This window comes from Zophobas morio, unplaced genomic scaffold (assembly GCF_036711695.1).
Source record: "Zophobas morio isolate AGI-343-1 ecotype UQ-CSIRO unplaced genomic scaffold, CSIRO_AGI_Zmor_V1 ptg000029l, whole genome shotgun sequence".
In the NCBI taxonomy this organism is placed as follows: Eukaryota; Metazoa; Arthropoda; class Insecta; order Coleoptera; family Tenebrionidae; genus Zophobas; species Zophobas morio.
In genome coordinates, this window is record NW_026972134.1 from 1,332,726 (window position 1) to 1,404,814 (window position 72,089).

At 33.8% G+C, this 72,089-nt stretch overlaps 1 protein-coding gene and 1 long non-coding RNA gene across 2 annotated transcripts; both read left to right on the plus strand.

Annotated features, from left to right (window-relative positions):
• Positions 1–12,868: 12,868 nt before the first annotated feature.
• LOC135137616 (uncharacterized) lies at positions 12,869–14,111 on the plus strand. Its single transcript, XR_010281889.1, has 3 exons — positions 12,869–12,927; positions 13,014–13,365; positions 13,432–14,111. It is a non-coding gene; the product is annotated as an uncharacterized LOC135137616 (long non-coding RNA).
• A 14,523-nt stretch (positions 14,112–28,634) lies between these two features.
• Positions 28,635–44,847, plus strand: LOC135137602 (arylsulfatase B-like). Its single transcript, XM_064067293.1, has 8 exons — positions 28,635–28,874; positions 40,097–40,256; positions 40,309–40,385; positions 42,343–42,489; positions 42,543–42,804; positions 43,511–43,963; positions 44,307–44,534; positions 44,587–44,847. Exons 1-8 carry the CDS (start codon positions 28,674–28,676, stop codon positions 44,814–44,816), a joined length of 1,758 nt encoding a protein of 585 aa, XP_063923363.1. The 5' UTR covers positions 28,635–28,673; the 3' UTR covers positions 44,817–44,847.
• The last annotated feature ends 27,242 nt before the right edge of the window (positions 44,848–72,089 follow it).

The following is a 72,089-nucleotide window of genomic DNA, read 5'->3' on the forward strand; positions in this document are numbered from 1 at the left end:
AGAACCGATTCCCTCCCAGGAAGAGTTAGGAGCCCCCGCCGCCTACGCCCAAGTGAAAAGGTGCCCTTCCGCATTTTAACATAGTGATTGGCGTTTCGTATGTAATTAAGTTAGCAATAGAATTTGTCTTAAAACCCGTAAACGCAGTTTTATTGGGCTCGGGTTAAAACCCACTTCATGCAATAATAATTTGTTACATTTCTTTAAACCCTGTAAGAGGGTTACAATTAAATGAACATCGTCGTGCAACGTTGAGGAAGAAACTATGAGTTTTTGAAATATCCACTCGGTTTAAAATCTTGCTCTGTGGACTCGATGCTATTTGAAGAAGATTCAGTAACACGAGCGTAAGTAAAGGAAGTATTGTACATTGATTAAATACATATAGATAGACCCATGCTATTGTTTGGAGCGAACAGGCCAACGGCCGGCGAACAAGAGATGGCGCACCAACAGTCGGCCGTCAAACGCCGGCGAAAAGCTTGGACACCAATCGCGCGCGTAGATAACCCAAATCGCAGCAACAATACATTTAATAAAGCTACCACTCGACAGAGGGCGACGAAAACAATGTGTAAAAATCTCATAGTAACCATTTATATAATTTGCAACGTTGCCAGATGAGCCTAGCACAACTTTGCCGTTATTTCTAGTCGATTAGATTTTATTTCGTTTAAAAGTTTCTGGTGAATAAATGGAATTATTATAATGAATAAACAATACAAACAAATTATTACTTGTTATTTTAAATACTTGTTAGTGTTGATGAAAACATAAATGGTAATTAAAGTTATTCTAAATACGGTCCGGTCCGGTAGCTCAAATTTTACAGTACGAGTGATATGTTTCAGGACGAGTAGGTAGCCGAGTCTTTAATTTCGAAACGAGTACTGCGAAAAGAGTTACCGGACGTATGTTGTTATGTATTTTATTTCATACTGTCAACGTACTTTTTTATTCGATAATATTATTATTATTTTGAGAAAAAATCCAAATCGAGTCACTTTTTCTGACATCGTTAGCAACCGCTCTTTGGTAAATGTTTTAATTTGTTTATTCGTGCAAATCAGCATCATATGTTTAAACACATAGTACTTATAACACTTTACAGGACTTATTGTTTTGTATAATCCGACTCGATGGAGGAATGTTTTGTGCAATCCGTCTCGAAGGACCAATGTTTGTGCAACTCGGCTCGTCCTACCAGTATTTTTTGTAATCTGGTTGATACGACAATGTGATACCGAATTGTACTTTGATATTGCTCCAAGGACCTTTGTTTTCTTGCGTGCGAGATAATAGACAGCGTTCGGTTTCGATGTTTAATACAGGACGGTTACAGAAATACTAAATTTACATTTGTATTTACAATAACAGGTAAAGCAAAAGAGACCCAAAAGGGTCAGTGGCCGCTTCCGGAAATGGAACACTTGTCCTTTTTGGCTCAATTTTATCGGACTTGTCCGTTTTTTTGATTTTACCGGAATCGTTCGATCCAGTAAAACGTCAAACTTGACATAGTATAAGGTAAAATAAATAAATTTTATTCAATTTTGACATGTAAACAAACGTTTATTTTGCCGTCAGTAGGCCACTAAAGCTTTGGTTTATTCGGTAGCACCATAAAATTTTTAAACCGCTAGCGAAATAAAATTTTTATTTTGCTGTTTTAAAACCATGGTTACCATTTCTGTAATTTCTCCAATGCCTTGCTGCTCTTTCCATCTAAGGAACTTTTGATACACTTTCTGATTTGCTCTTTTTTGGGAGCAAGTTTTGCCGTTGGAATCTTGCATGATTTTGCAATTTTTCGATAATTTTAGTTTGCTTAAAATAAACAAACACCGTCGCCAGAGTCACATACTACACACACACACCTGATATTGTAACCTAAATTCTACGCATATAAAACTTTTATTTGGTCGCTGTCAATTCTGACGTTTCTCGAATGTGAACTTTGAATCACCAATTTTTTCACAATTTGGGACTTGGGGTTGTCAAAATTGAATAAAAGTTTGTATTACACTCGCGGTTAAAATGAATGTGTAACTCGTGGTCTTAAGGCGCTCGCGGCATACGCCGCTCTCGCCTTAAACTGGCCGCTCATTAAACATTCACTTTAACCGCTTGTATAATAAATAACTATTATGATGTAAATACAATTGAGTATATCGATAATTCGCTACTGAAAATTTATTGAAATATAATTTGTGTTAAAAAAAGATTTTTGTGGTTTTATGGTTTATTAACATAATTTACTTATTTGAAATTAAATATTTTTAATACATAGCACAAGTTCTTGATATTCTTTATTTTTATTCCAAGTAATAATTGTGTTTCCTTTAGTTTTAATCAAGAAAATTTTTCGGTTATTATCTAACATACTTTTGTACATTAAGAAACTCCATTCCACGTCACAGGACGTTACAGGACAATATTTAAATAAATAAAGAAGTCGTTTTATGTGTTTTAAAATTCACTCTGATTTCCGGACTTTAGACTTTTTGGTGTTTCACTTCGGCACAAGAACTAGTCGTATCTCAAAGAAAACAAACAGTGGAATATACCGTATTGTACCTATATTTCATAGTAAAAATGTCTAAATTTTTTTATGAAGAGACAGACTGTTCTAGGAAACTTTACTAAATCTTTTCATTTACGAGCTATTGAAAGTCCGCCGGTCTCACTGATACTTCTTACTTGGCTCCTACGAATGAAGCGAAAAATGCACAGATTGAAAATATAGTAAATGGGGTAGTATGTATGCGTGATATGTCGTTAGACATTAGGTATTTTGCAAATAAAATTTATTTCATTGAAAACAGAAACAATAAAAAACATATCTGTACAAGTTTGGAATCGATATGGCCAGTTGTTTAGAATATGCAAATATGCTTTTGTTCGTATTTACAATTATTACGAAACAGGTTATCAAATAATCTATTTTCACATGGCGAGACTTTCAAGCGGCCGAAGAATTAAAAACCATAAATTTTCATTGAAGAAACAAACTCTTCCAAGAAAATTACCAAATCTTTTAGTTTACGCACTATTGGACGAGCACTCCTTAAAACGGTCAGTATACCTAATCGCATTATTCCATTGATACCTACCTACCGAAAACGTTGCCAGATGAGCCTAACACAAATTTGCGGATATTTCTCGTCAACCAGATATTATTTCATTTAGAAGTTTCTGGTAAATAAATGGGATTATTGTAATGAACATATAAAACAAATAAATTGTGATTATTATTTGTTGTTTTAACCCATTAGACGCTTATAGGCTTATAAGCATACTTTTCTTGAAAAATCGGTAATAAATTCAGTGAAACATCTGTGTGCCTTAATTCCTATTGGTAAACTGGGATTTTGAATAGAGGTCGCAGGAAAATTTTGTATGGTTTTATGGTTTATTTACATAATTTTCTTATTTACAATGAATGTTTTTGATATATAATACAAGTTCTTGATATTATTTATTTTAATTACATTTAATAAACCATAAAACCACAAAAATCTTTTTTTAACACAAATTATATTTCAATAAATTTTCAGTAGCGAATTATTATCGATACACTTAATTGTATTTACATCATAAAATTTATTTATTTTACTTCATACTATGTCAAGTTTGACGTTTTACTGGATCGAACTATTCCGGTAAAATAAAAAAAACGGACAAGTCCGATAAAATTGAGCCAAAAACACGGAGGTAGAAGAGACACTCTTCTACCTCCGTGGCCAAAAAGGACAAGTCTTCCATTTCCGGAAGCGGCCACTGACCCTTTTGGGTCTCTTTTGCTTTACCTGTTATTGTAAATACAAATGTAAATTTAGTACTTCTGTAACCGTCCTGTATTAAACATCGAAACCGAACGCTGTCTATTATCTCGCACGCAAGAAAACAAAGGTCCTTGGAGCAATATCAAAGTACAATTCGGTATCACATTGTCGTATCAACCAGATTACAAAAAATACTGGTAGGACGAGCCGAGTTGCACAAACATTGGTCCTTCGAGACGGATTGCACAAAACATTCGTCCATCGAGTCGGATTATACAAAACAATAAGTCCTGTAAAGTGTTATAAGTACTATGTGTTTAAACATATGATGCTGATTTGCACGAATAAACAAATTAAAACATTTACCAAAGAGCGGTTGCTAACGATGTCAGAAAAAGTGACTCGATTTGGATTTTTTCTCAAAATAATAATAATATTATCGAAAAAAAAGTATGTTGACAGTATGAAATAAAATACATAACAACATACGTCCGGTAACTCTTTTCGCAGTACTCGTTTCGAAATTAAAGACTCGGCTACCTACTCGTCCTGAAACATATTACTCGTACTGTAAAATTTGAGCTACCGGACCGGACCGTATTTAGAATAACTTTAATTACCATTTATGTTTTCATCAACACTAACAAATATTTAAAATAACAAGTAATAATTTGTTTGTATTGTTTATTCATTATAATAATTCCATTTATTCACCAGAAACTTTTAAACGAAATAAAATCTAATCGACTAGAAATAACGGCAAAGTTGTGCTAGGCTCATCTGGCAACGTTGCAAATTATATAAATGGTTACTATGAGATTTTTACACATTGTTTTCGTCGCCCTCTGTCGAGTGGTAGCTTTATTAAATGTATTGTTGCTGCGATTTGGGTTATCTACGCGCGCGATTGGTGTCCAAGCTTTTCGCCGGCGTTTGACGGCCGACTATTGGTGCGCCATCTCTTGTTCGCCGGCCGTTGGCCTGTTCGCTTCAAACAATAGCATGGGTCTATCTATATGTATTTAATCAATGTATTGTAATAGTCCATCCGACGAACGGCTATTTTCATATTTTCTCGACGTTTCATTATTCCTGCAATATGAAACGATAGGTCCACGTATCCGACAGTCTGTCTGTTTTTTTACACTGGCTATTATTATCTACATATATCACTCGATCACTCCACCGAGCATATAAATACATATCTATTTAATCAATGCAAGGAATAAATGAATACTGTATGTTGGGCTGCCTATTCGCTCATTTCATATTTACTTCCCGAGCGTAAGTGAACAAAGTATTGTAATCGAATCCGTCGGCCGAGTCTATAGGTACTTTTACGCTTTCTCGACCTTTCCTGACCCCTAGAGCCCTAAAGTACGAAGAAATAGGTCTCCCTACGTTTCCGTCTGACTGTCTGTCTGTCCGGATTTTTTTAAACAGATAATCTCTGAGAGTACTGGGTCGATTGTTGTCTAGTTTTTAATTTATAATTAGGAATATCATGTAGATGGTCAAACGCTAACGAAAATTTGTCTAAACATCCCCACTTGATGACGTCCTTCAAAATTGTGCACAGTAAATGGGTTTTAAATTTTATTAAATAACATAGTCCTATACATGGTACAAGAGGACATGGTCCTACACATGTAGTTTATCACTCCGTGTTGAGTTTTTAACCGAAACGTCCAGACTTTTGGAAAAAAAATCAAAGTCATGAAACAACATTTTGCACTTTAATTTTGAATCTGCAAAGCGGAATGCTTTGAAATCTTGCAGATGTTTTAAAGTTATGATAAGCATGATAAATTTTTAATCAAGATATATTTGCTTGTCTCCTCCAAAAAATTGATGACGTCACCTCAACATGCTTTAAATATATTTTATTATGTCCGTATTTGTGCAACTTGCGCCACCACGCGCAGGACCTGCGAGGGTGTTATTTATGTTGCGGTTTTTACTTTACAGAGCTTAACACAAAACAAACAGCAAAATCTAATTTTATGGTTTTTTAAAGAAGCGAGGGAAGCTCTATCGAAATAAACTTCGACCAATTTTTTTGTCATTGTGTTAAGTGGTGATGCGTTTCTAAGCGTCCCTCGCTGCTTCCTGGGTTCGATGATGGATGCTGGTGTCGCTACTTCAACGTTTGGAGACCCGTTCGGAGAGTTGAGTTATTAATAAAAACTTCGATTTAAAGCAACTACAAATACATTGTTACGTTTCGAGAACAAGCAGAGAACAGAGAGAAGCGTCATAGTTTAAATCAAATGATGGTTGCGGACTCCTTCAATTTATGTTGGTAGCACTGTTTGTTTCTAACTAGGGATAAAAGTAACTAGAAGAAATGTCATAATATTTGTAACGACGCGTTTTATTTCCGATAAATTGACACTAAACTTACCAGAATATTACAAGTTGCTTACTGTTTCCTTCACTTTCATTCAGGTCACACGAATTACAATTATAGTGAAACAAAGTTTTTATGGCGTCGACTATTTAAATTTGGCGCTTGCCTTTGGCGGTTGAGGACTCCAATGTCAATACGGGTGGTTTTGCAAAATCAGCTTCTATGTCGCATCTAAATTAACTATGGTAGAAGTTTAAGATCTCCTTTTTGATTAATACAAAAAGGGGGGATGAAACTGAGGAGGCTGCTCGGTGTGCATAGGGTCGCTTTAAAAGGACCAATATTGTTGGTATGAACAATGAACATCTATGCTTGTGATTTACTATTCTATTCATATTTTTTAGAACTGTTTATAGAGACTGACTCAAAAAATTAATGAATGAGTCAATTTATTTTATTGATTAAACTCCAAAAGAGAATGGTTTGAAATCTTGTTGACGTTTTAAACTTATCGTAGGCATGGTAAATTTATAATCAAAATAGATCTGTCTATCCCCTCCAAGAAATTGGTGACGTCATCCCAAAATTTTGCCGAATAAATCCTATTGAAAGTGTGCAAAATATGCTGAGTCAATATTTGTTATTTAGCCATTGCATTAATATTTTTAGAATTGCTTGTACAGGGTGATGGATGGGTCTGTTTATGTTATTGATTAAATCAGGAACAGCTCACTCCGTTTTTCCGAAGATTTAAAGATACTGTTACGAAAGAAACTCATACGCCTCCCTGGTACGATCTATGGGTTCTAGTATGTACGGCGATGATGACTTATCGCCGATGACGGGGTCGGGCGGCCTTCGTTATAGAAAAGCCTTGAAGCGGAAGTGGATGGATGGATTCCAGAAAGACCTCGATCAAAAAACCTCTAGAAGGAGAGTATACGTTTAAATGGAGGTCACCTTCGGGAACAAGGATTATTCAGTCGAGTCGAATCCAGCGAGTGTCGAGAAAATCCACTTCGAGTGTGAGGCAAATTCTGTTGAAATAACCTTCGACCATTTTTTTTTGGCAATGGTATGATTCACAAAAAAATCACAGCAGGATTATTTTTAAAATCTGTGTTACAACATTTAGTAGAGAGATAAAAAAAGATACGCGCTCTGTTGTGATATAAATGAGATTAAATTTTCATATACAAAAGTGTTTATAAAAAATGTTTTATTTATTACAATTTTCGATCATCGATATTTCAGTTTTTTCAAATTGAACACCCTATATTTTATACTGCATCTTATTTTGCTCTTTATTTTCTTTCTTTTTTGTTGGGTATTTTCTATATTTAAGGTTAATATTTCCTGCGATTTTTTACTTGTAGTAATAATAATGACTTTACTGCCCGACAGGTTCTTCACCCACTTATAGGACAATTATAAAAAAGATACATGCACACACAGAAATTAGTACCTACTGGGTACAATATCGATAAATAACTGCATAATAAAATGTACATAAAAACTAAAAAAGGAAAGAATAAATAATACTACGAGTAATAATAATTAATAAAATTACTGGCTGCTCGTGAAAATATCCAAGTAAAAATGATTAGCCATCCGACACAAGGTTGTTAAGGGTGCTTTTCTGAGTAAATTCGTCTTCGCAGTTGGAATTCTAAATGTAACATCATAACGAGCACTTGGACGAGGAACATGAAACTTTAACGAATTAACGAAATAACTGCAGTCCAGCCTACCATGTAAATCTTCCAAATAAATCTGGCACCAAGTCGTCTTCTTCGAAAGGCTAACGAGTCAAGATTGTGTGTATCTAAAAGTAGATTATAGTCAGTACTTGCAGACTTGCACCCCCCTGGCTTAGTATAAAATACACACTTTAATTTAAATCCAAATTGCAATTTCTAGGAAGTGGATAATAGTTTTTGAAATGGCTTCGGCATTCAGTGCTTGCAGCGGCACATATCCCAAAAATTCTTCGCAAATTATTGGATTTTTATTGTCTTGATCACAACGCAAATACCGAAATACAATCAATAATTGTTCTGTGCCACTAATATTAGCAGTCTCATCAGCCAACACCTAAAAAACGGATGCCTGATTCACCTCCTCAATTCGAAAATGGAGCAAATATACTATATCCTATAATGTATGGGTGCACCCCCCTGGAAATAATCCTGCCGGCGCCCAGGGTCAGTACCACGTGGGGGATAACTCCCAACAGCCTTGAATGACAAAAACTTTAAAAAGCGACGTTGGATTTTTTCTAACACTAACTGGTGACAAATAGTTCTAATATGGAGACCAAATGTTGGAAGGAAATTCAAGTTTAGACAAAACAAAAGAAAAATACCAGTGGATTGCGAAATAGTTTAGCAGTTCGCATAATGAAGCCTAAAGTTTAGAAGTAGCACAGGCAATACTCTCATTATAATTTTCGAAAGTTATATTAGTGCCTAATAGTTCTCCAAGGTCTTTCAAAGGGTTCCTTTGGATAACGGTACGTCATTGATCTTATAAGAAGAAGGAACACTATGTTTTCTACGAGTGTACTGTTACGAAATAAACCCATACGCCGTCCCAGTACGACGCCTATGGGTTTTCTAGTATGTGCGGCGATAATGGGTCTTCGGTGACAGCGGCCGTTCGCTAAAGAAAAGCCTGGAAGTGGAAGTCGCGGTGGGTGCTCCAGACAAGTTTAAAAGCGGTGACGGAGGCGTTTCAAGAAGAACCGCGTGGCTGTTTAAATGGAAATCACCGTCGTGAGTGAGCAGAGGAGTCCGAACAATGGGAGAAGTAGAGTTTAATTAAATCCATTCCAATCGGAATTATTTTGTACATAATCAGTATGTAATTAGTCGTGTAAATTCGAGTTATTAAGAAATAAATTGTTGAGTTTAACCCATGCCGATTTTAAACACCAGTTCAACGTAACAGTACGAAACTATACATTTGTCAATATTTAATTTTAGCTTAGTACGAAGAGTACAAAGTACAATCTTATTCAGGTTGTGCTGCAGATAATTAACATCATTCACACTCGAAATTTTAGAGTAAATCTTCAAATCATCAGCATAGGCAAGTGCATGATAAGATAATGATCCAAGAAGATCATCAATGAACAATTGAACAGTGGTCCAAGATTGGACTCTTGAGGCACGCCTGATGTTGAGACATATTCTTGTGACTTATAACCATTGTAGGAGACATAATTGATTCGATCTGATAAAATATGACGTTATAATGGCCAGGAATGATTGAGCAAAACCGAAGAAACTAAGTTTGTCTAAAAGAATTGATGATCCACAGTATCGAAGGCGCTTGAGAAGTCGGTGTAAACCACATCACCTTGGCCGTTATTATCCAATTCTTCACAAATAAACTGGGTAATTGTAACAAGATTGGTAACTGTTGATCGTCCAGATATAAATCCATGTTGATAAGGAGAAATGTCGGTTTGAATATTATTAAAAATTGCTTTATATATAACTTGTCCAAAGATCTTAGCAAAGTTGGACAATATTGCGATTGAACGGTAATTTTTCAGTTGCGACTGTTCATTCTTTTTGTGAATCGGAATTATCCTAGCTCGTTTCCACTTAACTGGAAAAGTAGAAGTGGATATTCCTTTATTAATGATCAGAGCTAAAGGCTTAACTAACGCAAATCTAATGTCATGAATGACAAAAATTGGAATCTGATCTTCACTTACATTATTTTTGATAAGGAGGGTTGACATTATTTTAAGAAGCTCTTCTTCGGAGACGGGCATAAGTTTAAAACTTGGTAGGTTACTATGAATATCATTTACTGATAGGTCTGACGAAGGACGATATCAGAAAGGACTCTTGCAAACGCATTAACCGTATATTCAGACGATTCGTATGCTACTTCTTCATCGTGCAATTTACCAGAATGCTACGTTGTTTCATATGAATAAATTTGAAAACTTCCTTAGGATTGTGTTGAACAGACATTTCAACTATATGCAAATATGAATTATAAGCTTCAGCTACTTCAGATTTGGAAATTGCAGAGTCGCTTAAAGTTATCAAGAAATACAGTACTATTAGTTGAGAGCCATTTTTGTCTATAATAGTTTTTATTTTTTATGTGTGAGATTATATTAGGGGTAAATTAAGGAGGATAACAAGGTTTATACGGCTTGTTGTAAGGTACAGAACGTTCCAAAATATTAATGAGTCTGATATAAAATGCATCAAGTGCTTGATTAACATCATTAAACTTATAAAACACACCAATCAGTATTGATGAGATCATCATATAATAAAATAAGATTAGCTCTACGAAAGTTGAAGGTTTTATTAAAAGTAGATGGAAAGGTAGAACACCCAGGATGAGACAACATTTTAATCGACATCGATAAGGCTGGATGATATGGATCTTCTGGAACAAATGGCTTCTGGTCATAACTGACTTCCACTTAATGTTGAAAATTAAAAAAAAGTTAGTTATTTACAATGCCGCTGTGTTGTATTAATTGGAGGGAGTTACAAAGACTGCGGAGTCAGCAAACTTTGGAACATGCATAATCATTATTATGAAAATTCGGCAGATTGAAATCGCCAATTAGTAAAACGGTTTTATCACAAAGAAAAGCCTCAAGACCTTCAAAAAATAGTTCGTAATCATCAGCAGGAACATTAGGAGGTATATATCATAACGCTACAAGAAAAAAAGTATTTAGTTCACATTTGCAAATGAGAGAATCAGTTAGAGGTATAAGATTTGAGATATTCGTAGTATTTACAGTTTCAACAAAAATATTTTTAGAAACACTAAGGAGGACACCACCACCATCAACTCTGCTTACGATATTTGAATTTGCTGTCACACCTGAAAACGTTATGGTTACAAAGAAATAGCTCAGCACTATTTATGGTGTCGTTTAGCCAGGATTTAGCAATGACAACAATATCAAAAGATAATTCACAGGCACTGACATAAAAAGAGTTTTAGAGCGTAATCCGCGACAGTTTTGATAATAAATTGAAAGATGATTATGAAAGACACTGTTGGGCACATTTACTTTTCCGACGTAGGTATATGTAATAATGATTGTGGGAATGCCGTTTTTATATCGTATTCTAAGATTGGCTTCACCTTTGGCTTGACGATGAACTAATTCAGTTTTGATGTGTTTGTATATTGGAATCTGCATTGGAGTGCGATCAGATGACATAGCTTGTTTTGAGCTTGAAAGAATTACGTAATGCAGTGTACACATTATCAACTGAAGCTATTAGAAGAATGAGAACAAAAATGGAGTAAGAAACGATAATAAAATACAGCATCTTCCATTTGAAAAAACTGAAATATCGATATTTAAAAATTTTAAAGTTTTAGATTTTTTGTAGCCACTCTGTATATTAAAATTTTATTTAATTGGTACCACAACACCGCGCATACCTTTGTTTGTCCTGTCACAAAATATTGACAGACTTTAAAAATAAGCCTATTGCGATTTCATTTGTGAACCTGTGGGGTTGATGTTGCTCAGGTGCTCAATAACTTTCAATCCCCAACAATTAACAATTTATTCACAAACTTTGTTCACATAAGAGGAAATACAAAACGGTGTTGACATCAGAGCAAAATTAAAAACACAGACCACACACTTTTACACTTTAGACAAGAATTCAAGAAAGTCTTATGGAGAGAGCGCAAACAAAATTTCAGTGGTTTGCGTCTCTACTAAATGTTACTCCTACGCCCGATATAGGGCGCTGTTGCTAATTAAAATTGCACAGTGAGCAATACGCATGGCGATTTTGGTTGATGAATCATTTTAAACAAGCCAATTTGGAGAAAGTTCTACTGAACGGTATTTTGTCTTTTCGTCTTGTGATTTCGTTTTGTGATTTCCCAAAGAGGAACAGCTGCTGAAAAAATGGATTGAAAATGTCAACGCGCCTCTTTTTAGTTCCATGGAATCAAGCGAAATCTATAAAAAATATGTGTGTGATAGACATTTTTCTACCGATTTCAATGTTCCTGGAACAAGACGGGGACTTCGTAGAGATGCTTTTCCGAATATTTGTTTATCAGCAGGTATGTACAAACAATTACAATTGTATTACAAAGTGTCATCAGTAATAAGTAATGAGCGATAAAAAATATACACTGCCGAGCATAAAATTCGGGTCACCCGTAATTTTTTTCCGATATAACATACTCTACGAACTGATTGCTTTAAAAAAATGTTGTTGTTTCGATAAGCGTTTGACAAAAAAGGAGTCCTCCAGCCAAATTCTTAAAAACCATTATCAGCATTGTTTTTTTTGGTGTTATCTGTCAATTGCAAATTCATCTGCAAAAAGTGAAAAATGTAAACATAAGCGAGTGGACAGTTCAGATTTAAATCCCATTCAACATGTTTGTGATGAGATAGGGAAACGTTTACGCAGACATGTGCCGGCCCCCAGAAATTCTAGAGAGCTTCGCAACATAGTGGTGCAGAAATGGAACAATCTTCCGCTGAATATAATCCAAAATCTTATCCAAAGCATGCCTCGTCGTTTGCAATTTCTTTTGTTTCATCGAAAAGCATATCAGCGTAAAATTGTTCATTTTCATTACTTTGCATATCAAAGTAAATTTGTTCATTCCCATTAATTTCAATAGACTTTGAACAACAACTTTTTGTATTGCAGTTGTCCTACAAGGGAAAGAGAAAGATGACGTCCATTTGACGTCAATGGTTGAAGAAGCAGCCAGCCTCAGTAACTAGTGATTTTATTCAATCACCAGTAATCCCAAGTGAGTAACCATGAATTACAATTTTATTGAATCTAGAAATACCTACTCATTATCTCATTATTTATAACATCATTTCATTGTTACAGATGTAGAAGATGAAACTTGTTTCATTCAGCAACAGCTAAGAAACCAGAAACTTAAACCCAAAAGTCGCAGATTTACGTTAAAAGAGAAATTATTGTCTCTAACACTTTTTAAGGCCAGTGCGAAAGCATACCGCTTATTATCCAAGATTTTTTGTTTGCCGTCACCTGGGACATTAATTAATTTATTAAATAAAATTCCACTCCGCCCTGGCTTGAATAAACGCCTAATGGACAGTTTCAAGCAGTCAGTGGCAAAATTAAAAGAAAACGATGAACAAGATGAAGGTGTCATTGATGGCGCAAGTGTTCAGTTTTAAAGTGGGATCCTTGATGAAACGCATTTCACAATGGGGTAAGTAATATTGTATTTACCAGAAAATCTTAATACTAATAATTTTTCTTTTCTTTTTTTTTCTAGGTCTTCAGTGTGACAACAGCTTACCTGCTGAAGCAGTGTAAACTGCAGATTTCATCTTGTTTATGGATATGTTATTTGACAGCCTCAATGGTAATGCAAAACAAGCGCCAGTAAGTAAACCATTTAAAGGAGGGGTTTCGACTGATTCTGGACATAAAAAGTGGTGGGAAGAATCTGTGAAAGTAATTAAATCAATGCGTTTTTGGAATAGTAAAAAGGGCATATATGTAAAAGTCCCATCGACCAAAAATTTAGTTAAAACAATTGAAGGTTTCTTGTATTTACGAACAAGATTGTTGACGCGAGTAAAGTACTTTTTGCCAGGTGCTTTGAATCAAGAACACAGATTTGTGATCTTGAAATGTTATATTATGTTGATATAGTTCAAAAGAAAAATATATTTGTAATCAAAGTATCGACGCGGCGGCACTGGATCGAGCGTCTGAAACATCATTCCGCCCGTTGATAATAAGACAAATTTGATATTATCGTTATCTCTTTTTTATTATCAACTTTTATACAATTTATATCACAATAAATTAGACTGTATTGATTTAATATATAGTTCTGTTTTATACTGATTCTAGCCGTACAAACATCTCAGTTTGCTTTTCAGTTTCGGCTATGTCTAATTTATTCAACAAAATTGCACATTTATATGATATTAATTTAGATTCTAGTTGTAGTATTTGTAATTGCATTGTAAATTTGGTTTAATGTTTAATTAGTTATAAATACTTTTGTTTTTTAAATATTTATACTTTTTAGTTGCTGTCATGAATCAGTTTAGTTAGTCTGATATTATTCCTGTAATTGGGTGTTACCTGTAGGAATAAATATTATTGTCTGTGTGTGTGATTTAATTAGATTAAGTTTTAATTAAATCGTTTCAATAAATATTATTTTTTTAACAGAAAAGTTTCATTTCAATCTTCAGTAAAAAATGTTCATTATGGTTCAAGCTATTGTCACCCTAACAATATTTCGGTGACAATAGCTTGAATCGTAATGAACATTTTCTACTTCACTTTCACATGCTTTTATTAATAGCGATTCCTTTAAAATTCGCGCTATTTTTGATTTAGTTGTCCCCACCTCCACTGGCGGCGCGCTATTTCTATTACCATTGGTAGTACAGTAGATTCCCATCTAAAGTGTGTGGTCTGTGATTAAAAAGTACTAATTCTCACTAGCCCTCTGATGGGGGGAAACGTCGCGGTACAGGCTCACATAGATGGCGCCACAAACCCTTCCATTGCAAAAAAATGTCAAGAAAATTGGAATAACGTGGCAACGTCGCATCATAATTTCAAAAATAAACTTTAGTTTCAAAACCTAGAAGGAGGTCAATCAAAATATGTAAAGATATATAGTTTATATAGGGTGTTTCATTTTTACTAGTGAGGTGTCGCAAGTGTGTGGATGTTCTCTCTGTTTCTTGTGAGTTTATACTGAATATTTACAAGTCATTTTTGTACTAATGGTGTATACAAATTAACCGTTATCCGAGAGGTAGTGGTGTAAGCATAGCATCATATTTAATAGTGGTTACTTTGTAAATCTTTTAATTTAGTTAAGCGCGGGAACTCAGCGTTACTGCTGATCGTATACTGGTAAAAACATTCTTTACTGCTGTCGTGTATTTTCTTCTTATGTTGATAATTAAGTGTGACCTTAAAGATTAGTGCAATGTCGAATTGCACTAAATGTAAATCTTCAAAAAAAGACGGTTTAATAGGCTGTGAAGGTATTTGCAATAAGTGGTTTCACTACTCGTGTGTTAACTTCACGGAAAATGAATTTAAACTGCTAGAAAAAAATAAGAACTTATTCTATCTTTGTGATACTTGCAAATGTAGTTGTCAGGTTTTAGAGAAATCCGTCTTCAGTAATGTAAAAAAGAACATTACTGGACTTGCTGATGATATCGCTACTTTGTGTGCAAATTTTGAAAAATTTTCGGTAATTCAATCGCAGAATTTGAATAGTGAAATTGAAAAGATTAAAGTGGATTTACGTACTCACTTTGAGAATGAATTCCAAGAACTTAAAAAATCACTTATAGAAGGTAACTCGATATCAACCTCAGGTAATAAAAATTATGCAGCAGCAATGAAAAATTCATTCACTGTCATTCTTCAACCGAAAGATGTAAAACAAAATATATCAGTGACCAAGTCTGATGTTCTGCATGCTGTTGATCCTGTAAAATCTGGTGTAGCGGTATCTAATACTAAGATGGGGCGCAATGGAAGCTTAATCATTAAGTGTCCTAATAAGGATGATGTTGATAAAATATCGGTTATAGCTGCTGATAAATTAAGTGAAAAGTATGTGGTAAAAGAATTACCGCAACTAAAACCTAGGGTTAAAGTGGTGGGTATTTCAGGTGATGATATCTTACCAAATTATATCGTGAATCAGAATAAAGATTTATTTTCTGATACTACTGCTTGTGAAGTAATTACTTGGTCTGCTCTAAAGAATAAAAAGGGTAACAACACTTTTAATAAACCAGCGAACACTGTAAGGTTCAAGTGGATATTACGGCTTATAATAACATACTTAAGAACGGTTATTTAATCATAGGACTTGCTGCATGGTGTATGATGCTGTGGAAATAAGGCGCTGCTTCAATTGCTGTGGCTACCACCATTTTTCAAAGCAATGTTCTCAAAGAATGCCAACCTGTCCAAGATGTGCTGAACGTCATGTTGTTAAAGACTGCAATAGCGAAAATCTCAAATGCGTTAATTGCGTAGTATTGAATGGTAGACAAAAAGATAAAGTTGATGTAGAACACGCAGCTTGGGATCTTGCTAACTGTAGTGCGTATCAAAGAGCTACATCAGATTTTAAGCGAAATATACTTAGTATCCAATAACAATCACTGCAATCAAGTTCCAGTTGCAATCAGTCTGTATCTTTTAAACAAATCAACATTTATTATCAGAATGTACGAGGTTTAAACACCAAAATTTTAGATATTTACAATAATACACTGTCATCGTTAGAATATGATATATTTTGTTTTAGTGAAACATGGCTAAACTCTGGGGTTAACAACGCCGAAATATTTGATCTCAATCAATTCAATGTATGGCGTACTGATCGCAGATTTATTCAAACATCAACTTCTAGAGGGGGAGGGGTTCTCCTAGCTATACGAAAGAACTATGAGGCAGTACTTGTTGATTTACATCCTTTGTATGACCATCTTAAAAGAATTCCATGGATAGATATAGTAGTAGTTCAATGTAAATTTGCCATAAATTTTTCTGTTTACATAGTTTTGGTATACATTCCACCGAGGTGTTCTGTGGATGAATACTCCGTATTTGTTGAATGTATAATGACAATGAGTTGGTTGTATGAGTCAAAAATTATTATTCTTGGTGATTTAAATGTTACAGAGTTCTGGAATTGTACTACAGGTGATGTTCTTCTTAGTAATAAAGTAGCAATTTTAGGAAATATGTCAAATTTTTATTAGCTCATCCAGTATAATAATAATATAAATTGTGATAATCGAATTTTAGATTTAATTTATGCGAACTTTAATCTCTCTGTAACATCGGCAACTGATTCGGTTACTCCTGAAGATCCTTATCATCCATCACTGGAGATTACATTCGGTATTAGTAATGATAGGACAAAAAAACAGAAACATGGGGATCATATTTTGGAATTTAATTTTAAAAAAGCTAATTTAATTGATCTTTACACAGAACTAGCAGAACTTAATTTTGATTTTCTTAGGAATTTAAATAATATACATGATGCAGTTACTATGTTTTATGATGCCATACATCCAATTTTACGCAAATGTGTGCCTACAAAGAAAAAACCTGCCGGTAATTATCCAGTTTGGTACAATATAAATATAATTAATCTGATCAAACAAAAATATAAATTTTGGCTGCAATTTAAAAAAACGAACTGTGTAATTGCTCATGAAAATTTCAAAGCACTGAGAAGGGACATAAAAAAACTTGTTAAAGATGCTTATTTGATATACATGCGTAATGTCTCAGCTAATGTTAAAAACGATCCGAAAAGGTTTTGGGGATTCATCAAGGCCAAAAACAACATTTCATCTGTTCCTACTACGATGTCTTATAAAGAAAATGCTTTAAACAGCCCCCAGAACATTGTGGAAACCTTTGCAGATTTCTTTAAAACAGCTTTTAACATCTCTAATTCTGTTCAAAATTATGATTACAATAGTTCAAATGATCCAAGTATCGACTACCTCAGTATAGATTACTTCGATGAAGAAATTGTACTCAAAGCTATGCGTAAATTGAAACCAACTATGACTGCAGGACCGGACTTAATACCATCATTCTTAGTGAAAGATTGTGCGACAATTTTTGCAAAACCGGTGACAATATTATTTAACGTAATCTTGCGTACATCCACATTTCCTGATGTATGGAAGCAGTCGAGGATTACTCCTATTTATAAAAATGGCGATAGATCTAATGTTACCAATTATCGACCCATAGCAATAATTAACAATCTGGCAAAAGTTTTTGAACATGTCCTTCATATTTTAATCTATCCACATGTTTCGAATATGATCACAGATAGTCAGCATGGTTTTGTGAAAGGTAGGTCTACGGTGACTAATTTGGTGCTGAAGACACAATATTTATCTGAGGTGTTAGACGAACAGGGTCAGGTGGACTGTATTTATACTGATTTTTCCAGGGCGTTTGACCGTATAGATCATCGCCTTATGTTGACTAAACTAAAATATTTTGGTTTCTCAGATCATTTGATAACTTTAATAAATTCTTACCTCTTGGGTAGAACTCAGTATGTCTTTTTGAATGGCTATCGGTCTAAATGGTATGAACAACTTTCAGGTGTGCCTCAAGGCTCGGTTCTTGGGCCTCTATTGTTTAATATGTTTATTAATGACATAACTTTACATTTAACAGCGAAGTGCCTAATTTATGCTGATGATCTAAAAATTTTCCATCAAATTCGAAATTGGAGTGACTGCCTTAATCTTCAACGTAATCTGAATACATTAAGTGACTGGTCTGTAAGTAATAATCTTCCACTAAACTATAGTAAGTGTTATGTCATGACTTATTCAAGAAAGCAAAATACTATCGATTTTGATTATTCCATAGCTAGTAACGTTTTGGAAAGACTACACCATATAAAAGATTTAGAAGTTACATTTGACCTAAAGTTGAATTTCATACAGCATATTGAATGTATCGTTGCGTCGGCATACAAATCTCTTGGCTTTATCATTCGCAACTCCAAAGGAATAGAGGTGATAGATTCGTCGAAGATGTTATATTTTAGTTTTGTTCGGTCTAGACTTTTTTTTTTATATATATATATTCATATCAACAGGGTAGAAAAAGTACAGCGACGCTTTCTTAAATTTATTGCATTTTTGGAGGATGGTGTTTATCCTGTTCAAGGTTTTCCAAATAATCTTTTGCTATTTAGATTTCAAATGCCAAGTCTGGTAAAAAGACGTAGCGTCGATAGTATCGTTCTTCTATCAAACATTATTAATAATGGCATTAATTGTCCTGCTCTCGTGTGCCAAATTTACTTACGTGTGCCTAGATCCAAGAGTGGCAGAATTTTTGAACTCCCTCATTCGAGTACTAATATGTTAAAATCTTCGCCATTGTATCTGGCAATTATGAACTATTTGAATGTAGAAGAAACTATTGACATATTTTGTTGCAAACCAGGTGATATTAAAAAAAAACTCCAAACTCTATCTTAATTATCTATTTTGTTCGACCTATGTGTTTGGGTTTTGTTTGTTTTATTTATTTTATTAAATTTGTTTTCTTTTTTGGTAGTTGTGGATCTCGGTAAATGGGTTACATACCTGTCGAGTTCCCGTATTTCAATAATAATAATAATAATAATAATAATAATAATAATAATAATAATAATGTGATGCGCGGATAAATGGTCGGTAGTTACGCTGGACTTTTGGGGATGGGGTGAGATTAGAGAATAATAGCAGACTAATTTGTATGCTGTAATTCTAGAATCTCGAAAGTTGTTCTGTTAATCTAATCAATTCATATCATTACTTGGTCTTAGTACCCGTAATGATAGAAGTCTTGCCTGAATGCCGGTCATTTCCGGGTCAGTGGTGGGTCTTAATATTAAAAGTAGAAATAATAATAATATGAAAGATCAATACGTAGCGAGATTAAAATTAATATTGAAGACACAGTTAAATGGAAAAAATTTAATGAAAGCAGTAAATACATTCTGCGTTCCACTGCTAACATATTCTTTTGGAGTCATTAAATGGTCCAAAACTGATCTTGAAAATTTAAACATCGCAACAAGGAAAATCTTCACACAGTATAGAAGGCATCACCCAAAATCGTCGATTGAAAGATTCTCATTACCAAGACAGAATGGAGGAAGGGGTTTCCAGAACTTAGAAAACTTATATCAGAGACAAATTTCAGATTTGAAGAAGTATTTCTTGAAACGAGCGGAAAGAAATGAAATGTTTCACACCATCACAAGAGCAGATTTGAACCACACACCCTTAAATCTGTCGAACACCGAAGAAATCCACACCCCCCACACAATAGATAAAATAATAAGTGGGCTAAAACAAAAACAACTACATGGAAAATTCTACAAAGACTTAGAAGAAAATCATGTCAATAAGAAGATGTCATTGATTTGGTTAAAAAAATCAAGTTTGTATGCCGAAACAGAAGGATTTGTGTTTGCTATTCAAGACCAAGTAATCAATACCAAGAATTATAGAAAATACATCATCAAAGATCCGAACATAAAAAACGACTGCTGTCGTCTATGCAAAGCAAAACCTGAAACGATCCAGCACATAATCTCTTCTTGCAGCATCCTAGCACAAACTGATTACAAAGCTAGACATGACAACGCAGCCAAAATCATTCACAAAGAATTAGCAACACTTATGAACTTAATCGAAGATACGACACCCTATTACACTTACATTCCGTCTCCATTCCTTGAAAATAACAAATACAAATTATACTGGGATCGCACAATACTTACAGACTTAAACATTACAGCTAACAGACCAGACATCATACTTATCAAAAAACACACGAAGGAAGCCATTCTTATTGACATTGCTATTCCTAACACAAACAACATTATTCAAACATACGACACCAAGATTTCAAAATATCTACAATTATCGATAGAAATGAAATCCATGTTGAATCTTAAAAAAATTTCAATTCTACCCCTAGTTATCTCTAATGTAGGTGTAGTTCCAAATAGCTTAGTTGAGAATTTAAAGTCTTTGCATTTGAATGATTCAATAATTGTCAAAATTCAAAAAGCTGTTTTGTTAGGAACATGTCATATTGTTCGTAAGTTTCTTGAACAGTCTGATCATGTCAGTCAGATTAGATTAGCACCAGTAGGTCAGAGTAGTGTAGGTCACTTTTCATGTGATGCGCGGATAAATGGTCGGTAGTTACGCTGGACTTTTGGGGATGGGGTGAGATTAGAGAATAATAGCAGACTAATTTGTATGCTGTAATTCTAGAATCTCGAAAGTTGTTCTGTTAATCTAATCAATGCATATCATTACTTGGTCTTAGTACCCGTAATGATAGAAGTCTTGCCTGAATGCCGGTCATTTCCGGGTCAGTGGTGGGTCTTAATAATAATACCACATATAACACAGAATAAGGAAATAATTGAAGCCCAAGAACGAAACGATACATACAAATATCTGGGTTTCTGTCAATCCTCCCACATCAATCATACCAAAACGAAAACACAGTTGAAAGATCAATACGTAGCGAGATTAAAATTAATATTGAAGACACAGTTAAATGGAAAAAATTTAATGAAAGCAGTAAATACATTCTGCGTTCCACTGCTAACATATTCTTTTGGAGTCATTAAATGGTCCAAAACTGATCTTGAAAATTTAAACATCGCAACAAGGAAAATCTTCACACAGTATAGAAGGCATCACCCAAAATCGTCGATTGAGAGATTCTCATTACCAAGACAGAATGGAGGAAGGGGTTTCCAGAACTTAGAAAACTTATATCAGAGACAAATCTCAGATTTGAAGAAGTATTTCTTGAAACGAGCGGAAAGAAATGAAATGTTTCGCACCATCACAAGAGCAGATTTGAACCACACACCCTTAAATTTGTCGAACACCGAAGAAAAAGGAGTAGTTAAGAGTGACAAGAGAGGTTCGGTTCTTTCGCTGTGCTGATTTTTCTCAACAATATCGCCAAAACTATTATTGTGATACGTAAGCATACTTTAGATACAGTAATCCCTGCTGAATCCACATTTGGAACGACAGTAATTTGGTAGCTGGTCGCTTTTTACCAAATTTACGGTTTTTTTCAACCAGTTTTTATTTCTACTGTTTGTAGTGAGGTGGGCTATCAGCTTCATTTTTAATGAAGTTTGTTGGGCTGCCTACTCTACTCTCAGAATAAGGATGTCCACAATGAACGTATTCCCAGACAAAGACCAAGCAATTATTTTAGGCGGAGTTGATGATCTCAAATTGTCTGAATATGTAAGTGCAGTAGGTATCCTAGTGCAACCAAAAAACGTCGTTTTCGCGTCTCGGATTGCTAATAACCGCATATGTGTTTATTTAAGCAGCAAATCCCTTGTAGACAAAGTTGTAACTGACCATCCTGTGTTAACAATACAAAATCATTTGATTAATGTAAGGCGTCTCATCAATCCTGCTAGAAGAATAATATTATCAAATGTTTGCCCTTCAATCCCGCACGATATTTTCGTCAATAGTATAAAGACCCTAGGGTTCACGGTTATCTCTCCTATGACTTTCTTAAGAGCAGGTCTTCCTGGAGACGAATATGCCCATGTACTAAGTTTTAGGAGACAAATATTTGTCCAGCCGGACGACAACATTGAATTACCATCATCTCTGCTTATAAAATTTGAGGGCACAAATTATAGAATATTTTTAAGTTATGACAACGTTTGTTATAAGTGTAGACAATTGGGACATATAGCAAATGACTGCCCACAAAATAATGAAGCAAATGCTGAAAGGGCTAATGCGCAAACTGAGCCTATTTTCCCCGAGCAGAATACACCTACTAACGATATCCCTCGGACATCATCTGCAGCCTATGCAGCAGTTGTGACGAGTAATAAAAGAACTAAAGATTCGTCTCCAGTTGAAGATGCAGGTCCCTTGGACTTTTCACTTAAATCACCCGACTCTTTAGGAAATTTAGATACGGAAGAAACGTCTCATAAGAAACTTAAACCTAGTGAATCTTTAGAAAGCTTAACGTCACTTGCAGAAAAACTTATCCCAGCAAAGCAGATTATTGAGAACACAGATCATGAATTTCCCTTGGATTTTGATCAACTAATCGAAGTGATGGACAACATCAATCAGCAACCGGATCCTATAGAATATCTCCTCGATTTTACATCTAATATAGGAGGTGTAATATTTATGTTGCATGAGATATACCCGGCATTAGAATACAGAAATGTCAAAAGTAGATGTTTAAATATTCAACGGAAGTTACGGAAGGCCTTGTCACGTCAAATGGACATGCTCAACACTGCGGAAAGCAATACTGGGAAGACACAAACGACAGCATCTCTTTCGCAAAATTCAATGTCCAACAAATGAATAATAATACTCCTAATACGGAGTATTTTACTAGCTCGGTAGTTTACACTAATATAGCTTCGCTGAATGCCAAATTTAATGAACTTTGTGCGTTTGTATCTTATGAAAAACCAGCGTTTATTTTTTTATCTGAAACCTGGCTCTCATCTGCTTTGCCTGACAGTATAATTGCCATTAATGGGTATACAGTTTTTAGGAGTGACCGTGTTGGTAAAAGAGGAGGTGGCGTTTGCATTTACATATCAGACGCTGTATTGGTCAAATTTTTTGTTGATCCTTTAAATGTTAATACCAAAGGAATTGATTCTCTTTTTTTAAAAATTTCTAATAGGTCCATCAATTTTGTCATCGGTTGCATTTATCGTCCTCCAGACTCATTATTACCTGACGATTCTAATTTATTTGCGGTGTTATCGGATCTAGCTTCAAATAATAATCACCTATTTTTATTTGGTGATTTTAACATGCCTCAAGTAACATGGCCTATAAATATTTCTCAATGCTTAAGTAATGCGTCACAAATGTTGCGTGAATTACTCATCGATAGTCACTTAACGCAGTTAGTAGATCAACCTACTCGATATAGATCGCAGCAACAACCCTCTACATTAGATCTTCTTATAACGTCGGATGAAAACTTACTAGCCAATTTAGAATATTTAGACCCTATTGGAAAATCAGATCATTCGGTCTTGAAGGCGGAATTACAGATGTGTTTTATATGGAATAGCAAGGTTATGGTATACCAAAAAAGAATTGTCGACTTTGGTGCACTGGACAATGAACTAAATAAACTAAACTGGTCATCATTATTCACCGGCTCTTCTGTATGTGACAATTGGGACATTTTTAAGCAAAAGTTGAACGACTTAATTGAATCTAAGTCTAAAACGATAACACTGAAAAAGTCATATAAAAAGCCATGGATAGATAATAGAATCCTTAAGCTTATCAACAGGAAAAGATGTTTATGGCGTAGATTCAGAAGAACAAGTAGTCAGGCGGATTATAATGTACATCGAGTATTCTCAAATTGGCTGTCAAATGTTATCAAAGATGCCAGAAGTAAATATGAGAAAACCATTGGTGAAAACAAAGATCCTAAAAGTTTTTACAAGTATATCAGGTGTGCTCTATCAGGCCCTGTCAGAACTCCACAATTGCGCGATTCTAAAGGGGTTCTTATAGATCGTCACGAAAACATTTCCGATATGTTCGTCAAGTCATTTTCTGAGGCATTTGTGTCTGAGCCTCCCACAGTCTCATCTACCGTTTACTCACCGTCTAACTCCGATCAAATTACAAATGTGGTTGTTACTGAAACTGCGGTTTATGAAAGGCTAAAAAGATTAAATATAGCTACCTCCCTTGGCCCAGATAATATATCCGCAAATGTTTTAAATAACTGCGCGACCTCACTTTGTAAACCCCTGAGTTTCTTAATGAACCAATCTTTGGAGTCAGGAGTTCTTCCACTAGATTGGAGGACTGCAACAGTTAAACCGATTTACAAATCAGGCGACAAATTTGATCCGGCCAACTACCGCCCGATTAGTTTAACTTCATTGGTGGTGAAGACAATGGAAGCTATAATCTACGAGAAAACGCTAGACTTTTTGCAGAAACATAAGATAATCCCTTCACAGCAGCATGGGTTCGTAGCAGGGAAGTCTGTTTCCTCCAACTTGCTGTGCTGTCTATCGGATTGGTCACTGGAGGTGGATCGTGGCAACTCGGTAGATGTTGCATATCTTGACTTCTCCAAAGCTTTTGACCGGGTGCCCAAACGGCGGCTTTTATTCAAGCTTCAACATTACGGTATTAGAGGTCTTCTTCTCCGGTGGATTGAATCTTTCCTCACTGATCGTATTTTCAAAGTCAAGGTCGGAAACTGTTTTAGTCTTTCCGCTCCAGTTTTAAGTGGCGTCCCTCAGGGCTCCATTTTAGGCCCTCTTCTTTTTATTACATATGTCGCCGATCTCAGTGGTCTATTAAAGTCTCCTCATGCGTTTTATGCAGATGACTTAAAAATATATGGTATTTCATCTGGCCATCAGAAAATAAAAAGAGATTTGACTATAACTGAACGATGGTGTGAAGATTGGTTACTTCCTCTCAATACCAGTAAGTGCAAATTATTGTATATTGGAAAAAATAATCCTAGGCATAGATACTTTATTAATAACGTAGAACTCTCGACATGTGATGAGTACCTGGACCTAGGGGTGTTGATTACATCAAGTCTATCGTGGTCAGAGCATTTAACTCGTATTATTGCTAAGGCAAATAAGATCATTTATTTAGTATCTAAAACTTTTGTCAAACCTAATGTTGAAACGACAGCAAAAATTTATAAAACTTATATTCGCCCAATATTAGAATTTGCAAATAACGTTTGGACTCCTGTTCTGGAAAGAGATAAGAAACTATTGGAATCTACTCAACGCAGAGTAACCCGAATGCCGTATGGTATAAATCGTCCGCAATACTTGGATAGACTAGCCACCATGAACCTAACTTCACTCTCTGTAAGAAGAACAAGAGGAGATGTTATTACAACTTTTCAGGCTTTAACAACTGCAAATTCACCTATTAGGCACCTATTTTCACTCAATCCTGATACACGAACTCAAGCTTCAAAAAGAGAATTTCAAAACCCGGAGTAGACAACACTTTTTGTCAAATAGAGTTTTTGATCCTTGGAACTCACTACCGGACTATGTAGTTCTAAGTAATTCTGTACTGTCATTTAAAATTAACTACGACCATTACTGTACTGAGTAACTTTATAATGTTAGTTTTATTATAGTTTTGTAAATAATAGGCTGCGCGGGCATAACAGGTTTAACCTCTGCCCGAACGCATTTATTTAATAATAATAATAATAATAATAAAATCCACACCCCCCACACAATAGATAAAATAATAAGTGGGCTAAAACAAAAACAACTACATGGAAAATTCTACAAAGACTTAGAAGAAAATCATGTCAATAAGAAGATGTCATTGATTTGGTTAAAAAAATCAAGTTTGTATGCCGAAACAGAAGGATTTGTGTTTGCTATTCAAGACCAAGTAATCAATACCAAGAATTATAGAAAATACATCATCAAAGATCCGAACATAAAAAACGACTGCTGTCGCCTATGCAAAGCAAAACCTGAAACGATCCAGCACATAATCTCTTCTTGCAGCATCCTAGCACAAACTGATTACAAAGCTAGACACGACAACGCAGCCAAAATCATTCACAAAGAATTAGCAACACTTATGAACTTAATCGAAGATACGACACCCTATTACACTTACATTCCGTCTCCATTCCTTGAAAATAACAAATACAAATTATACTGGGATCGCACAATACTTACAGACTTAAACATTACAGCTAACAGACCAGAAATCATACTTATCAAAAAACACACGAACGAAGCCATTCTCATTGACATTGCTATTCCTAACACAAACAACATTATTCAAACATACGACACCAAGATTTCCAAATATGTACAATTATCGATAGAAATGAAATCCATGTTAAATCTTAAAAAAATTTCAATTCTACCCCTAGTTATCTCTAATGTAGGTGTAGTTCCAAATAGCTTAGTTGAGAATTTAAAGTCTTTGCACTTGAATGATTCAATAATTGTCAAAATTCAAAAAGTTGTTTTGTTAGGAACATGTCATATTGTTCGTAGGTTTCTTGAACAGTCTGATCATGTCAGTCAGATTAGATTAGCACCAGTAGGTCAGAGTAGTGTAGGTCACTTTTCATGTGATGCGCGGATAAATGATCGGTAGTTACGCTTGACTTTTGGGGATGGGGTGAGATTAGAGAATAATAGCAGACTAATTTGTATGCTGTAATTCTAGAATCTCGAAAGTTGTTCTGTTAATCTAATCAAAGCATATCATTACTTGGTCTTAGTACCCGTAATGATAGAAGTCTTGCCTGAATGCCGGTCATTTCCGGGTCAGTGGTGGGTCTTAATAATAATAATAATAAAAAACTAAGTTGTGTTCTACGCCTTAGAAATAGGACACTGTATAGTTAAAAATAATTTTAGAGTATAGTCTTTAAAGAATCGTACAACTTGGTCTTTAGCTTTTCTTTGTATCTCTAATAATAATAATTAATGAGATATCGAAAATCGCGCACTTAGTAATTCACTGAACCTATAAGAGTCTGGAGCGGCCGGACAAGATTAGATTTAGACACTGCTGATCCCAAACATATAGGAGGCTACTGTGAGAAATTTTCCGTGTTCCGGGGGCGTAAGATTTTCTTCAGCTTCAGGCATTGTTAGTATGAATTTATTATTGTGAAAATTTAAACTTCAACTATTACAATTTGATATTTTTGACGTACCAACCACGACAAGATTCCCCAAAATTTAAAAAATTCCTATTTTTGTCTTAAACTGGAAAAGAGGTGCGAATTGGAAAAAATAGTATAAAATACACGTTTCGTAAGACATTTTAGACCACTCATCTTTTAAAAAAGTCACCTAACGACTCGTTTATTGTTGGGGTTCGTGCTCTAAAATAAAATCTTATGAACTTTGTTTTTTAATATAATATTCTCGAGTTCAAAATTGTCACGGACTCTTTCTGGTAAACTAATACTTTGTTGATTGTGGTAAACAGATTAGTTTTCATTTTAGTGTTTAAATGGGTGGTGCTATTTCAACAATACGGCGTCTTTAAAGTAAATGACCTTTTATAAAATCTACTGAGATTATGATTGATTTATTATGCATTTATTGCAGAATTAAAATTAAATAATTAACAATACAAAAGTTCACTGAGGGTTTGTGTTAATTTTTGCAAGGCCAATTTTATTAATTACAACGTAAAACTGTTTACAGGGACATTTTTTAATTTAGTAACAATGACAAACCTGATCGACTATTTCCCAACGAAATTAAACAAAATGATATAATTTCTTGATAACAATCTGGTAATATTTCACTTTAATGTTTGTGTACCGCAGCAAGATACCAAATGAGAGAAAAAAGTAAAAAGAAATATAACCCACAATTTAATCTTCGTTCAGATTATTGTTGTCTTCTTCGAATAAATCAAGTTAAATTACATTATAAAAACTGTTTGCATGTGGATAAGTTATAACCTTCATTTCTTCACATAATTAGGGATTTCCTAATTGAACCATTTAGTAATGTTAGTGTAACACTTCGTTAGTAAAGAAGTGAGGATTTAACACCTCTTCATCTTTTTCACGCATACTTGCCTCTGCGGATATTTCCGACGATAATAAGTTTTTCACGACGAATTTCTTTAAATTTCTTAACTTCCTAGTTGCGGAAAAACTTTACAGGAATCGATAAGATCGCGCTGAAATGTAAACATTCATAAACTCTCATAATACCTAAGAATTCACCTACAATAGGCTTAAAAATTCAGATGGAATCATTAGATGGTGTTTCGAAACAATAAAAAACTTGTTTATCTTGAATGGAATGTCCGCAAATCAACGAACTTCATAGGCAGTTGAACATGGTAACGAAGTTGGCCGTGGCTGATTCTTACTTTAATTGATCATCAGATAAAAATGTATAAATTAAGCCGATGGTTTATTTCTGGATTTAGTCCTGTCCTGGTCATCTCGCCTTACACCTGCCGTTGGTCTGCAATGTTGTCGAGATCGCAGTGGTTGTTGATTATCAGTTGTGTTTTGTTTTGTGATTTACACAAAAAAATACAGTGCGCGACAGGGCAGCCAAATGTGGTTTTTATAGTTGCTGATGACTTGGTAAGCAATTCGAACCTATTGAGTATTGTAGTACCTATAACTAAAATATATTATTTGCAACTCATCGATGATGACCAGGTTATTTTCCGAAGTTTTTGCTTGTTTGCGAATGGAAAGTTACAACTTGAAAATTTAAAAACAATTCATTCTCGTATAACCATTTTATAGCCGACATTTATTGGTTGTAAAGTTTTGTTTCATATATTCTTTTAAAGAATATGTCTGGACAAGTCATTATTATTTTGCTTAGGCTATTGATGCAAATTTGAAATCAGTGCATTTTGTCCAAAGAGGTCCGCCTTCTCTTTTTTTTGTTTATAAATATAAACTGTCAGTATGCACATCAGAATAATGTCACAACGACTTACCTATGGTTCAAACGAAGAAAGGTTTTCAGTTAATATATTTAATAGAGCATTAAAAAATAATGTGGAATAGTTATTATTTTAAGAAGTTTTAAAATGCATATTTACATCAAGTGCTACGATTATGTTGAAGTGTTTTATATTTTTTAAAAATTATAATTAATCAATTGCAGATACACACGGTGTTTTTTTTATTTGATACTACCTCTGTAACTTTTTTATTCTTAAAGATAAACCTGTAGTTCTTTGAGCAAATGTGTATCATTTTAAAAGATCTATGTGATGGCAACCTTACATGATGACGTCAACTTTATTTTTTTTTATGGAACACTAGGTATATTTTTTCATAAATGGAAAGATTGATTTTTCTAAAAAATTAAAAAGTTCTTCAATAAAATAGACGAAAAATTCATATTTATTGATGACAATTTAGTAGATTGAAAAATTGACACTCATGTTATTTATTCACGTAAGTGATCTTTTAAAATGATACAAATTTGCTCAAAGAACTATATGTTTTTCTTAAAAAAATAAAAAATTTACAGGGGTTGTATCAAATAAAAGAAACCCGTGGAATAGATATGTCACATAATTCAAAATCTTTACATCCAAGTTTTTTCATAAAATAATTAATCTCTCATTACAATTTACTATCTAACATTCAATAGGTTTACAGATTCAATATGTTGTATAATAAGTTTTCTAAAGAAAATTAAATAAGTTCTGTCTTTATTTATTTAAAAACATTTTACTAGACAGAAACCAAGTAGTGACATCGTTGTAAGTTGAATTTATAAAAGGCGTCAGGACGTTTGCCACTACTGTAATGTGTAGTGCCATCAGCAATGAACATAAAATTGGAAATTTTGTACAGTATGAAGTGCCACTTGTGTAAACCCTAGCACAGACGCTGTCAAAATTTTACAGGTTGATTCATAGCTATATACTGATTATTATAATTTACATACAGTTACTTTATTCATTAAAAATAAAACGGCCTCAACAGTGGAGTAAGAAGTCAAGAGTCAAGTACACAGAAGATTATTAATTTCAAGGAAATTAGTCAAACGTGATTTAATATACTGACATCAAAAGTATTTCCGTAGGTATGGTAGATATAGCGTTGCAATCACTCTTGATGTTTTTGGAAACTTTTTTTGAAGATATGAGTAACATTTTTTACTTTAAAAGCCCCAAAACAAAGTTCTGACTGACACAGGGGAAACTAGATCTTATGTGGATAAAGGATTCAATAAATTTTGCATTAAATTGTAGATATTATAAATAATCAGTGTTTTTCATTAGGAGTCCTGAGTTTTTTGAGGATTATGTCTTTAATCCTTCCACTTCGTTCAAACTGTTCCATATATCTTATATCTGCTACTAACTTCGGTAAAAGCATTTTTTTTTCAATGTAGATATATTTTTTTTATGTCTCCCACAGTTCATAAGGATGTAGTCAAGAGTCAAGGTATCGGCAGTTATTTTAGTTTCAAATTCACATCTTTTTAGATTCACGTAGTAATTTCATTTGTGCGGAAATTGAAATCATTAGAAAATTTTAGCGGAGATGTGGATCCATAAATGATTTTCGTACACAAGTGTCTCAGATAAATTTCCACGACCTTATATCTTGAGAACGGATAGAAATATTGAAATTCTGTAAACGCCATTGTTTTTAGCTTAAAGGGGAAGCTTAATTTGGTACATTAAAATATGACATATATTTTATCGGCGTCGCGACCCAAACCTCTGTGTATTATTGTAATAATTTTAACTGTAAATAATTTAAATTATCTGAGTGACCTAATTATACTTAGTCCTATTCTTAATTTTTAACACAAGAATTTTCTCTGTTGCCAGTCGAAAATGGTAGAATTTTTAATTCTGACAAATATTTATGGTGGAAATTAGCTCGGAATAGAAGCTCTACTGGATGAGTAGCTGACATTCCACATGTAGCTCCCTTAGATTTATTATTAAGTATATATAAAAGATTTGGGGTATTTGCGACGCTTGCGCGATTTCTAAGACTAAAAACTAGGACTGTTTGAGCCTCTTTAACGCGTAATATTGAGTAGTTCAGCGTGAAGGACATTTCCAATATATGCTTGAATTATTGTTTTTGAAACAGATATATATTACTAATTCTTTGTAAAATAAAGTGATAATTTTTATTTTACTCAACTTCTATTTTTTTTCGCATTTATAATTTTTTTTTTTATCAACTAAGATTGAAACAATCATCCAACTGTTTTATGTCATTGCAATCGTAATTTAAGGACCTATTAAAATCCTGGAAAATAAACATATGTTGCAATTTAAAACAAATGTATATTTGTTCGCGACATCGACGCTAAATATGCCTTATAACTTATAACTAATGTAGTAGATTAAGCTTGTCCCTCCAAGTTATAAATAATGGGCTAAAATTTTGATTAAGATTAAAATGAGTGACTTAACACGATATCATCTATCAGATAAAGAGAAAAAAATTTTAACGCACATCTCTAAATATTAATTAAAAGAACAGTATACGGACTAGTCTGATCAAGAAGTGTATTCAGGACGACAATGTAACACAATTACCTAATGTCAGAATTGACGTTGATATTTGTGCATTGTCTGTTGCACCAGAAACGAGACGTGTTGCAATTTTTGTTTCAGTATTGCCAACATCTCATTTCTGTTGTCACTTGACAAGAATCCAAGCGATGCATTATTGCCGCATAAAGAATTTGTAGAGGTGGTTAAATTTATTTGCGAGATATAATATATATTTATTTATTAATTGAACCAAACCAGTAGATGGAAACAGCTACTTCCCCTTTTTAACGGAAAATCTCCCTTTGGTTTATTACGCTAAAGCATCGCTAATTCGAAAAGATAGACAACACAAGGAAAAATGTAGAGTGCTTCCCCTAAGCACACACTGGTGTACTGATGAGACCAAAAGATGTCGAAATTGCATTCTACAACTTTTTATTTTTCTAAAATTTTGTAAGATTCTGGTCGGGATTGATTTCGGGATTACAGAATATTGATTGACTGTGTTTTCTTAAATCTAAAGTCTTATCGTGTACCTCTTAAAGATCCCGAAAATTATGTTCGATTATATTTTTTAACGAATTTTCTCTTGCAAGTTTTAGTTCCTTTGTTCTTCCGAATCAAATGTTGTTGTTCAGGAAACAAAAGGAATTAAACGAAAAAAATTGGTCGAGTAATCAAACTTCCCTCGCCCATAAAGTACAGTACATCAAATCCAGCCGTTTCGAAAAATTTTTGATTTTGCGAATTTTATTTTTTATGACAACCTTTACAAGTTAAAATAAAGATGTGTATGTAATGTTCAAGCAAAGGTAAAGAAGCGTGCTACGCGTTTGTTTCTAGTGAGTTTTTCCATTATAAAATTTTGTGATGATATCATCAACATTTTTGCAAGCACAATTATATCAATTTGGTTAGATGTAGTGTAATACTAATAATAAAAGTACTGTATTCCCAAATTTTCGAGAAAACGAAGTGAGTCGTCTTGAATCTTGATATAATCAGTAAAATAACGAAACAGTTTAATCATGTCTGTCATGTCTAGTAAAGTAGCGGATGTGTAACTGTCCTGAAAAACATATTGTATGTACACGTGAGAGTGAAACAGATCACAATGCGATTTTGCTTCGACATCCGCTTATTAAATAAAACATTGCATTTTATTTTGATTTTCGATGTTATAATTCACATTTGGTTAATTATAACTTGTCTCGGTCTGGAGGAGGCAAAAATTTCCCTAGGCGAGGCTCAGAATCCCCTGGCCGCTCCCTAGCTATGGCAGTGTCTAGAGGACATGAAATGTCGAGAAAATATAAAAGTACGAAGTTGAAGATTTTTCAGGAAACAAACTTCCAGTGGCACTTACTGCTTCATCAGTAATATAGCTTGCAGTACATTCATTTCAATAAATCGGAAACCATAAATCTAAATGACACAATTAAACCACAAAGTAAGTGACGTGCTGACGTCTCTTTTCAAGGCAACACATATAAAGCTCATAGAATTTTTTTCCTCAAATATTGGAATTTCTGGAGTTTTCATAATTTATAATAATTATGTACAAGTGAGGAACAAATAAAATATTCAACAATATATGCAAGGTAACGGTTTTACTAGCTCCAGAACGCGATTGTCATATCCTTCTGTCCTCCAGTAAAACCCTTTTACCATGTTAATCATGTCAAATACTGTAAAACTACCCTATACATCGTTAAACACTAACCAAAATATATTTTATTTCATACTGTATCAAATTTGACGTTTTACTGGATTCGAACGAGTCCGGTAAAATGAAAATAACCGACAAGTCCGGTAAAATTGTGTCAAAAAGGGCAAGTCCTGTAAAGTGTTACTATGTGTTTAAACATTAATATTATATTATTATTAAAACATTTTGCCAAACATGTTATCGAATAAAAAAATATTTTCAAACTATGAAATAAAATGCATAACGACATACGTGGGATAATTCTTTTCACAATATTCCTTCGTCACCTCATCCTGAAACATCTCACATGTACTGAAAAATGTGACTTATAACGTTAATTACTATATTCATCTCCACTAACAATTGATGATGTTTTCTCAAAACTTTGCAAAGTAAATTCGACTTATAAAATAATATGCTTGTGTACTTGAGGTTTATTAATCCACTCATATTTGTTACGTTAGGCGTCTAAATTTTTGAAAAAAAATCAAACTCGTACAATAAACTGGTCTGCTCAGGTTACATCCATTGTGATACGAGCCAATACTTTAGGATATATTTTGTTTAAAGCTTTCAGTCGTCGGAAACATAATATGGTCCCCAGTGTTGGGGACAGATACTTTTAAAAGTATCAAGATACAGATATAGATATATGAAAGATAAAATTAACTAGATACAGATTGTTTTCGATTTTTTCGAAATGTATCTAGATACAGATACAAGAAAACAGATACTTTTTGAAGCTTTGGCGAATAAAATAACTGAAAACATGTTTATGTATTTTTTATGTATTGTTTAATGATTTCTTTTAAATTAACAACATTTCGAACGTATTGTTACCTAAATTATTTCTTCTTGCTGTCAGAATTTGGTTTCCGCTACTACACACCCGTTCCACAGGTGCAGAAGAAGGGATTGTGGTATTAAATTTAAAAAATAAACATTTTGCTGTAGCATAGTTATTCAAGACTGAAAAATCTTTTCTTTTTTCCTGCAAATAGGCCGTCGCTTTGCTGTTTGATGTCGCAAATTGTGCAATATTTATTACGTACGCTTGAAAAGTTGTTTTTATTCCCATACTACAGTGTCCAAATTGTGTTTGAGTATATCTAATAATTATCTCCAGCATTAAAATTAATATTTCAAAAGAATACGGGAAATGATTATTCTGTGCTGACGGTCTGTTGTCGGCAACCTGTCATAAATTATTATTCTTCAATATCGGCTTACGATGTTTTTATGACCATGTCCGGTAATCGTCTATCCCGGTGCGGCAGGTATATACATTTTATGAAGAATTGTTGGTTCCGTTTAAGGCAAAATAAGTACAATTTCTTATTTAGAAAGGTATTTAAACCCCTTATAGGATCAAAGACTGCCTGGCAGGCCGGAATCACCAGAGTGCAACTTTAAATTTTCAGATTTTTGTTGAAACTCATTTTATTTTAATTTCGTTTCACGATTTCTGAGATTATATCACGATAAATTATTCTACCGAGAGTTGTAAAAATAGTAATTTTATTGCTCAAGATAATTACACTTAAACATAATCGGCACATTCTAGGGCAAAACGGACCTGCCAAGCCCGCCTCGCGTTCGGTCCAACAATGAAAAAGTGAAGAAATGACACATGTGGCAACAGGAAAAGATGCTACATTTGTCTGAAAAATAATAATATGAAACAGTAACAAATATGCGGTTTCTGCCAGAGAAATGTATGTATTGAACATTCGATTAGTCGATTACAAAACTAATTTGTGCTAATTGAAAAAATTAATCATTATGTAACACGCAATTATTAGTTTCTAAAAATAATAACATACCTTAAACAAATATTTTTACTATTAAACTTACTCGTATTTAATAAGACAAATACAACCAGCTGGCCTACCGGACCCGGGTTGCTCAGGTACACAGATAAAATGCATTGCCCCGATAAGCGTAAAACGCAGTGAATAGTGAATTGTGGTTTATGGTTTTTAAAATATCATCTTACCATGGATTAGATTTATTACCCTCATTATTTAAAGATGTATCAGTACTGAAGGCTACGATGTAGGAAATGATGGTATTTAAAATATGAAAATTTCCGTGACAGAACACTATTAGTGGACCTCTTACCTCTATTTTTGTTTATGTGACCAAAATCACCAACATTAAGTATCAAAAATTACTACTAGTGTAACTCAACTAATAACTACTGAAAAAAAAGTGAAATAAAAAAATGTATCTGTATCTGCGCAATTAATTTTGTATCTAGATACAGATATTTTGTGCTTAAATTCGATTGTATCTAGATACAGATACTAGATATCCAAAAATGTATCTAGATACTTTATTTAGATACAAGTATCTAGATACTGCCCAACACTGATGGTTCTCTTGGCTTATTCGTGATAAGGACAACATAGAGAAGGTTCAGAGGCGTCTGACGAAAAGGGTGGTAGGTTTTAAAAAAATCACTTATAGTACAAGGATGAACAGGCTAAATTTAAAAACACTTGTATTCAGAAGAAGACGTAGTGACTTAATATGGGTATTCAAATTTATTAGTAAAAATACAAACATTAGTAAAGAAGTACTTAATTTTAATAAAAATACACAATTACGGGGACACAGTCTAAAATTGACTAAAGACAAATTTAAAATTTCTTGCAGGGAGCATTTTCTTTCAAACAGAATTTTTAATGACTGGAGCAGACTAACAGAGGAAATAGTAACAGCACCTACAGTTGAAGCTTTTAAAACAAAGTTGGACAAATTCATTGGGGAAAATCTATCTTAAGAAAGACTCAAATCTATGGTCAAATTTAAAATTATGGGAGCATAATAGATATATATCTCTCCTCTAAAAAAACCAATGATAATAATAATAATAAAATTGTAGAGTGTGTGGTTTATCACTGTCTCAAACACCTTGATGAATGAATAATTTGATTATATCATATCCTGAACAGGGATTTCCGGAGGAGATTATGTTGAAAACATTTATTTTGCCCAGTCTTAAGTACAGAAGAAAACTTGATTCAATTTTACTGCTAGTCAAAATGTTACTATTTCAAATAGACTGTTCTGAATTGCTGAGCCTCTTGAGGTTTCGAACGTCGATTGGGAGGTTAAGAAGTAATAATTTGTTTGAGGTAACAGTCCCTAGAACGAAAGTATTGTTGGCATCACCTCTACACCAATCCATCAAAAATTACACTCATGTTGCTGATCAATTTGACATATTTTCATCTACATTGCAGTATATTAAACACCAGACCGGGTTGATTGAAAGTAGGATATTCTACAGGAAATATAAAGAAATATTATAGTTAGATAATTTATTTGTTGGTTATTGAGTTAAGTAACGTTTTTTTTTTTGGTAGCACTCCGTATTTCTATAATTGGGTTCGCCTGTTGGAATACTATTACGAATAATAATATTAATAAAATAATAATAATAATAATAATATCACAAACGGCTTATCTCTTTAACATTATTTACAATACTCTAATAAATGGAATGGTCTACGTAGGTACAACAAAATTGCTTTTAACGTACAATTAAATTAACAGACAAATATTTTTACAGAACAGTATTTATTTTGCTTAATTATTTTTCCTACAATTAAAAACGTTTTTGCAGATGGTTACACTATTAGAATAAAATACGATTCATGTAGTCATACTTAAGTAAATAATATTTACAGAAAAAACTTTTTTTTTCAACGTTTCGTCCAAATTCTTCCTAGTTTTATCACAGTAAAGACACTTACATACCTCATTATATTGAATGTATATATGTACCTATTTTTTAAGTAAAAACAACGTTTATTACTATTTGGTTTCTACGATTATGGATCTAAGAATTTGTAGTGAAAACATTAGTTTACATTTCTTTAGGGTTTCCTTTTAATATTAAGTATATAAATGTAAGGATAGTCACGACAGTTAACAAAAGTTTCTAGTAGCACTATAAAAACAATATTTTTAAACTGTTTAATTTCTTACCGAAATATTTACCAAAAACATATGCAAATCAACTTGGAAGAAATTACGTACAGTTTCTGAATGTTCGGTTGAGATGAGAACGTACATACATTATTAAAATGATTGTAAATTGAAATATAAATTTCATGAAGTTGTCGAAACTTTTACCGTAATGTACATTAGGAATTTTAAGATATCTGACACACAAACCTGGTATTTCAACATATTTCACTTAAAAGGTTTTCGGATGATATCTCTATATTTAGCCGGCTTAAAACAATACCGTTGTAAGTGGTTACTAAAAATTTATATTTCGGTAAAAGCGGTGTCTGAATGAATATTTCACTGAGAGAAGTTAAACAACAATTGAAAATGTATCCCCATTTGCTGGTTGTATTAATCACGAGGGATGGAGAACAAATTAGTAAAGATTTCCGTGGAATATCTTTTGAATTATAACGACAACGTCTACTGTTTACTTTGTTGTTGGTGCCCTAATTATTCGTAATAATAATTATGCTAAAGAATTGGTCGAACGTTATTTCAACAGTACTTCCCTCGCCCCTGAAATACAGTCCAACAAATACCGCTTCTTAAAAAATAAAAACAAAAATGATTTTTCGAAGTTTTATTTGTGGTATCCTTTATACATTAAAATAAATATAGATAAGTAATGTCAGTATTGTCTAAGAGAGGGGGTCGTGGAAGGTGGAGAAAACGTAAGGGTAGGGACTCGGCCGATGGACTCGATTACAATACTTCCTTAGCTTGCGTTCGGGAAGTAAAAAGAACTGATTAGAATATTCAGCAAAAGAAATAAAGTAGTTGATGATGTAATGTTATTATTACAACAAGAATATAAATATGATCTACACCAAGTGTGCAGTACACTGTAGAATAGTTTGCAACATTTATCTTTAATTTTTAGGATGAAGATTTTATTACGTTTGACACGCCGCTTTATTAAATGTCTCCATAAGACTAGACACGTTAGCTTTTAATTTATTAGTATCATCCACAAACTTTACAACATAAAATATTCTTGACGTTTTTTAACTTATTTCACGGTTTCTTGTTAAAAAATTAATCGAGAACGTCTTTACTCATAATAAAAATTATCCACTTTGATGGTTTGAAATAAAGGTTTAATGGGTCGGCGAATGACGCAAAGAAAGTATCCGGCTGTAAAAAATTATGTAAGACTAGTTTAGCTTTGTATATATGTATAAATAATTAAGAGTCTAAAGTACAAAAATTTGTGCTGTCAGAAGTAAACAGCTAGTTTATTTGTTTGTTTACTTACTATTTTTATGCAAATTTATTCATGTCGTTTTTATATAGGTACACTAAATCTTAACTGAGAATATGTTGTGTATTGCATGCAACATCTTGGAATATAGTCGGTCATTTAAATTCACAAATTCAATGAACTTTTAGAGAAACATGTACATGATGTGGCAATAACAATTATTGTACGTAATTTATTAAACTTGTGTTTTAACGTTTCCTCACTAAATGCCTACTTGAAAACAATAACTTCGCGATAGCATCTTTACGGAAGTGCAAGTATACAACAAGCATTTACAAGTCTTCTTGAAATTAACCTTAACCTCGTCTACGGTTCTGAACAAGGAAATAAAGAAATTCAGACAAACAATAATGGGAGACTTATCTTTTGTGTTACAAATAACTGTATTTGTTTATTTATTTTTTTGAGAAGGGAAGCCAAATCCCCAGCCAAACTAATAAATCAAACCGTTTTATTATGCTTTGCTGTTGCCGCGACACGCTAATTTTTGATTTATGCATTGTAATAATTAATTAGCCAAAGTTTTGTTGACATTGGTTGTAGAGTCATTCGCGATTTTTCCACGAAATCAAAAGCTTTGGTAGGTGCGTTAGCAGATGAATTTTAATATCTCATAAATCACTTTAGAACTTTGCTCATAAATATTGAGAATGTTGCAGACATTTAATTATCCCTGGAGAAAATAATGACAAATGGATTTAATGTTTCTGTTAAAAGCTGACAATTAGGTTTTTTACGCGAGAAAGTGATGAAATTGTACTTTAAAAACAAAACTATAGTCTATTAAAAGCTAAAATAGCTTTCAAATTTTATATTACATTGACTTGCTGTTTCTTTTTAGCTATATTAAATTTCACAGTCTAAATAGAAATATTTGAAATGAAGCGTTTTATTATTTTATCAGTTACTCTTTCGTATTGACTTCAAACGTTTGTACATAAAGTATTCAAAATTGCTTTCGAGTTACCTAACAAAGAAACTTTTTCTGCAGATGTTCGATGCGGAATGGAATTTAATCAACAAAATATTATATTTTTTGTTCCAATCAATTAAAATCAAAAGATCTTAGAACGACCACTCCTCATTATTTTTTTATTACAAGAACTGATATAGCCAAATTAATTCTCATGAAATTTCAGACATCATCAAATAACTGTAGTGATATACAGCTTGCCGGCCGGCTCTGATTAAGGTCAGTGTTGGACCAATTATATTTCTACATACAAAACTTGAATTGCAAATGAGGTTAAAACGAGACGGTTTAATGAGTGTATCTTTGAGTTCAAAAATGATTTTCTTAATTGGACAACATTTTCAGGGATGGAATGACGTCGGCTTCCACGGGAGTAATCAAATTCCAACGCCGAACATTGACGCGCTTGCATACAACGGCATCATTCTCAACAGTCATTATGGACAGTCCTACGGTACTCCCTCCAGAGCGGCACTCTTTACAGGCAAATATCCTATGAAATTGGGTTAGTATGACGGCTGGAAATCGAATTTTTAAGTACGTTAAAATTGTTGAAGGGATGCAAGGACCATCTATAACGCCAGGAGAATCTAGAGCCTTACCACAAGGGAAACTTATATCTGAGTATTTTAAAGTATGTTGAGAGCAATTTTGCGGATATTTTTTGCTTCACTTGTTTAACCTGTTATAAGAAAAAAACTTACTGTTAACTATAAAAATTGACGATATCGTGAAGGTAGGACCACAGTAGGGAGCATGCTTCATTTGACCAATGTTAAAGAAACGCAAGAGCCATTTCTGCCCTATTTTTTCGTACTCTAGGGGCCATGACACATCGAAAAAATATAAAAGTACCCAGTCGTCCAATGGACTCGATTACAAAACTTCCTTTGTCTCTCGTTAAATTATCTTTTTTCTTAAAAGATCTGTCATTACGTAACACACTACTCTCTACCCAAATTCTGCAATTTTGCTTATTGGACCATTAATTTTTGGGGTTACAATTTGTTTTATGTGCGTTTTTTACGTTATCAGACAGATTCTATTTCTGGATACTGATTAATCCTGTTGTGTCTATGGTTGAAGCAGCTTGTGGTTACAAATTTCTAAATCAAGGTCTTAATGTGAATAGGACGGTTTGGACATGCAGTACCAAAGCTTTGTACGACCATCCCCGTAAAAATACGTGAATAATTTTTTATGTAGGTACCCTGTTCATCACTTTACAATTTTCATGTATGGGTTTACTGCGGCACCTTACGACCCATATAGGGATTTTGCACTATTTTTATGAGTTTAATTTTTGTTATTCGTTTTTTTTAATGTACTCGTAGTACACGAGTGCCCACAGATTACGTAAAAATTCTTGCATTTTTAATAATGAATAATAAAAAATAACTCTATAAAGGACGTGTTTATTGCTTTTGTCAGCTAGTAGAATGATGACGTTCCTGTTGGCTTTGAGCTTGATAAAAGTTTCAGTTTTCCGTCTGGTAATTTTTTTGCATTATTATATACGTGATCGACAGCCAGATAGTTCTAATTTCTTCGCTATTTTCAATATGACATCTTTTAGTACAATCTTTGAGCTGTTTATACTGAATAAATTTATGACTGCTTTGTGTTCTCCAGTCGTGCAAGTTTCTTTCGGAACTACTGTTCTTTGAGTGATATTTTTCACTTGTCTTTTACTTCCCTGGTTCCATCCACTAACTCCTTGTGCGTTCTCTCGAGGATGGGGGAAAATTGCATGTAGAGGTAACTGATTGTTTTGCTGTTGCTAGATATACATATACAATATAGATAGATATTGTATCTGTATATACATGTTTTTTTGTACCGTTTGGATTCTGATGTTGTGACTGATCCTAACCAAGACGGCAGCGTCGTAGAAAGGAAAACTAACGATAAAAGCAGTTGCTTTTTTGCCTGAAGCCTGACGAAGAACCTTTATTGTCGACATATAAAAATTAACGTCTCACGTTATAGGCAGTCACTCCATTACAAATGTTGAAAAGGCTACATCGGTCAACCGGAAATTTTGTCTTTATTACTTCAAGCAGCAGCATCAACGAACTGTGAAAGACAGGGACATTAAAAGGCTTGCACTCACGTAAAATATCGTGGAAGGAACAGAGCGTAAGATTTACATTTTCGATAACAGAGTACTGTAATAAAAAACACTGATTGTATTCAAAGTTTATTTTATATTTTAAATGGTTTAAAGCTCTTTAAAAATAAAAAAAAAACGTACAATTAACTTCTGGTAAATTCCCAAGTGCCCAGCCGAACAATGGAACCAACCTGCCAGTGACATGCAGTGAACGGTATAATAAGTCAACAGGAGGTTTAAATCGACAGATCTTGTGAAAACTTTCATCTGAATGTAATCTTAAATGTTTATTTTTTACTCATTGCTTTTTATTTATTTTTACAGCAATAAGTATTTTGCTATATTTTTTTTCCTTAGTAGGTAGGTACATGACAAACATTACTACGTATACATGTATACCTACCCGCTTTCGCCTTGTATCTAAATATCCTTGTTCATTTCATAAGCCGAGCCCCATAAACTTCGATTTTTCCCCCAGGAAATGGGATACGCCACTCATCTAATAGGCAAATGGAACTTGGGATACTCTAGATGGAACGACACTCCAACGCTTAGAGGATTCGACCACTTCTTGGGCTTATACAACAGTTTTAGTAGTTATTACGACTATGTCACAAGCTGGAAGGTTCGACTGCATTGTATTTGTAGCTAAAAATAATTCTAATTATAAAATTTTAGTTTAATGGCAAAGATTATAGCGGCTTCGACTTGCGAAGAGATACCGTGCCGTCCTGGAACGATGCTGGAAAGTATGCCACTGATCTGTTTACGGAGGAAGCTGTTGATGTTATTCAGAAACACAATGTAAACACTCCCCTTTTTATGATGATTGCTCACTTGGCTGTTCACATTGGAAATGAAGGAAAGTGGTTGGAGGCACCTCAAGAGACTGTTAACAAATTTAAACATATACGCGACCCAAACCGACGAACATACGCAGGTAAAGTTTCGAACATTATTAATGATGTATTTAACATGAGTACGCTGAAGTGTATTATTTACTTTTTTCGGTGCAAACACGAAACAAGAGTTTTTTATTGGTGATATTTGGTTTTTGTTTTTTATCTTTTGGCAAATATACTTCGAGGGTCTAAAATGAAAAAACGCGTAGCCGTGGATTTGAGTAAAATTCATTAACTCAAGTACAGTTAAAAATTTGAAGTAATTACAGTTACTAAAACAGCGCGTTAGTTACGTCTTAAATATACAGGGTTGGTATAAAGCTCCGGAACGGTCGAATAACTTTGTTATTTGAAATGTTTCTTTTTTTCTGAAATTACCTTTGGATATATAGTTAAACATGGCGACTTGATTACAACATTTTCTTTTTTTTATCGCTCTCAGTTTGGCAGACAACTGATGCAAAAAATAAAAAAAAATCACAAAGAAACACCCAATATTGTAAAATCATATAAATTCATTCAGACATTTTGCTGACCGATTACATCAATGCCAAATTATAAACGGAGAAAACTTTGAACATTTATTGTAGTCCCACTCATAGTTTATTATTTATTAGTATTTTCAAAAATGACGTTATTTTGAAGTATAAGTTCTTTGTATATGTATGGACATATTAGTTAGGAGTAAAAAAAACAACTTGTATCTATTATGTGTTACTGGTGTATTATTGCAATTATTCGTAGCTGTGGTCTCAAAACTCGATGACAGCATCGGTGCAGTATTCGAAGCTCTCGACGCCAAGAATATGCTTCAGAACACGATAATAGTATTTATTTCCGATAATGGCGCCCCTACAGTAGGACCATCTCATAACTGGGGCTCTAACTATCCTCTTCGTGGAATTAAAGATACCCTTTTTGAGGGCGGAGTTCGTACGGTGGCATGTATTTGGAGTCCTTTGCTGGTTCAGTCTTCACGTGTTTCCACTGATCTTATTCATATCACGGACTGGTTACCTACTCTGTTTACTGCCGTTGGAGGTGATCTTGGAGTTTTAGATCCAGACTTAGATGGAATAGATCAGTGGTCTAGTTTGGTTTACGATTTACCGTCTGCAAGAAACGACATCCCTTTGAATATTGACGAAAAAACGAGGAATGCTGCGTTGAGATTTTCTTACTGGAAGTTAATTGTTGGTAAGCAAGTAACTGTATTACAGTTGTTTGATTTATGATCAGAAATTTGACTTATTACCCAACTAGAGTTCTTGTTTATTAATGATAGGGATATGTTGATGATATCAGATAAAATAAGTTATCATTTTTCAATTCTCATTTCGTCTTGATTCTAGTTCTATAGTTTTTGTATTCCAATTGTTCTGAATAGAAACTAAAATGTCAGGGATTTTCTCAATCACTTTCTCCTTTTTTTGAAAACTTGGCAGTAACAGAAAACGAGAAACCAATAACTACAGCAATTTTCAAATCATGTGCATTTAGGTAAAAAAAAAATAGTCAACAGTGACACATTTCTCTTTAGGTACTAGTGGCAATGGAAGCTACAATAGCTACTTCGGCGCACCTCTTAATGAAGACATTGATCCACAATCGTATAACACTTCAGCTATTAACGACAGCCCGATAGGTCGCATTGCCAGGAAAATAAATTATAATCCACTCTCGGAAAATGACTTTGAAGGTTTGAGAAATGTGGCTACATTAAAATGCCTCGATGCCAAAGCCAAAAGGAATCCGTGTGATCCTGCGAGTATGTATCTCACATTAAATGTGTTATTCAATATTGATTTGTTCGGTTTTAGGTGGTGCTGTCTGTTTATATAATATTCCAAACGATCCATGTGAAGAAAATGACCTGGCGAAGTTCTTCCCTAGTGTTGTGCGAAGAATCAAACGCACTTTGGTAGATTATAGGCAAGGTTTGATTCCTCAAATGGAAGTAACGACTGATATTGATAATGCTGATCCTAAATTGTATCAATATGCTTGGAACCCATGGCGTGATTGTTCTGATGTTAGTTGCAGTAGCTAGTATTATAAATAAAGAAATTTTTATTTTTAAATTGTGTCTTATTTAAAGTATATCTATTGCCACCAAGTACATATCTATGAGGAAAAAGTAAAAGGCAATGTAACTGTTGCAAGCAACAACAAAATGCAGAAGGACAGTTCTGTTTTGTAGCAATGTAAATTTTGTGAATGGTGTCAATGTTTGCAAAAAGCCGTCAAAAATATATTAATTATAGAGATATGTATAATTTATGATGAAAACAAAAGTGTAATAAGACATATTAAAGTTATAAAAAATGGTTCAGAACTTAGACAAGTAAACAAGTGCAGCTAATTAAGACACACTGGTACAAAAAGATGACAGTAATGCATATAATTAAGACTTGAAACATAATTTTTCCCCATAAAAATAAAGAGAAGCAGAGAACCATGATGATAATGTGGGAAAAATAATTTTTAGTACAAAATAATAAAATACCTACCGCTTCATTAAAAAACTGCATTTATTACCGTATTAAAGAAAATTATTAAAATAAAGACACTTGAAAGACAAACGGGAAAGGTTCATCATTATTTTCGTACTCTAGGGATCATGAAACATCGAGCAAATATGAAACTGGCAACTTGCGTGATGGATTCGATTATTACATTTCCTTAGGTTACGCCCGGGAAGTAAAAAAACTCCATTTAGAATAAACTAATGCTGCAGATTTGAAAAGAGTACATGCAATATTAGAAAATTGTTTGGTTTAAATTATTTGTTGCCGATGGAATTCGACGGTGGCGGTAAACATATCAATAAAGCCTGCCCAATAAAGCGACATAGAGTGAACTTCTTTTGTTTACTTCACTTCAGTTTTGATTTCTGTCTGGTGGCAGCAACATCCGAACTCCGTTTTAGCCTAAAAGTGGCACATGTTCGCGAATTTCTAATTTATTGTTAATAAATATTAGCAAAAATGTTTTGCGTTAACACGAAGGAAAAATATTTTTCCAAAAATGCCCGAAAACGGAGTAAGTATGATTTGAGTTTTAATTTATCTGGCTCCGTGACCAGTGTATTCGACAAATATAAAAATAATATAAATCATCATAAATAATATTTAAAAATAATTAACATTATTTATACGGTTTAAATATGTGATAAGCATTAATATGTCACAATTAAACCGAAAACCGTTTTCTTATATGAAGTTGTTAAAAACAATTCAATTTGTTTAAATATTGCTAAATTAACCTCGAAAATGTGCAATTCCTGGCCAAAATTTGAACAATAAGTTTTGCAATCTCATCGTGATGTACGATGACGTTACTGTCACGTGAGCTATCGGAGCAAAGGTCAAGTTTTTCAGTATTTTGTGTTCAGTTTTAATTTCAGTCTGGTAGCAGCAATATCGGAGCATTCGGAGATTCGTTTTGGCTTAAAATTAATGCGTTTTCGCAAAATTTTTAATTTACTGTTAATAAATACTAGTTCAAATGCTTTGCGTTAATGCTGTGAACATGAAGGAAAGTGAATATTTTCCCAAAAAAGCCCGAAAACGGCGTAAGTACGACTTGAGTTTTAATTTATAAATTATCATGACACAGTAAGCAATATTTAAACATGATTAACGTTATTTGTACTGTTTAAATATGATAAGTATTAATATGTCATAATTAAACCGAAAACTGTTTTCCTACAAACATGAAGTAATTACAAGCAATTCAAAATGTATGAATTTTGTTAAATTAAATCAAAAATGTGCAATTTCCGGGTTAAAATATGAAAAATAATTTTTGCAATCTCATCGTGACGTACGATGACGTCACTGTCAGGTGAGCTATCTGAGCAAAGGTCAAGTTTTTCGGTCTTTTGTGTTCAGTTTTCATTTCGATCTGATAGCGACAACTTCGGCTTGTCGTTTTGGCGTAAAATTAATGCGTTTTCGCGAATTTCTAATTTATTGTTTATAAATATTAGCGAAAATCTTTTGCGTTAGTGCTGTTAACATAATGGAAAGTGGATATTTTTTCAGAAATGCCAGAAAACGAACTCCGTACTAATTGTGTTATAAATGATTGAGGTCCGCGATTCGTATATTCGACAAATATAAAAAAACTATAAATTATCATGACACAGTAAACAATATTTTTCAATGGTGCCAAAGAAATCGTCTGTTTTTAAATCTTCTAAAATGTGTAGTTATATCGTACTCTCGTAAGCACACACCTATTTACTTCCAATATAATATCAATAATACTAATTTAAAACGAAACGATACTGTAACTGACCTTGGAATTTTATTGTATGCAAAGTTCATCTTTGTTGCACACATTAATAATATTGTGGCCAAAGCGCAGCAAACTTATGGGTTTATTTATAGAAATGGTAAGGATTTTACTAAGATTCAGACACTGAAAACTTTATTCTTTGCACTGGTTAGATCTCATTTAGAGTATGGTTCGCTTATTTGGAACCCAGTCTATCAGGTCCATATTATGCATATTGAATCTGCTCAACGTTCATTTCTAAAGTTCCTCTCATTTTGTGAAGATGGAGTTTATCCCCCAAGAGGTTTTAATCATACTCAACTTCTGAACAAATTTTATATTAATTCTTTGCAAACAAGAAGAATTATATTTGGAGTACGATTCATTATACATCTAATTAATTACAAAATCGATTATATTTATGTGGTTACTGGTCAAGTTAAATTTCTTGATACCTAAATACAACTCGCGTCAACACAATGTATTTTACTGTCCTCCATGTTATAGTAACACCCTTGTTAAATCTCCAGTTGTATCTAATTGCAAAGCTTGTAATAGGATACTTCATTATTGTGATCTTACTGACAACATCTCAATTATTGCTAAGAAAATAGTAACAATATATGGCACGTGATGACCTCTTGTGTTTTTGCTTTTTGTTTTTTTTGTTTTTTTTTTCCCTGTAATTGGGTTTACCCCGTTGGGAATTTTTCAATAAAAATAATAATAATAATAATAATATTTGAACATAATTAACATTATTTATACTGTTTAAATATGATAAGTATTAATATATCATAATTAAACCGGAAACCGTTTTCCTACAAACATGAAGATATTAAAAACAATTCAGTTTGTCTAAATATTGTTAAATTAAGGGCGAAAATGTGCAAGTTCCTGGCCAAAATTTGATTCATCTGATTGCGACAACTTCGACGTGTCGTTTTGGTGTAAAATTAAGGCGTTTTCGCGAATTTCTAATTTATTGTTATTGAAAATATTTTGCGTGAGTGCTGTGAACACAAGAATATTTTTTAAAAAATGCCCGATTTTTCTTTTAATTTATGTTAAAAATATCCATCAAATCACGGCATTCAGCATTCATAAAGTATAGCATTAGGATATCCAAAGGATTGCATTCATAATTCACAAAATACCGTGTCTATTTTTAAAGTACAGTTTCGAAATTTACAAAGTGCGGCATGCAACGTCTACAGGGTGCCGCATCCAAGTCTGGATATAGGGAATTAACATGGCAAGTTGGTTTTTATTTTATAATATCTCCCCAGATCACTTTAAAGCTATTACTGAGCGATGCCTTTGTGGAGGTCGAAGAGGGCTATCGGCCAGTATTTTTTTCAAATCGTTGCATCGCGCTCATTTACTGTAAAAAGGTTTTAAAAATCGTATTTTGAAATTCGCGCCCGATCCGAGTTGTCGCGAAATGTTCCGTCGCACTGTTGAAGTTCGGCGATCGCGTGTTCAGATTAGCCATGCAAAATCCAAATGTCAAAGTGAAATTAGAAATTATTCTCAGAAATCAACGAACAACTCAAACTGATTTATTTTATCCGGTGTGATGATTATTGTAGGACAAATTAAACGGAATAAATGCACAAATTGATCCATTCATTCGTCATAGTACGGGACCCCTCCAAACGAGTCATCTCGAACTACACTCAGGCCGTATCCAAAAAGCCCGAGATGAAGACTTCGAGCAGCTGCGATTAGATGAAAAAGCGAGGGCATGCTTGTTGTTCAACGGTTAATTTAATTAGTAGGTAATTTGGATAAATTTCACACTTTTTTTTGAATCACCAAAGATTGGAAGTCAATTTTACATTCGTTAAACAGGGATGGAATTTTTACCGCATGGAAACATGTTCGTTACAAGAAATTTTTGAGAGAGAAATCTAGAACATTCACTCATCAACATTTTAAAATATTTTTCTGTATTACGAATGTGTTTTGGGATTCAGAAACTTTTGTATTACTGTTTTATTTGTTCATTGTGTTAACAACAACAAAAATAAAAATAATATTTCACAAAACATAGTTACATTTATTTTCAAAGATAATAAAAATTACATAAAATCAGGTGGTGTTAACAGGTGCATGTTTGGCGCCACAATTTGAATTATGCATTTAAGAACTTTTACTAATTAGTAACTGTCGTAAGGGATGCCGTGTCATTGGCACCAATCAGATTATGTCAAGCTCTTGTATGATCCGTGGTAGAAACAATTCACTGGCTCTGATTCTTATCACGGGGCACGACGTCTTCTAGGGATCTTAAACAGATGGGATAGAAGAGTTTCAAAAAGCATCATGACAAAAAATTGAAGCCTGAGGACTACTTCTCACATATAGAGTTTTACGAAGGAACGCTTGAGAGAATCTAGGCTGATGGAGAGTTTTTGAGGAACATTTGTTTTACTGACGAATGTTCATTTGGTCTTAAGGGAAGTTATAATCGTCAGAACGATCAAATTTGAGCAATACACAATCCTCACGTGGTCGATGACCATCGTTATCAATGGCGTGCAACTGTCAGTGTATGATTGGGGCGTCTAGGACATCATGTCATTGCACCTTTTTTCATCGAATCTGGATTGAATGCTCAGAAGTAGGACAATATGCTAGATCAGCAAATACTTCCTAGGACTCGAAGGGTGCAGCATCTGCAGCAGATCTTTTACATGCAGGATCAAATCTCCAGCCATACAACTTGCATAAATGTTGTTTATTTGAACCAGTATTTTCCCGCAATGTTGGAATGGAAAGTTTGCACCGCCCCATTGGCCTGTGCATTCGCCAGATCTAAACCCCTGGCAATTTGTTCTTTGGAGAATTCTTCACGAGCATCTGTATTCGAACAGTACGAGCTATACAAACAGAGACGCGCTGAAACAAGCAATCCAGCAATATTGTCTTCAGATTTCAACTCAAATGCTAATCAACACGCGTAGGAGTTTTGAAGATTGGCGTACTTACTGTACGGCTGCTGAGAGCAGTCTTTTTGACCAATTCTTGAAAATAGTGCAATACTTCTCCACATTCGTACAATATTTCATTACTTCATTCACCAACAATTGTTAAGTTTTGTTATTTGTAGTTATCTAAATGGTTCATTAAAAGGTTCTCTTCAAAAGCGCCAGCTCTTTTGATGGTAAATCTTATCATCACACAATAAGAAAAGCGGGCCCTCGCTTTTTCATCTAATCGCAGTAGAACATGGCATTTTAATGAGATTTTAGTAATAAAGACTAGACCAGCACCACCAACATAACCTAATAAAATATTTTGTGCAGTTTGTGCATTTATTCCGTTTAAATTGACCTACAATAATAATCGTTATATTGGATAAAATAATTCAATTTGAGTCGTTCACTGATTACTGAATGAGGCAGCGTGAGTACATCCCTAGCTTCTTCTTCTTCGTCTTTTCGGTACGAATGTACATTCCTAGCTTGAAGGACTCCCAGGACATGTCAGAATGCTGTCGATGGGGTTTTCAGGAAGACCAGCTGCTCGAAGTCTTCATCTCGGGCTTTTTGGATACGGCCTGAGTGTAGTTCGAGATGGATCGTTTGACGAGGTCGCGCACTATGACGAATGAATGGATCAATTTGTGCATTTATTCCGTTTAATTTGTCCTACAATAATCATCACACCGGATAAAATAAATCACTTTGAGTTGTTCGTTGATTTCTGAGAATAATTTCTAATTTCACTTTGACATTTGGATTTTGCATGGCTAATCTGAACACGCGATCGCCGAACTTCGACAGTGCGACGGAACATTTCGCGACAACTCGGATCGGGCGCGAATTTCAAAATACGATTTTTAAAACCTTTTTACAGTAAATGAGCGCGATGCAACGATTTGAAAAAAATACTGGCCGATAGCCCTCTTCGACCTCCACAAAGGCATTGCTCAGTAATAGCTTTAAAGTGATCTGGGGAGATATTATAAAATAAAAACCAACTTGCCATGTTAATTCCCTATATCCAGACTTGGATGCGGCACCCTGTATAAAGCAAAGCGTTGATCACTTTTAAAGTACAGCGTTGGAATTTATAAAGTACGGCGTTCTTAATTTACAAAATCCGGTGTCCTTCACCCATGCTAACAAACCCTAATTCTATCTTTTCATGGCAAGACGCGCTCCAGACTTCCTCGTATTGTTTGGTTCTTGCCGGGCAACAGCAACGAGCGAGCACAGTCATCGTTCTTTGGCGGCAAACGTAGAGCAGTGTGTATCTTGTAACTTTTATAATTTAAGCATATTGCACTATATATTGAATATGTTACTAACTTAACTTCGCAACAGTGGGTCTTGCTAATTGAGCTCCAGTGGTGTAAATGCTTTGTGGGATTTCATAGTGTAGGTACTTGCTTGGGTATTAATTTTGCAACAGTGCATCCCTTGGTTCCGAGTCTGAATTCTCCATGTCGTCAGACGCTCTTGGCGTGTGGGGGTTCTGTTGGCCCTTAGACGCTGGGTCGCATCATTCTATGAGGATGAGGTTAGTGGACCTTGGATTTATGCGGCTACGTTCCTCCCTTAGCGTGGGAGTACTGCGATCCTATAGTTTTCGTCCGAATTCCATCGATGTGCTTGCTTGGGTATTCATTTTGCAACATGCAGGTATCTCTTTTCTTAAAGTGGGTCGCAGCTTTTGATGCTAAAGATTTCTTCAGATGATGTATGTGCTTGGGTACTAACTATGCAACTGTATTATATCTGTATCTGTACTGTATTCCGTATTGTAGCTGTATTGTGTTTGTATTGTATATTGTATATTTTATTTGTATAGTACTATTTCATTGAACTGTATAACGTTCTATCCCTCATTAACAAATCCTAGCCCTCTGCTTTTCTGGCAGATCTGCTCCAGACCTTCCCGTGGTTAAAAAATCAGATATTTAGAGCCAGTAAAGTTGCACAAAATTCGTGAAATTCGCTCGTTGATGGCCAATGTGGAGCAAGGGGGACTTTTGTAACTGAAGAATTTATACTGTTTAAATATGATACCTAAGTATACATATGTCATATATAAACCGACAACTGTTTTCCTTCAAACATGAAGATCTAAGATTTTGTGGCTGCGATTGCGTATTGAAAAAAAATAAAACAATTAACGATGCAATTGTAATATCTTGGGAAAGTTCCTAAGCCGAACATGCTTGGAATCCATTTGTAATTTACTTTTCAAAAATTGTAGTCCAAATTTAAGATTAGTTTTGCAGTTTTAGACGAGTTAATGCAAACTATGTTCTGTCAAAAATAATTTAATTTTACATGCAGTTTTACTACAACGGTTGCCGTTGCAATTTATATAGTCCACGTTTCAGTTAAAATTTAAATAGAATTTTACTGCTCGGATTAGAGTTTACGTAATTTTAGTGGTATGAAATTGTTGAAGTGGATTTGGGGCAATAATATTGAACCAAAATTCACTGTATAAGCTTCTTTAGCGCAGCCTATTCAATACCTATATGTAGTTTGGTAATTATCGAATCCCCAAACTAAATTTCGTTAGTAACGTCCTTAAGTTCCACCACTTTAAAACTGGAATGAGAAGAAACTTCAACATACTAATTACTAACAGCACTTATAACACAATATTCTATGTTACATGTTATCATAAACAAGCAAATAATAAAGTAAGAATACTTGTTCTTCTGCACAATTTTCGCTTTGATTATGACGTTGATAAAATTACTACAAAGCATTACTTAAAAGTTTGTATAAATATTAAACACCTAATTAATTTATCCGAGAAAATTTGAATGTTTATTACTTGCAGCGCATAATAAAAATATCTATATTAACAATTAAATTGTGTTTATTAATTAAAAAAAATAATAATAACAATAGAATATCTAAGTAAACTAGTAGATTCTGGAAAAAATATGAAGTTTTTAAAATTTAAAATTTTCACATAATGTGTGCGTAATTAACTATGTGTATTATATAAGACTTTATATTGTGTAATTGTGTACTTAATATAATATCCATTTTTTTTAACGACTGTTATAGTTCCGCCGACCGTGGATCTAGCCTTAGTTTGTGAAATAAAAATCATAAGTATTGTCATTATTACTGCGATAGCGACAGCAAGCTTGGGCAATATTTCATAAAACAGATAGACTGTAAGGGGCTGTCGGATTTCCTTAATGTGATACTGTCACGCAAATTATGGTAATCAAATTCAGCTGCGAATTGAGAATGTTGAGTGAATTTTCTTTTGCATTTAATAAAGTCGAGTTTATAGAATTTACTCCCGCTTTCTTTAGCTAAAAGTCGTCCATTTCCACTACATAATGTAAATGAATATTTATTGACCCTTCATAGATAAGGTAAGTATTGTATACTTGTTTTTCACGGAGAGCATCCTTATCAATTAGTTTCTCTTGAGAAATCGTACAAATGGCCTACCATTTGCCTACAGCACATTTGTTATGGTTTTATCTAAATTTGATCATTACAGGAGTGTTCGCCGGGCGAACAAAGCTATTTATTCTTTGACATTTAACTTACTCAAGCAAATAATTAATTTTCTCGTTGTTTTCTAAAACAAACAAACAGACAATTAGTGCAACATTGAATTAAGTCCTCTGTGAATAAAGTTAGTTTAGTTTACATACTATTTCAATTCTAATACTCGAATTTTAGCGCTTCAAAGGGCATTTAGTGTACTTGTTCACAAGTGGCATTGTTGTGCGTACTAAACCATGACACCATAAAATAGTTTACAGATATTAATAACGCAATTGATCGTTTGATGAATTTACAAAGCCAAAGTTCATCATTTTATACGAAAGAAGTTTCACTTTTTGTGGTTTTATTTGAGAAGACGGTATTCGATGGAGTGTCCTTACTTTATAATTTTCCCAATGGAATGGAAGATCTTTACGTGACATCCTATTTCTGAAAAAAAAGTATGACTGAAATAAATTATTACGTTTCAATACACAGTAATCCGACCCAAATTATATTGATTTTATTGGGTGTACCTGATATCTTAATACACAATAAAATTGTTGACGCATAGACAACAACACTTTTATTGTATTTTGTGTTACAAATGTACTCATAAACTTGGAGCTATTTATGCAACGAGTTCATAATATAGGTCTATAGGACGAGCCTTACAGTTTATGAGAGAACACATACAAAATTTTATGTTCGATTTTATGCATGGAAATTTTCCTACAAAAAATAATATTCTTCATCGAATTGTGACGCTTTCAAAATGTGCTGTTTTTGTTGCTATGATCATGTTACAAATTTTGTTTACGGATTTGCGTTTTCGTTTGGGTTTCGTTGAAGTGCAAGTAAAAGGCCTTAAACGTGCAGAAAATGGACGAAATAGTTTCAAGTTTCTGACGTCACTCTGGCACGTTGCACAGAGACGTATTTAATATTAAATGTCATTTTTTCCGTTATGATATAATCTGTTTAATTTCTGAGCTGAATCTCGTCAATAAAATCGAAGCTCTACTGTACACAAGTTGTGGTATGGTATATTCATCGTTGCGGAGGCAGGTGGAGCGAAAAACCTAGTCATCTTAGCAGCAAACACGCCTATAAACTAGTCCACGTGGACTGTTTGTTTCCTGTCATATTTTAGTTTGCTTGAACCAATTATGTTGCACCAAACGGTTATTACACTTGTTGAAATAAATTTTCAAACTTCCATCTTTCTCTAGATCATCGGTTTCGTAGCTGTGTGACAAATCGTTTGTTGTAGATAGAAAATAGTAAGATTACAGTGACCCTAAGATTTTGTGCAAACAGCCTTAAATACACCCCTGTGTAATGTGACGCGTGCCGTAGTGACAGAACTTGCAAGCCGTCGTCGGCTCCGTTTGAGCCGGTTTTATTTTACTTTTATTCGCAAATTTCGACTCTGGACGGCTACAATATCTATGCAGGTTACTATACCTATTTTATTGTTTGTTATATTACCAAGAAAAAACAATTTATTGGAATTAATTGGAAAATATATTGCGATTCGACCGAAAATAACGTCCCATGGCAGATTTTTCGTTAGTTATCAGAAAGGAAAATGTACTCGTATTGTCTGTGGGAATCCACAAATTTGGTGGTGTTCCCAGTGTTGTGGCCAAATTTTTAATTTACCTAATGCCAGCTTCTACACAGGTTGTTCATTTCGTAGAACATCTGAAAGTCTTCTGTCCAATTCTGGAGGAAGTTTGAGTGCATGGAAGATGGTGTTCAGCCCGTGTTGTGCAAAGATATAAAAAAATTAAATTAAATTAAAAATTTTAGGACAAGCAAGTCTCTCATCTGAAGTTCAGCACAATGAAGTCCAACAAGTACATCAATCAACAGTACCACCATCCTTAAGCAATAGTGTTAATTGTGTTATAAGTATTAATAATAATTATTACTCTAATAATTACTTTAATATTTACAATTTATCTTTATAACATGTTCGATTGTTTTCTGATTTAAATAAAAATTTATTTTGAGTTTATTTTGGGGTTAATTATATATAATAACTATTTAACAGTGGGAAGCGGCCATTTTACTTTATCATTATGTACTAGTCCATAAAGTACCGCTTTATGGCCGCTAAATGATATCATAAAACGTCGATTATTATACAATCAGGCATAAAAATATTAATTAATAATGATAATAATATATTTATTTCATGCTACTATCAGTCTACATTTGAAATTAAATTAACTTATAACATATGTATATATTGTGTTAACCTCTATTTTATACTTATTAAAAGGTTGAGATTGAGTTTTGAGAATTTTTCTAAAATCTTGATAAACGACAAACAAAAGACGTTAACTACGCAATAAAACGTAGGAAATTGTAAGCCGAGATAAATAAGTAAATAAATAAAATAAATCAATGCAACGAAATTGATTTTCACTCACTAATTCGTTCAGTTACGAACCAATGACAAAATATAAAGCAATGTTTCATCAACAATGTTGACGCTATCACAAGAATAATTTAGACTGACGTTACAACTAAAATGCGAGATGCAAATTTGTTCAAATTAATTTGAATTTGAATAATAAATAATTATAGAAACAATCTTAACTGCGTTTTAATGTATTTAATTAATACATAGATATTTTTTACTTTTCGAGCGTATATTTAGAAAGTATTGCAATCGAGCCCATCGGTAGACTGGTTGCTTTCATAATTTGTCGATAGGTCAAAACACCTATAGTACAAAAAAAATGGGTCATCCGTTTCCGTCTGTATGTCTTTCTATCTGTCTGTCTGCCCTGTCTATCCGTCTGTCCGTCCGTGTGTCCAAGGTGAGGGAAGTTCTGTCGAAATAACTTTCGACCAATTTTTTAGAATTCCTTATAAGAGTGACTCAAAAAAATTAATGAATGAGTCAATTTGTTTTATTCATCAAGTCAGAAACTGCGAAACCGACTACTTTGAACTCGTGCGGAAGTTTTAAAGTTATAAGCTTGGTAAATTTGTAATAAAAATATATTTGTTTATCCCCGCCAATACACTGATGACAACTCAAAATTTTGCAGAATAGATGCTACCGAAAATGTGCAAAATATAAATGAATCTATACTTTTATTATTTAACGTTCCATTAACAATTTCTTATAAGGGTGACTCAAAAAAAGTAATGAATAAGTTAATTTGTTTTAATTATCAAATCAGAAACTGAAAAACCGAATGTTTTGAAATCTTGCAGACGTTTTAAAGTTATCGGAAGGATGGTAAATTAATTATCAAAATCTATCTGTATATCGCCTTCAAAAAATTGGGGACGTCTTCTCACAATTTTGCCGAATAAATCCTGCAGAAAATGTGCAGAACATGATGAGTCTATAGGTACTTGTGATTTGACATTGTACTTATATTTTGTAAAAATGTTTACACAAAGTGACTCAAAAACAATGAATGAGTCAGTTTAGTTTATTGATTAAAGGCCGAATTCTGTAAAGTATAAATCAGGAACGGTTCACTCCATTTTCCCGAAAATTTGAAACTACAATGCTGTTATTATTAGTATTATTCTGCAGCCATCTAACTTGATACAAATGTTGTTGCAAAAATGTTGATGACGTTATCACAACATTTTGTATACCAGAAACGTCTTTGAAACATACGCATAGCAATCTTCTTTACATTACATACATATCTTTATTTTAAGTTATAGAGGTTCTTATAAAAAGATAAAATTCGCGGAATTGTAATTCTTCGAAAAAGCTGGATATGTTTAATTCAATTTAGCGGTGATGGAGGTTCTATCGAAATACCCTCCAACGTTTACGAATGTCTCATTGCAATAATAAGACATAACAATGAAAGAGTCTTGTCAACAGAATAAACCATTTTCACGCTCTTCGCTTCCTAGCACAAAAAACAAAATTTTCGTACGCCAACACCAAGAGTTTTGAAAACCACTGTTTTGTTGTTTTGAGCTTGAATCAACGAGAATTACTTTCACACTTGAAAAAAAATAGTAACAATGACTTTAAATGGCAGGTTACAAATAATATTAATGATAAGTGAGAACTGTTATAATGAAAAAGAGAAAAAGAGGCATAATTTCAGCGAAGCGGGATTTTTGAAATCCATCATCAACTACGCCCTCCTGTTTATTCTTTTGCGACTGATTTCGGATATTTTTCATAAAACTTAAGAGTTGATCGAAAGTTAATGTGCCTTGTGATCCAGTAGCCTCTATAATGTTTTTTTGAGGTCTTAGATGGTCTCTAATTTACTAAAATTACCAGCCGCCTCAAAAGATATACTAATATTTAGATTTTTTTTCTTTTTTGTTTTACTTTAATGGCTGGAGCGCGGAATATCAATATCTGTCATGCCGCTTTAAAAATTTCTGAAACAACCGGAGACGGTGATTGTGACTGAGCAGGTCGCTTGTTTGAGGATTGGAGAGAGTCCGAAGGGACTTGTGATATTTCAATAACCGAGCATTCTTGTTGGATAGCTAAAACTGTGTTATTTGGTGCCTGACCTTCTTGCGAATTTTCTACATATTGGGGGATGTTAGTAGGGCATCTGTTAGCTGTGAGCTGCAGCTCTACAAGAGAAACAAATCATTTCATCATACGATGTGAATATTGGGTAAGCAGTCTCATCGAATTTAATGAGTCGGTATTAATAAACATGTCTTCTGAAATTTAAAATGTGGAGAACAGATCGCCTAGGGTACCTACTTGCCTTAAGAAACACATACGAAATATGAATTTAAAAGCCAATTGTTGCACAGTTATCGAACAATTCAATGGGTGCAGATTCGCGACGCGATCATCAACGATATTTGTGCATATGTGGTTGTAGGACATACGGGAAAATATTTTTGGGATCAAACGATATAGGCTATAACAGTAACATAATCACTCAGTATAATTTATTTTGCGTCATTAGTTATGGCTTGGTTTTTGTTTGGAAAGGTATTTTGAAAGTTAGATGAACGTGTGCTCAAGAGGCGCCATTTAAACAAAAAGATGTATGTACTGTCCGATGTAAGTATTAAGTAATATTTAAATCTCATTATGTGGAGACGGCTTGCTTATACACTGACCGTCAAAACAAAACCGGCCACCCTGAAAAATTTCGCAAAACCCCTTTAAAAGTTATTAATTTAACTAGTGATCGTTATTTTATTAAAGAACCATTAACTATCGACACATGATGTACAAATTAGCAAAAAAAAAGAAGACAAATAAATGCAGAATTAAATTTAATTTAACAAAATAACAGAAACAGACCAAGTACGATATTTACAGATCTTACAAAAGCATTTGATCGTGTGTGTCATTTAATATTGATTGATAAATTTGATAAATGGGAGTTTTCCAGTAGTTTATTGCAATTCTTTTCATCTTAACTACATAGACGTCAATTAAACGTGGACTATAATGGTTTTAGATCGGAAATATTTTATGCTACGTCGGGAGTTCTGCAGGGATCAGTAATAGGTCCATTGCTTTTTACAATTTATATTAATGATGTTATTGATGTCATTAGGAACTCACAAGTGCTGCTTTTTGCAGATGATCTAAAAATATTTCATGCTATTCACTCATATGAAGACTGTTTTAAATTGAATGAAGATATGGATAGACTATTATTATGGTATAGAACTAATCAATTAGAGATTAATAAGTCGAAATGTAATATCATGTCTTTTACAAAAAAATTTAATATAATATTGTTTGATTATAAAATTATGGATCAATCAATTTCTAGGTGTAGCACAATTAGGGATTTGGGCGTATTGTTTGATTAAAAACTTAGTTTTAATGATCATATAGAGCAAACAATTGGGAGTTCATTTCAAACTTTGGGCTTTATAATAAGAAATTGCTCGGATTTCAAAAATGTAGTTGCCTTAAAGGCTTTGTTTTTTGCATTTGTGAGATTGAAAATTGAGTATGCATCTGTTGTTTGGGCACCATATTATGCATATCAAAGAGAGGCTATCGAAAGAGTACAAAAAAAAATCCTGAAATATCTACTTTTTAAGGAACAGGGAAGATATCCACCAAGAGGAATGAATATTATGGTTCTCTTGCAAAAGTATGATGTTAAACTACTCGAAGATAGAAGACGGTTGGCAGCAGTTAAATTTATAGTTAACATCGTTCGAGGAAAAGCTGATATGCCAGTCATTTTATCAAAACTTTCTTTTGCAGTTCCGAGGCTGAACTCAAGGCAGCATATAACTTTCAGGATTTCTACTTTCAGGACAAATTTAGGAGGAGTAAATTCACCAATCAACGTAATGACAAAACTAATAAATGGAGTTAGCAATGTATGCGATGTCAATTACGATGGAATTAAGAAAATACTTATGCATGTTTTAATGAAGTAAATAACCGATTTTAATTCAGAACAATCATATTTATTGTTTTAGGATTTTGGGTTTATATTTCGTTTATTTATTTATCCTGTAATTGGGCAGATGCCTGTTGGATAATAAAGCATATTTATTTATTTATTTTCTTAATTAAAAACAAACAAGGTGGCTGCTTTTAATGGACCTCCTACTAATCAGTAGTAGCTTATATGTCCTCTTCGAGTTTGAATTACATCATTCAACCGTCGTGGCATTGAGTTGATTAAATTTTTGACCGTAACTTTTCGAGAGTCTCTGACACTGCTGGGCGGTGACGAATACTGCAGTTGATCCCACAGATGTTCAATGGGATTAATGCCCGGGCTGCAGCCTGGCCAATTAAGTCTTCGAATGCCGATCTCATCCAAGAATTCTGTAACGATTCGTGAAATATGTGGTTTGGCGTTATCGTGCATGAGAAATGAGAACTAAGTCATCCCCAATAAAATATGAAAATGGGACGACAGCTTCTTGTAGAATATTTTCACATATCCGTGGACGTTCAGAGCACCATTTTCCACAAGTATGAGATCGGTATGTGCTTCTGCCGAAATATCTGCCCATACCATAACAGAACCTCCATTAAAAGATACCCGTTCCGAGATGGTACACTCCGCATATCCTTCGTCTCGTCTTCTCCATAACCTTTGCCGACCATCAGGTGATCGTAGACAAAAACGCGACTCGTCGTTAAAAAGAACTTGATTCCACTGACGTGCCTTTCGATGTTTAAGTAGCAACTGTGATCCTGTGGCGGGTCTTCGGAAAGTTAAACCACTTTCTACAAGTCTCCGTTTAATTGTCGTTTCACTTACTTGAACTCCTCGTACTGCTAGCAAACGATGTTGAAGTTGAACCGCTGTTGATCTGCGAAACGATCATCAGGCGCAGTGCTTTTTTTCCGAATCCTGTTCGTCTTGCGAATCTACCAGTCTCCACATACCGATTCCAGGCATCCTGAATGGTAGTATGTCCGAGGAAGTTAAGAGTTAACGACATTGTTTTCTCGTGAAAACGTTTATTAATTGCCAAACTTATAACCAAATGATGAAAAACACTGTTTACAACAACAGCCTCCTTTATTGTTTTAATTAAGAAAATATCATATTTGCTGTGTTTCTGTTATTTTTATTTTGTTAAATTAAATTTAACTCTGTGTTTATATGTTTTCTTGTTTTGCTAATTTGTACAACATGTGTGTGAATGATTCTTTAATAAAATAACGATCACTAGTTAAATTAATAATTAAATAATAAAAGAGTGGTTTTACTAAATTTTTCAGCTTGGCCTTTTTTTTGCCGGTCAGTGCATGTCAAACGTCAATTGATATCGCCAGTGTCGGTAATAAGTGTCTTGCTATATAACAAAAAGTTATTCTTCTTATTTTATAGTATTTTAACATTACTAGCATGGTAAAAGAGTTTTTACTAGCCCACAGAAGGATATTTTATACATATGAAACGTTCTGGAGCCAGTAAAACCGTTATCTTGGGTGTATTGTTGAATATTTTATTTGTTTCTCACTTGTAAATACCTACATATCTATTACAAATTATTGAAAATGTATGAGTTTTAAACGTGTTGCCTTGGAAGTGCACGTCAGCACGTCACTTAATTTGTTGTTTTGTTGTGTTATTTAGTTTATCGTTGTCGATATACTGAAATGAATGTGCCACAACCTATATTATTGACAAAACGGCAAGTGTGACTGGAAGTTTGTTGTTTGAAATATCTTCAACTTTCGCTGTCATTTCAAATTATCATAGTTTAAAATATATGAGCACAGCCACATGTATAAAATTTACAGGCTAGCCTGTTGAGAGACATTACTTTTAAGTTAAACAGTGACTATTTGAAGCCCGACGAAGGAGGACTTTAATGTTCCCGCAGTAGCCTTTCACAGAACTTGGTACGTACAACTGTTTTCGGCGTACTAAATTACTCTTATTATTAAATTTTCCTTTGTAATTGTGGAAATGTTCAGTATTTGAAGGTAAAAAAAATTGCAAAATCGTAGGCGCCTTTGTTACCTTAGCAAGGGAATTATTATTGTCGACAACAAATAAATATTCAAAACTTTCAAAGTGGACAATGGAGAAAAACGCTGAAATTCCATTAAAAATTTTTACTAGAGCACGGAACGTAGACACGAGAACGAGTTTGCGTTCGTTTAGGAACGAATTGTTCCTTCAACGGGAAAAAGAAAACCATGTGGAAAGTGTGTGTGAAAATGTATTATAATGCCAGATATTGACGAATTGGTATGCTCTTATCACCGTTTGATGACCGCTTATTATATTGCAGATTGAAGGTTTCTTATTTGAAAGGTGATTCGTCTACTGGATTAGCTGAAACAAGTGTAGAAAAATCAGAAACAAATATTAGCTGTACATGTTTCTGGAGTTGGAACTAAATTATCTGGTTGCGGCAATGTGAACCTTCACAATTGCACTATTAATAATATTAATATTACACAAGTGTTATTGTTTCTTTGTAACTGTAATTTTTTCTTAAAGTAAAAGTTAAAAAAGGCTGGAAGATTTCTTACCAGACCAAATGTGTTTCTAGAGTGTTATTGACAGCTTAATGATTTTCAGTTGTTGAACTATATTGACTTCATAATAAACATAGTACGACGAAAAGTTGATAACGTTATCATATTGAAAACGATTTTAAAACTTACTACAATTGAGACAAAATATGTGATTACTAAATTTTCAAATAAGTGACCAGGTTTATTTGATTAAAATGTATGAATATTATATAGTCACTAATCAGTTCCAGCTTTGTGCATCAAGTAATAAATCCTTAAATGCGACTACAGTCTCTAATACTGTATCCCATCCCTATTTTTATTTTCATTTATAGGAGTTACTGTAGCAAAGAAAATTTACAGAATTCAAATTTTTATCGTTTAGCTAGGAAACTGGACTTGTTTAACTGATCGTCCTTCAGGGACGAGGGAATTTGTGTCTAAAAAACATTTGCTCAATTTCTGTAGGTATTGTCTTTGCCATTTCTATTGAAACACCTCCTGTTGATTTTGCTTAAAATTTAGCAATTGGTAACAGCTTTCGCTTGATTGACAACGGCTTTTAATTCGAAAATTGTCTAAATATGAACGTTGCCAAATTTACGATTAACAGGTGGTGTTTCAATAGAAATGGCAAAGACTATATTCAGAATTACCGCCTCTTGCACTGCCCAAATACGAGTAAATTTTCCAATATTTAAGCTATAGGGCTTGAAAACTGAATGTAGGTGGCGCTGCGAAAAACCAACATGTAAAGTCACTAGATAGATTAAGTACCGCAATGCTCCTCCATTTTGGGGCAAAAAAGCGGTAAATTTAAATGTTATTTATCTGAAATCTGAATTTTTCAAGGAATGCAAAAATATTTAGCCAAGAGGGCTATATACTTTGGCTTATAGTGAAAATAACAGACATCAACATATTATATTATGGGAGGTAAATGCTGAGAAGGTAATTATTTTTTAAACAAACAAAAATTGGAAATCTCCAAAGTTACCAGGTTTTGGGAGAACAAGAATATAAAAAGGGCTGGGAGATACGTAATGCAACTAACAATAAACTAATTATTATTTATTATTATACACGTGCTATACACCACAGAACTCAATTTATGTGACGTAGCAGAGAATGCGTCCTTGAAGCACTTCTACCAGTAAACTTTTAGTAATGTACAAAAGACACTAAGAAGCGCCACCATTTTGGGGCAAAATTGACATATCTCTCTCTAACTCATGGGCCTAATGGATTGCGGTACTTAATCTATCTAGTGACTTTACCAACATGGATAAACAATTGAGCTCCCATTGAGTGCTTGTTCGTTTCGGAACATTTCGTGTTTTTTGGTTTGTGTGTAGATTCGAAATGTAAGTTTATTTCGTTTGAGTTTCATTTCAGGGCGTTTTGTGTTTGTTTCTTTTGAGGTTATGAATATGTTGCTTCTGGTAAATTAACATTGGGAATTGTAGTTTTTTTAAATCTGTGTTTCTTTATAGCACACGTTATAAAGTTTTAAAGAGACAAATTAAGGTTATGCAAACTGTAATGGAGAGATTAAACTCACCTCTGTTAAAGAAAAAATCTTCAGAGGTAAAGTGTTTGCTGCACACCGTCATGAATGGAGATACTTCTTTGCCTATTTTTAAAGCGTGAATCCACTTTTGTCGCAGTATTTTATTAGACTTTGGAAAGTGGTGCAAAGAAATATTTCCAGAACAGTAACTTTTACACTGCGGCACGTCGCAATAGTTGTTACTCTTGGAGCGTTTTTCTTCAGCTATGGTGGAGAAGAGAGTCAAATACGTATTTTGACACAATAAATGGCCAATAACTCAGCAAGAAGTGAATTTACTGTAATTTGTTGTCTTCGAATAATGAACCAAATTAACTTCCACAAGAATTAATGCGCTCTTTGGCATTTTGTCCGCCAGAGCGCGCATCGATCTCTCGGGCTGCCGTATATAAATTTCGTTTTTTTTTTATATAACAGACGTTAAAATCGACTCAAAATAGAAGGCTAAGCAGCACTTTAAACGCAAGGTTAGATAAAATAACATTTTAACTGCAAGGGTAGATCAAGTAATTGAATTTTTATTTGTGCAACTACACCATTATTGTCTATTAATAATAGAAGCATCTTTTCACTAATATCACTGATATTATTCTCACTCTTCCATTTTTGAAAAGTCTTGAATTCTTTTTCGTAGATCGCCCGTGATTTTTGAGGCCATAAATTTCCTATTGCGTCTTCTTCGTTTTCACTCATTTTTTCTTCATTTTATCCACGATCTAAAAATGTGTTATCACTTGTGAGAACAGCTTGTAAGTAATAAGTAATCAGTACTTATTGCATGACTCAAATCACATCATGTGCAGTTTAGGTCACGATTCTAGATATTAGGACATTACAAACATGTAGTGTAGAGTTCTATTCAATGCAAAAGCGTCAATGACAATTTAGTGGCACGATTTGTCAAAAAAATCTGTCTATATTAATTAACAGACATAAGAGTTGTAAGCGTTTTCATTGAATACGACTGTAATTTTAAATTATTGTCAGCACTGCCTATGTTATTTGAAATTACAACTTTCTCCAGGTGTACGTGTAATAAATTTTTGTGTGTTAATTTTACTCTTATTTTGTCCTAGCTCTTGGAATGATAATGTTACATGCAATTACAAGTTTCTTATTATCTTTAAGCTAATTTTGGTTGTCGTTAGCAGCTCAAAATTATATAGATATACCAACAATACAATTTTAGCCCAATTTACAACAGAAAAAATTATTAGAAAACGAACATAAGAGTTATGCACTTTTTAAAAAAATATGATTGTACTTTAAAAGAAAGCATTCGAGGAAGAAATATTTTCTTTGTTATAGAAACTTATAAAAAAAATTAACGGGATCCATTTTAAATTTTATTCGACACTTTAAAAAATACATCATGAAACAAAAATATAGGTTTATTTCGTACCATCTAGATATATTACTTTATTACGTTAAATTAGATTTTTATGTGTCTATATAAAAAATCTCACTTACATCCCTTCCCATTCTGGCTTCTAGTTGATTAAAGAAGGGTAGCGACTCATCAATTCATATGGTTGTTGACCTTTCACATACTTTTGGTCTTCATGAACGTAAAATTTTTTATGAATGAACGAAAACTACAACACATAGGTACATCACGATCTTAAATGTAACCTTCCATAAAAAAGCACTAATATAAAGCGTAAAGTAATTTCGCTGTACTAACAGACAGTGTTGTCCATACTTTAATTTAATTCATAACTTTGAGTTCACAGTTTTTAGGTGTATAAAAAAGTAGATAATAAAAAAGCATAAACTGAATTAAACATACTTATTACTTGTTCATTCCAAGGACAATAATTGTTACAATATTCTCTTTAAGAAAAATTATTGTAGTACTAGTTTCTCTTTACATTTTAGCGATCTCATTAAATTTTCGATTTCATTTTAAACACTTTTAATTACCTAGGAATTCTAAAAGCCTACAGACGAAGTGACGGTTCCATTCCAACTTTCCACTGTGGACAAAAAATTGTATAAGTCGTTAAGCAACCTTCTATTTAGTATAATTTCGACATTTAATTTCTCATTCTAAAACATCCAGACTGACGATGAATCGATCCATTTGCGACATTATTTTTTTTAAATGTCATTGTTTTGAAACGAGTTAAGTTGTACAGTGCAGTACTTCACACATTTAAGCATAAATATAATTTTCAAGTTCCAATGGACTATGAATATACGCAATTTGCTGTGTGCCTGGAATATTCTGTAAGTTTGTTCCTATTGGCAAAGAAATATTTTTATCAGAACCCCAATTTAATGTTGGAACGCATAATATAAAATAACCTCTCATTGAATATTTAGAAGTTGTTGGGAAAGGGAAACACATTTTTATGTTTACCGAAAACGTACCAATGCAAAAGGGAAGCAAATCACTTTACGAAATGAATCCACAATATGCGAATGCATGTTGATGAGATTAAGTGTCAACTTCGTTTCTAAATCCTGAAATTGGAGTGTTGTTGTATATGTAAAACAGAACAGATGCACTCTAATGCAAACCGCTTGTTTCCGGAACATGCAGTGGTTTAGTTCTGAAAGCAAGAAGTTATCTATGCATGAGCTGAGGTTTATCTACAATTACACAAAAGCCATTACCTACGAATCTTGTTATATTCTCTTAGAAAATTCCATGTACGAACAATGCAGACGTTTTATATTTTTATTTCTTGACCGAAAATGAGGGAAACAGAAACGTAAGTGTGTTTTTATTTGGTTTTCAAGAAGTTTTAGAAGACTATTGTTAGAATTTCTGAAATATGCAGTATCTGTGCTCACCGGAAAAGTTGTAAAATGTTTCTGCTCTTTTACATATGTTTTTTAAAGTTGTAAGATATTTAGGTCTATATTTAAATAAATATACTGATAAAAAAATTACAAAAAACTTGAATCGTAGCAATTTAACTACATTTTTTTTAAGTTGTCTTTTTGTTCTATTATTAACACATTTAATTTTAATAATTTTTTAAAATTTGCAGATAGATATAAAAAACTGAATCTTTTATTTCGACACGTAAATTGTAACAAGTAAAATGTGCTATAAAACTTGTCCAAAATCGTTGAAATAGAATAACTTCTCAAATCTGATGAATTAATTTCGCTGAGTTTATTTAGGCAAATGGTAAAACGTTTCTACACCGCCAAAAACTGATAACATCATGAAAAACATTATTGTTATATTTAATAATTTATTTGTTAGCATGTCATAATAACACCCTTATGAATGTCAACTTCGATCCCATAACGATGAATATTAATGTATTGAGATCAAAATAATTTTTATTATAGTCCTAGGACTATGACGAAAATCTCAATTCAAAAATGTAGTTGCGCCATGCGTTCAAAAAACATTTGCGCATCGAGTAGTAACTAGAGGTGTTTTATTTTTGATGGCACGTTACTTAAAACGGAGAAGAAGAGGTGGTTAGTTCATTATGCTATAGAAGCTGATAACTGGACTTGTTCGGATGGCCCCAAGGGTTATTCGTAATGCGGATTTTTGAAGGGTTATTATATGAGGAGCGTGTTACGTTATGCTAAGTAGGCCACTGCTGCATAATCAAGTTTAGGGCATAGTAATGTTTTGTAGTTGCGAAAGAGAATTTGGGTGTCGGTTCCCCAGATATGATGAGAGAGGACATTCAGAAGTTCCAAAACTTTTAGACAGATAGACTTTAAGTGGTCAGTGTGAGGTTTCCAAAATGCATTCCTAAGAACTTGGCCCAGGTAACATGGTCAAGACTGATTCCATGAAGGTCGAGGGACGGAGGTGATTGCCCACTTTTCTGCGAGAAACAAATACACTTCGTTTTTTTCTGCTGAGAACCGAATTCCGTTATTTTTGAACCACGCCTTGCCTGTATGAATGGCTCTTTGGAGCAGACTGGTTATTAATTAGAGAGTTTATTCTTCTTTTATGTATAGGATGAGATCGTCAGCACAGAGGCCGCCTTTTACAGGATGATTTACGTCGTTGAGAATATCATTGATTACTATGAGAAAAAGCGTCATACTAATTGTAATTTCTTTTTTGTCGATAACGTGTTATTTATCCTTACTGAAAAAGTATGGTTGTGTAGGAAGTTAAAAACAAAGAAGTAAATTTTTCGTGTGAGTTCCAATCAAAGAATTTGGTGTAAGATTTTTTCCACCAAGCATATCGTAGGCTTTTTTATTGTAAAAAAAAAAAACAATCAGAACTTTTTGTCGATTAGCAAAAGCTTCACGAATTTCAGATTCGAGATTAATGTTGTCAGCTGTGGAATGAAACTCTCTAAAGTCGCTTTGTGGATGTTTAAAAGTTGTTCCTTTTTTCCAGGAGTTTGCACATTGTGCAAGTAAAAAGAATTGTCCGGTATGAGTTAACATCGAATTAAGTTTGTTGGGTTCTAGGATTGGGATAATGATAGCTTCCGACCAGATTTCAGAAAAGAAGTGATCGGTCCAAATATTATTGTAAAGAATAAGGAGGAAAACTTTTCCGGTGCAAGGGAGATTCCGGTGGACTGATTCGATTTGAAGGGGTGGAAAAGACGATTCGATTTAATTTTTGTGGATTGAAAAGGCGGGGTTGCAGTTTGCATTACTTGAGGCAGTTTCGAATTTTTGTGCAAAAAGATTTGCAATGTATTGATTGCCATCAATGACGTAACCATGAGCACTTATTTGTACAGGACCGGGTTGATAAGTACTAGGTACCCTTAATAAGCTCAATTCTGTTCCATACTTTCTTTGTGGATTATTACTGTGGAGTGTGGAAACAAACATGCAAATCACCGCATTGTAGGATAGACTTTTTTCACGAGATGTCATTTCTGTTGAATAATGGTTTATTCCCATCTTATTACCCAGAATTCCTAAATTACCCCGCAATATACATCCGCACCATTAAAAGTTCTCTAAAACCCCCATGGACCGAGCACGTTTTCGGTTTGATGTTCTTTATACAATGGGACCCAGCAATAACGTGGAATCCCGTTGTTTAGAGGTATAAAATTGAAATGTTCTTGATCGAAAGCCATTAAGCAGCAGATATGTTAGTCTTTGACGCGGAATTTGTTGGTAGAGGTAGATGTTTTTCCTTAATTGTAGGTTTGATAATTATTGTACATAGAAGATAAGTTTTGAGAAAAGAGCTTTAATTTCGGACGGACAGATTGTCTCTCTTCCGGATTTGTAGAGGTGTGTTTTGTATTGCTGCCTCGAGTCCGGGCCAAAGAAATTGGCCAGAAAGTTCCGAAGTGGGATAATTTTTATTAGGGTTCGAGCATAGGAAATTCTCACCGTTGTCAATGACCGTAGAGTATCCCTGTAAACTATGGATATTTTATTATGTTTGTAAGTACGGGAAGGATGTTCCTATGAAGTGGACGAATTAGCCGACAGACCACTCACTCCAAGTCATTGCTCCCTTATTGGACCAAACTGTGGGGAAAAAGGCCCTGGGAGAAATCACTCCCGAAAGGTGGTGATTGGCCAAGAAGTACCCCCTCTAATCAGGAAGGTACGACTTGGCTGCAAAATTTTGTCACAAAGTTTAGTTACTGTTTCGGGTTTGATGTGATCGGTCGATACATTCTTCCGCCGTTTTAGTTTTCAATAATATTTTTTTTGCATTTTTTAGTGTAAAGTTGTAAGTTGTGTTAAGTTCCCTTTTTTTAGTTATTCAAAATTGTAAGTTTTCATTTCGTTTAAGGTTTTTTTTTTTTTTTGTTTATTAATGTAAGATTTCGTGGCATGTGCAAGAAATAAAGGTGGCTAGTCGAAACTACTTGGTAGTTTTCTTCCTTTCTTTGGTAACCCCTCTCGGTTCTCGAATTCAAAAGTAGTGAATTCTGTGACCTGGTATTGACACCGTTTATACACATATCAATATTGTTGGGACCCACACCGGTCTGGCTGTACGAAATTTTTTGAATGCGATAAAAGAGTCCAGTGATTTTCCGCTTCCAGACATTGCAGGCTCTTTTGCTTTTTAGTAATGCCTCTGCACATTCTGTGTTCCACCAAGCAACAGTTCTCCTCGGTATTAATTTGGTATTGGTAATATGAGCGGCACTGACTACAAGATGATTAAGTTGAGATAAAACTCTCTGGACTCGTGCTAGTATTTAACGAAACTTGATTTTGATCAATTTCAGCTTGATAATCGTTCCAATTAGTCCTCAGGAGATTTTACCTAGGCTTAAATTGATCAACTGCAATATTCGAATTGTAGGATTGTGAGAGCAGGTCCAGATTAATTGGCAAATGATCACTTCCATAAAGGTATCAGTAGGGGCTTGTGTATATATGGACTAAGAAGGGGTCACAAATGCTAGATCTAGGGCTGTAACTATGTTGATTTTAGTGACCTGTGCAGTATGTATTTAAAAGAACCATGTTAGTAGACCCAAGATAATAAATGTTACATAGTGACAATGACTGCTTGAGTGTCACTTCAATCCCAACCACCTGAAGATGAGCTTGTAGCGGAATTTGCATTGATTTATAGGAAGCATCAATGTATCTAGCCACTCCTCCACTAGCTATAGAACACAGTACGTAATCTGTTTTTGTGTTATGGTGATTATTTTTGAAGTGAGTTTCCTGCAAGCACATGATAGAAGGACGACATTCAGACATTGAAACCCGCAATTAAGGGAGGTGGGTATAAAACCCGTTTAAATTCCATTATAGTATGAATATTCCAGGATTATGAATAACTTCAAATGTCTGGGATGAGTTAATTGCTCCGCCGCCAATTAACTATGGGGTTTAGTTTCTTCCGAATTTTAGTGAAGCGGGTTTCCATTGTGTGATTTTGTAAGATGTGGATATAGTTGGTAAAAGTATGTCTATTACTTTTCCTATGTCTTGAGTGAATTCTTTAACAACTGATATTGCGTCGGATAAGCCGGTTACATTTTCTAAAAACTTTTTTTTGAAACTGATTTTTGGATAAAACGAATTGGTCTGGATTTTCTTGCATAATCGGTTTCAGCGGTTGAAGACGTTCAGCGATTTTACTCCAATTTCCATTATTATCAGAGGGTAGACTATCAGAAGATAAACTTTTCTTGTTTTTTTTTGGATTGCTGAGTTGGCCTTGTGGGTTTTAAAAATTCTGAGGCAGTATTTAGTTAGGAGGCATTGAGACATTGGAAGGGTGGACTAGAAGTATCTTCCACTAACGAACAAGATAAAGAATCAGCTGAGTGTTTGTTAAGAGATCGAGGTACAGTGTTAGCTGCATCACTGGTGTCCATAGTTCCTGGAAATACGGAAGTACCGGACACAAGAATATTTAATGCTGACAGAGAATCTTTTGCTAGACTAGCAGGGGAATGCGGACTTTTGGCAGAGCCCGCATTACTTGGCCTCTGCTCTTCTTGCGGATTTTCTAGAACAATTAAGGTAGCTGTATCTTGAGGGACGTTATTAGGACATCCTATGGCGATATGACCAGCAATTTTACAGGAGAAGCAAAACAGTTTGTCATACGATGTGAATATTCGGTAAGTAATTTCAGCGAATTTAATGAGTATGGAAGTTGGAAGCTCTACACTATCTTTCGTACTAAACATGTCTTTTGAATCTTAAAATGTGAACAAACTGATCGCTGGGGATACCTGCTAAGAAGACCACCAGGGACATTAATTTAAAACATAGCAGCTTCACAGAGTTTTCAAAAAGTTCAAGGGGTATAGATGGGCAGACATTAGAGTCCGAGATATTAAGCGCCGGATATTTAAGGTTTGGTCATTGAATTTTTTGCTGTTTAACAAAAGTTTATTCTTACGGTAGGAAACAGTTGATTTATAGGTCTGCAATTATAGGTTTTTAAAGAAGTATTCAGGGATTCCTCACGGATAAATTGGGTACCCGTTTCTCCCGTTTGTATGGTGAGGTACGATTGTCTCAAACTCGTCAATGGTTGAATCTGGGATTGTGAGTTGCCAGTTGTCAAACACTGCGTGCTCTACAACCAGCCACTGTCGCACCACTTTTCAAACTCTCCACAAAAATTTATATATA

Bases quoted from the DNA above. Each gene is read 5' to 3' on its own strand.
- LOC135137602 (XM_064067293.1), top strand. From the start codon at position 28,674: ATGTATAAATTAAGCCGATGGTTTATTTCTGGATTTAGTCCTGTCCTG. The intron at 40,386-42,342 runs GTATGTTGAGAG...TTTTTCCCCCAG, and splicing joins TTATATCTGAGTATTTTAAA to GAAATGGGATACGCCACTCA. The intron at 42,805-43,510 runs GTAAAGTTTCGA...AATTATTCGTAG, and splicing joins AAACCGACGAACATACGCAG to CTGTGGTCTCAAAACTCGAT.